The following is a 72,089-nucleotide window of genomic DNA, read 5'->3' as shown; positions in this document are numbered from 1 at the left end:
CAATGGGGACGGATCCGTTTGAAGATGCCACAATGTGGCTCAATCTTCAAGCGGATCCGTCCCCCATTGACTTTACATTGAAAGTCTGGACGGATCCGTACTAGGCTATTTTCACACTTAGCTGTTCTATGCTAAAAATAATGCAGACGGATCCGTTCTGAACGGAGCCTCCGTCTGCATTATTATGAGCGGATCCGTTCAGAACGGATCCGCCCGAACGCTAGTGTGAAAGTAGCTTTATTGAATAACTCAGTAGCTGTAATGAATTTTTTTACTACATGCAATCACAAAAGTATTCAGATCCAGGTTTAAAAACTGTAGAATATTTTTCATGGGACAACTCCTTTAAGTCTAGGTCACCATGATTTTTTTTTAGATTGATGGGATCACAGGGGCCAGAGCCCAACAAATTTCATACTTATGACATTGGTAGGAAATTATTATTTGTGCATTTTGACAATATTACTTTGCCACTTTATGACAAAATGATTTATCTGCATAACAGTAGACCATGAATCAGCTACACTGCATACACTCTGTAATGATCAACAGTGAGAGATAGTGATATGGTTTTTATACAAGAAGTAAATAATTAATGAGTCAATACTCACATTTTGCAATAAGCTTGTTGTGTTTTTTATTTTAAAAAAATTCGTATACAATGCATTCACAGTATTTGTTTTCCAAGCATACTGAAAAAAATCAGCACTTGGTGCCAATTAGAGATCAGCGAATTGATTCTACACAAAGCAAATTAGCTATGAATGTCCCAAAAATTTTGGTTTCTAGCCAATCCCGATTTTCGGGGTTTCGGCCCACCTGAATCGCTCAAAAAGGCGTCTGTCATTTTACATATGTGAATACAGAGGAGATTTGCAGCAAGCCCAGGAGGATGGGAGTGGTAGTGGAACAAGTGCGGCCACCCTCCATTCCCAGCTTTGGGACTACCAGATGGAGCAGAGTCAGAACTCCTATGGAAGTGAATGAGCTGTGCGCTCTCCATTTACTTCTATAGGAGTTTGGCTAGTATCAGAACTCTCTTAAAAGTGAAGGGAGAGCACACCACACATGCGTTTTTAGGGGTCCCATTCTAGAGATAGGAATGGGTCCTAGAGGTGGGACCCACACATCTAACATTGGTGGTATATACTAGCAATATGCCTGAGATGATATAACCTGTGAGGTGAGTACTGTTGCCTAACTGAAAGCAGGAGATGATAGAGGGAGAGAAGCCGAGCTCTGTGATTTATAGGTTTAAATGATTTTGTGCAGGATTTCTGAGTAAAAAGCAGGGTGGTTTAACCCCTGAATACGAGCAGTATATAATGTGACGGAAATATGAATCCAGCCAGCAAAGGAGACAATATGGACAATCACAATAAATTGGTTCTTTTTCGTTTCTTTTCCACTCCATTTTTGGAGCAGATCACCAAGTGCCTTGGATTCACTTTCTCTACATGATAAATGCCATTTGCTGAAGTGAGACAACCCCTTTAAGTATGCAGAACCAGTCCCTGATAACAAAGGTCCTTCCTGTCTGGAAGCCTCTAATACGTTCCTTTGGGCAGCTAAAGCGGAAGAGGAAACTATGATCTTTTGGTCTGGAAGAGCGTTATCAAGAGTGCAGTGGCTTTGTCATCTATCTCCTTCAGGACCTTTGGCAGAAGAAAAAAAGCATACTGTATGTAGTGTTTTTGTCCAGTGCTTTGGGATAAATCTGCAAATAACTATCACCATCTCTATGTGAGCTGAAAGAAGACAATGATTCAGGGACGATGCACCTTTGTGCCAAGTTTCCCTGTTGAATAAGATTGTGTGAATTTTTGCAACTTTTCAAAAAGTTGCAAATGATAAATCTGGCTTAAATCAGTTGGACTTGCTAACCATGCCACCTTTTCCACCCATGGTAATGATCATAGGGAAGACCCTCCTGGGGATTATAATCATAGTAGTCCACTACATTGCATGTAGTAAGGGGTGGTCATTTGCAAGCTATGGTGACAATGGCCACTGCCATATTTTGGAAGGTAGTGCAGTTGTATAGAGATAGTTCACCTGTCTGTAAAGGAGGGTTCTAAAGTAACACAGAAAATGCAGAAATAAAAAGTGACCGTTCTAAGTACTAGGCTGTAGAGTAGAGATGTTCTGCTTCTAGATTTGAATAAGGCTACTTTCACACTTGCGGCAGTGTGATCCGGCGGGCAGTTCCGTCGTCGGAACTGGCCGCTGGATCCGCCGCTGACTGAAAGCATTTGTGAGACGGATCCGGATGCGGATCAGTCTCACAAATGCATTGCAAGGACGGATCCGTCTCTCCGCTTGTCATGCGGACCGACGGATCCGTCTTATACATTTTTGCCGATCTGCGCATGCCGGAACGACGGATCCGGCATTCTGAATGCCGGATCCGGCACTAATAAATTCCTATGGGAAAAAATGCCGGATCCGGCGTTCAGGCATGTCTTCAGTTTTTTTCGCCGGAGAGAAAACCGTAGCATGCTGCGGTTTTCTCTTTTGCCTGATCAGTCAAAACGACTGAACTGAAGACATCCTGATGCAAACTGAACGGATTACTCTCCATTCAGAATGCATGGGGATAAAACTCATCAGTTCTTTTCCGTTATAGAGCCCCTGTGACGGAACTCTATGCCGGAAAAGAAAAACGCAAGTGTGAAAGTATCCTAAGATGGTACCAATTTTTAAACAAAACTTTGCCCCTAGATTTATTTTCTAAAGAAAAGCATTTATCCAGTCCGTTTGCAAAAGGAACCCCATCTTCTCCATAAATAGATGAAGGGTTGGGACATCTTAGTTCAACCAGGTCTGTAGGATGGTCTTGTGGGCAGTAGCAGAAATACTAAAGAGGAGTTCTTTTTATATTGGGGAAAAAGGGAGTCTGTCAGATAACTGTCCAAAAATAACTTATTGCGCTGTCTACATGTTGAGTGGAGTGTTTGTGTGCGCGCGCTGGTGAAAATGAATCTTATTCCACACCTGAAATTCGTACATTTTACTTGTGAAAATTCCTTAAAAGGGGAAATATGGCCTCTACACATTACTTTCAGAAGCATCTACCAATAGGACATTGCCCAAAAAAACAACATTGAGAATCATAGCAAAAGTGCGCTCTGGGTCACAAAAACCTGCTTTCGCAATCCCAAACTGTTTTCGAAGAACCAAGTATAGAGCAGATATTTGCTTGTAGGGTTTCATTAATGTGACTGGTCTATAAAAATAATTGTCATCCCAGTCCTAGCCCCTCATGAAGCACAGCACTCTCACAACATAACTTTTAGCTTGCAAGTCCCATCCACTTTTCAAACTTTTTTGTGTGCAAATAGGCCAAAGAAGTTGCAAAACCATAATTCTGAAGTATGGGGCTTGATAAATTTTCACCATTACATTTGAAGGTCCCCTTCTGACAGAAGATTCCACAGTGCACTGGGAAGTGAAAGAACACAGACTATTCTAATACACTATCCACAGTGATAGGCAAACTGCGGCTCTCCAGCTGTTGCAAAACTACAACTCCTACCATCCCCTGCTGTAGGCAGTCTTTGCATGCTGGGAGTTGTAGTTCTGCAAGAGCTGGAGAGCCACAGTTTGCCCATCACTGCGAACCAGACAATCTGGCTTATACTTTTTGGGAGGGATGTAGATTCAAAGACAACTTTTCCAGTACATTTTTGGTATCACGTATTTTTGCATGTTGTATAGAGGGAGTTTCACATTTCTTTGAAAGTCTTTTTTCTAAGCTCCATCCTTCACCTAAAGGCCCCATTCACACATCCGCACTTCCGTTCCCGAAATATAATAGAACATGTCCTATTCTTGTCCACAATTGCGGACAAGAATAAGCATATTTTATTAGTGCCGGCGATGTGCGGTCCGCAAAATGTCGGAACGCACATTGCCGTGTCCGTGCTTTGCGGATCCGCTAAACACGTTACGGACGTGTAAATAGAGCCAAAAGAGTGATACATTCAGCATAAGAATCCCAAAACTAGGCTAATGTGTTGAGAAGGGGTAAAGTATTGCCCCACAACATGAGCTAACCCATAGTCAAGAACGTACTCACCAACAGCAGGAATGCCAGCCAGGGAGTAAGTTACTCTAAAAATTGAGATTCTAGGGGAGCCCTAGAATCACTGTAGGATTGTACACTGGCTGCTGAATCGGTGTCTGAACAGTGGGTAAAAGTTCATGGTTGCACAAAATGCCAGGTGTTATACTTGAACTTGGAAAGTGGATAGGCATCTGCTAATCAGATCCCACCTTTTGTGCAGGTTGTCCTGCTGGGATGGACCAGAAGACCAGCCCTTGTAGACCACACCACCCAAGCATCAGGAAACAAATGCAGAAGCTGGGAAGTGTGTCCTTGAAGTCCTCTGCTTGATTAGTAGTTACTGATTTGCAATAACTGACACCCATTAAAGTTTCTTTTTACAATTCTGGACAAACCTGTATACTCTAAAATAAATATGTAGCCAAATTAAAGATACAACGTAATCTTTATTTTCTATACAAACATCTTTACACTATCTACACAAGAAAATATAGATTTTGTTTCATACCAGAACTGAATTAAAATGACAAATGCGAACTATACAGAAAAAGTTGATGGACAGATGAGGCCCTATTACATAAGGTAAAACTAATGAAAAAGAACAGAATGTAATTCCACATTAGGGCTGTATGAAGTTACTACGTCTTTTTGGTGACGTTTAAGAAAATTGCCCCTGAATCAAATAAAATCTTCCAGGCAACCCTAAAAGCAGGTAAACATTATTTCCATCACCAAATTTCAGTCAATCCAAGTACCTATAGCATAGGGAAGGAGGATAAAGATGGAGAGTCCTCTTTTTCCATGTGTTTTTCATGCTTTCATCTAAGCTCTGTTCACAATGGTGTTTTTAGGTTTTTGTCAGGGTTGAAGAATTTCTGGCTCCATAAACAGTCTGTAGTGCTATTCATTCCATCAAAAATATTGTAAACTCAACAGAAACTTGACAATTTTAGAAGTTAGTGCACCCCACCAACAATCATGGCTGTTATGAACCAAACCCATGACAATAAAGTGAACAGTGCCTTAAAAAAAAATGTACAGTGTTGGGGTATGTAGATAAATTGATGGAACTCTGCAACTGCGCTAAAAGACATTACAGTAGATTTATAATTAACATTGTAGAGAATCTTCTACAAACCAGTTTTTTGATCTGCATTTTACGTCCCTGCAGCAAGATTATAGGCAACTAATTGCTCTGCATATACAGATAAGAGATCCCAAAATGTAAAGCCAGCCACGTTTCAGATGAATATGTGGTTCTCTGAACTGGAGCTAAATGGAATATTGTGTGCCATAAAAAGAGATTTGACCCTAATCAGACCAATGCAGGAAAACTTTTTTAAAGGGTTAATAATCTTTTATATAACCATTTTAATCTATTCTAAAAGCCCTGGAACTAATTTTATTGATTTTTTGGTAGTAAAGACACCCGATGTTCAGGTTGTCTTTAGCGCTTTTGTACACTTGTACCCCACTGACATGTGAGGGTGTATAGTTTCCACAATTCTGCAGGAATAAAGACCTCAGCTAGCTCAGTACTGGCAGGAGCACATATCACTGCTCCAGCCTGTGCCCACTCAGCTCAGCCAAAGCTTGGTATAGCACATCAGTGCATGATGTGTCATGTATGGCGTTTGTCATATTTTACTAGTTAGAGATAAAAATGCTTTGCGTTGACACAATATGACACCCATAACTTAATTTTCTGCCGGAGGGGCTATGCGAGGGCTAATTCCCCCCCCCCCCAGAGTGAGCTATAGTTTTTATTGATACTATTTTAGGGTACATGGGACCTTTGACAATTTTTATTCAACTGTTTGAGGGAAGGCAAGGTGACAAAAAAGAAAAAAAAAAACTCTAGGCATTACGGATTTTTTTTTCTTAATGCATTCACCATGTGGGTTAATTAATTGACTGGGTCATTGCAGATTATATATGTGCAAGAAATGGGAAAAGGATTGTTATATATATTTTTTTATATTTTAAAAGACTTATTGAACTTTTTATTTAGTCCCCTTAGGGTTCTTGAACATGCAATTAACAGATTGCTTTTACTATGCACTGTAATATTCCTATATTTATTCTGATAGGCACGCTAATAATACCCTACCGATTGTGTTCGCAGGGGGCCAATTGGAGGACAGTGAGAGCCAGGTACCTAGGATCACCATACAAAAATCTATATTTTTTTCCTTCTTGTATAGCACCACTTATGCATGAAGAGTAAGGCTACTTTCACACTGGCGTTTTGGCTTTCGGTTTGCGAGATCCGTTCAGGGCTCTCGCAAGCGGTCCAAAACGGATCAGTTTTGCCCTAATGCATTCTGAATGGATAAGGATCCGCTCAGAATGCATCAGTTTGCCTCCGTTCAGTCACCATTCCGCTCTCTGGAGGTGGACACCAAAACGCTGCTTGCCGCGTTTTGGTGTCCGTCTGACGAAACTGACCCAAACGGATCCGTTCTGACACACAATGTAAGTCAATAGGGAAGGATTCGTTTTCTATGACAATAGAAAACAGATCCGTCCTCCATTGACTTTCAATGGTATTCAAGACGGATCCGTCTTGGCTATGTTAAAGATAATACAAACGGATCCATTCTGAACAGATGCAGACGGTTGCATTATCCGCACTAAATGAGAGTGTGTGAAAGTAGCCTGATGCGAGTGAAAAAGAGTGAACCATTTTCACTGGTTTGTAAAATATCTTAAGTTTGTTACCTTGGTGTCACTATTTTAGTTTCAGAACACTACAGCAAGCAGGACAAGTTATATATATATAAAAAAAAAACTAATAAAATGGACAAGGCATAACTAACAATCAACATATGGGATATGCTGCTCACATCCTTAGAAGAGGCTTTAAAGGGGGTTTTCCAGGAGTTAAAGAGAACCTGATACAGAACTGCCTGTGCAAGTGTGTATATAGAGATCTATCAGTCAGGTGGTTGTGCTCGGAGGTGGTTTTAAGTTCAGAAAGAGCAGAATGGTGACAGGTTCTCTTTAACTATTGAAATCTTATCCTCAGGTAAGGTCCCTAGATGTGCTGCCGATAATGAATAGAACTGAATGAGGGAGAAACTAATTGTTCCCTTCACATTCAGTTTGCACTGTTCTGTGTAATCAGGCTGGAGCAAATGAGCACGGATAGATGTGTTAACCATTGGCGCTTGCACTGCCCGTACATCACTCAGTGTAGTATAGCCTTTACTCTGTGCAGTTCATTTACACTATGTTTGTGTAGCCTAATGTGTTAAGCTGTGAAAAGAAACGCAAAATGTTTTATTAGACCAATTAAAATATATCTGTTAACCTGGCCATAGACATGAGGCCACTGATAAGAATCTGATGTCTGTAGTGTTAACAGCAGACAACTAAAATAAGCTGGATCGGTAGATCATCCCAGGTCACTAGGTTCCCATATACATCAGATGGGCGTTTGTCGAGAGCCAATCTTCTCGATGCTCCTATGCACATGTATGCTAAGGTCGGCTGAGCATGCATATGTACTCAATAGGAAGAGGGGAATAAGTCGCTGCCAAACATCTCTGGCGGCAACTCTACCGTGAGAACAAAGCTTCAACATACAAATACAACATGCCCAATCCTTTTCCCCCAACATCTGCCGACAGGGAAGAGTTGAGACATCCCCATAAACATGGTTGGCTGGTCTCCCCAAAATTGACAGGTTCAGCCAACAATCTAATGTGTAGAGGTACCTTAAGAGGGATAGGTTGAGCTTGGTTCAAGTTAGCTACTTATACAGATATTTTATTAGGACACAGCCAATTCTTATCTTTTTTGTTGCATTGTCCTTGGTAAAAAATAAAATGTTCCCTGCAAGGGAGTGGTCTTTCAGAGGCCACTTACACACTGCAATCATGGTGACAATGCTGATCGGCAGACAAAGAATGGTTATCAATTTACTGCCACGGGGAATGCTCCCTTTTAACTGTCAAGTTGCATTCAGCCACCTGTAGTCTCTCCTCCTTCCATATGCCAACTACACCTATCATTTCTACCAAGGAAGTTAAAAGCGGTGTTCCCACCTCGACATTTATGGCATATCCCTAGGATATTTCACACATGTCAAAAAAGGTGTGGGTCCCAGAAGGCCTCTGAAGTGAAGGGAGACTAGCCCACCTACCATTTACTGCAATGGCTCGGCTATTTCCGCAGTCCCATAGCAGTGAATTGAAAGTTGGCTGGTGCTTGCTCTCAATTCATGCTATGGCAATTTCAAAAATATCAGAGCACACAAGTCCCATAGCAGTCAATGCAGAGGACACTATACATGAGCAGTGTGTTCTCCTTCACTTCAGGGGAGCCATTCTGGGAATAGGAGCAGACAGGACCCACATCTGATATTTGTAGCATGGCCAAGCAATATGCCATAAATGTTGAGATGGGACAACACTTTTAAGCATTCAGACCTAGATTTGCACAAGCTTCAGGCGAGCGCAAACACATAATGAAGTCAAGATCATTTGTACAGATTAAACCTGAACCATAATTACCACTTAACATGAAGTAATGATTTATAAAAATACATTTCCTATGGAAATTGTTTTATATACAAAATTTTGTCTACTTTATGTACATAAAATGTGACAGCTAAGGTTAAAACTGATACAGTATCTGTTGTGACCCACCCTATCAGAATATTGAGGTTCCTATATTAGAAGACCGAACATATCCAGAAATATCCTTATTTTCAATAGCTTACATACCTTCATTGGCAAACTGTACAAACTCACTAGCCAAATCTGAGTCTAGCAAAATTGATACACCCATACATCGAGGAAGTTAGCGTCAATATTTATATAAAAAATAAAAAATAAAACACACACACAGGCACTTGCACACATCCAGAAAATTGGTTGTCTCCATGTCACACCTCTAGTTCTCCAACCTCCACGAGCATTTACATACATTAGTGAATAATAGCAGCTCATCATAAACACACCCTTTTATATAAGCTGCCGACTTCAAGGACTGAGAAATGTAACAGGTCCATATTGCAGCTGTAAGAACACTTAACCACTATCTACACTGGCTCGCTGATGTTCTTAGCAGTACTACACAGCCATGTCATCATCATGGATTACGGTATATTTACAGATACTATACAGTAACACTATCCTGGAAATTTACACTTATGTTAAATTAAGGTAATGCAAGACAAGCAAACTTGTTAAAATACTGCAGTTGCATTTTATTCCAGAAGGTTAGAAAAAAAAAAAAAAAAAGATAATCTACAGTGGCTGGGAAGTTAAAGAAGTCACTAATCCTGGGATGTCAAAACTACTCAATGGAAACTAAAAATGCTTCACTATGAAATCTGAGCACTAATTTAAAATCTGTGAGCACAAACCACAGAAAGAGAAGCCCGAATATGCATGATGGAAAATAATGAGGTGGGATCATCTCCTGGTTAACTGACACAATTTTAATAAATAATCTTAAAAATATGTGTTAACTATAGGCATTCTGGGCAGCTTTTAGATGTCAGGGAGCATTTTCAGTCTAAAATGTGCCAAAAATTGTTTAAAAGGGAATCTGTCACCAGGAAAGTCACTGTTGACTCCTTCAGGACAAGGTAAATTTTTGTTCCCCCTGCCCACCCCTCTCTGTTTTTGCAAAAGCCATAACTTTTTTTTTACTTTTCCATTCACATAGCCTTACAAATTTTATTTTATTTTTTTGCAGGACAAGTATTTTTCAATGGTACCATTAAACTCTCCAAATAGTTTTTTTTATTAAAGGGAACCTGTCACCAGGACTTTGTGCATAGAGCTGAGGACATACGTTTCTAGATGGCCGCTAGCACATCCGCAATACCCAGTCCCTATAGCTATGTGTGCTTTTATTGTGTAAAAAAAGCGATTTGATACATATGCAAATTAACCCGAGATGAGTCCTGTAGGTGAGATGAGTCAGGGACAGGACTCATCTCAGGTTAATTTTCATATCTATCAAATCAGTTTTTTTACACAATAAAAGCACACAGAGCTATGGGGACTGGGTATTGTGGATGTGCTAGCGGCGATCTTACAGCCCGTGTCTTCAGCTCTATACACAAAATCCCGGTGACAGGTTACCTTTAACATAAAACGAATACATAAAACAAATTAGTTTTGTTTTAATGTTCTACTACTTAAAATTTTTTTTTTTTATCTACAGAGCTATATGAGGGCTTGTTTGCCAGGGCCACATTCCTGTAGTGTCATCTTGTCTGGTCCAATCAAGAAGGAAAGGGAGGAACAAGGTTGCATAAAGTGGCTTGGGCCTGCTCTCAGTGCACACAACTACTCCTTTGCATGTGGATTAAAGTACAGAAGCTATGGATAGCTAAGTGAAATGTATCATTATCAGCTGAGCTAGGCCTACAAGACAATGTACCCAGGTTTCCCGGCGACAGACTCCCTTTTAGGGCTCATGTCCACGAGCATAAGCTCTCAGTGCCTGTGCTGCAGTCCGCAATGCATGGGTACGACCGTGGGGCAGCCGCATGCTGATCATGGACCTATTCACTTGAATGGGGTCCGCGATCCGCATCAGACAGTCCGCACCGCAAAAAAGTAGTGCATGCACTACTTTTTTGCGGAACGGAAGCACAGAACGGACCCCACGGAAGCACTCCCGTAGGGTTCCGTATCTCAGGACCCATTCAAGTGAGCAGGCCGCAATACGGCCACGGCGGGGCAACGATCGTGGGCATGAGCCCTTACACATGTTGGTCTGTTCTTATCTCAACATATTACTACAACAAAATAAAAATAAAATACCTTGCTTTTTTTTGGGTTGAATGGCGTTTTCTTAGTTCACACCCAAAGCTGCAGTCAGAATTCTACTTCCTGTTACCAAAGCCCCTGCTTCGTACAGTATTGGAACAAAGTTTTATGCAAATCGACTTCGGATGTTTCATCCGAAGTAGATTCGCTCATCCCAAGTGATGACCACAGCTCTGGATATAAACGGAAAATAAAAACCAGATACAAAACAAAATACGGTAAAGCATTTGCCTAGTTACTCAATGTAGATTTACACGGTGGAATGCTGTTAGAAGTTGACACCTCATATCGTTTAATAAAAAGGCACAAGACCATGCCAAACACAGGATAAAACTGTAAACAAGTTAAGAGACATGTCCTTCACAAAATGTCTCCAGGAGGTGACTGCTACCTTTCTGGACACATCCAGTACCTCCAGTGTTTGTACAGATGCCTTCTATTGTAAAAGTATAAACCTTCATGCAGAAGATACCATATGTTATCAAATAAAAATGTATGAAGGACCGCCATTATACGCAAGAAAATGAGAAGAGCCCATCTTATCCAGGGGGTTAACATGGTGACACAATGATGCCGAAACATGTGAGCTTTGGAACCATAATCACTAGGCTCATCTGTAGAGCTCTTGAGTATGAATACTTATGAGTATTGCCATGATAAATAAACTTAAATACTTCATGATAATTAAAAGACGACATGCCTTGATCAGTTCAAGTTACTTGAGGATGCGGCCACACGGTCAGGTATCTTAATGCAGTGTGACCGCCACAATCCGGAGTGGATCATAAAAGGAGAGAAAGTATAAAGGACAGATATGACTACTTCTCTTTTTTTTAACCTCTCTCCTGGTTTTGACTTCCAAAACTGCATGAAGAAGCCTGACCACGTGGCCGTACCCCAACACTGGGTTCACACCTGAGCGTTCTGAAAGGAGTGCTCTGTATGCGCGATTGTACGGGCGTTTACAATCGCGCATACAGAGACAAGCAAACGCCCATTGTCGCGCGTTCCCGAAAGTCTATGTACGGGAACGCGCGACAAAACGCCCCAAAGAAGCTCAAGAACTTTTTTGAGCGCAGGGCGTTTTTCAGCGTGTTCAAACGCGCTGTAAAACGCTCAAGTGTGAACCAGGGCCATAGGGAAGCATTGGTTTTCATGTGGAGCGTTTTACAGCGCGTTTGAACGCGCTGTAAAACACTCAGGTGTGAACCCAGTGTAAGTCACATGACTTGATGCCTAATCCTTTGGCCACCTCTATGCTGTCGTCACGGCTGTGTAATGCTTGCCTACAAAACTATATCAAATATCAAAACCATTCCCGTGAAAATATAATTTATCCAAAAGGGGGAATGAAAGAGGGAAAGAATAAACCTCCCCTAGCCCAACAAAACCGTATTTTTGTGCACAGAAAAGTTTTAAAACATTGATAAACTTAAGTATTATATATATATAATATTTATGGATATAAAATTTAAAAAATGCCCTTCTCTGTTAAATCTATTCAGTAGAGGGAAACAAAGCTGAAGGCAGATATTAAATATAGCACAAAAATATTGTTCCAAGGTAATTTAACCCCTTATCGTGCTGTTGGGAAAGCTTGACCTTTTCCCACGCAGCATACACTCGGGGGGAGCAATTACTTGCAGACAAGGGAGTGTCAAAATTTTGCAGCATGTAGATAGATCGGTCTCTTAATTCCAGAGTCACTGAACGGAGGACATAAAATTCCTTTCCATCCTGTTTGCAAGTCCAGAACAAAACATCCCTTCATCTCAACTGCATTGTGCATTTTCTTGCAGTTGTAGACTCTCCAAAGTTTTGGATGAAGAGAAAAATCCTCTACAGCAAGTGCTGGGTCTGTCCGTTATACACTGAAGGACTTTGTCTTCACAAGAGGCTAGCCAGGCTGGTAGTTGGGCCATTCTGAGCCTGAAACTGCACAGGTGGTGACCCGTCTGTCCACTGCAAAAGAAAAAGAAAAACTCAGTTCAAGTCCCTCACACAAAACAAAACCTACTAACAGTCCGGGGCTCATCACAGGCTCCGATAGTAACAGCTCTATAAGGATAAAAATGGCAAAATCAACTTTAAACGGCACTGTACCATTACAACAACTCATTCCTTCTATGGGGCTGCTGGAAATAGCTGAGCTTTCATACTCTCTCTGGAAGTCCCACAGAGCTGAACGAAGATGTCCATCATTCCATTCACATGGAAGAACACAAACGGCTGGACCCGCAGTGGTAATCATACTTACCTGATCCCCGCTGCTGGGCTATGGCTCCATCACTGCCCCACCAGCTCTGCAGGTCCCGGGTCTCCCTGCATCAATATCCAGGTGGACGCAGGGTCACGTGACCATCAATGTAGCCAATGACCGACTGCAACGATAACGTGTCACACATGTGGCACATCACCGGATCACGTGCCGCAAGGGTGCATTGCCACCACTGCGGCTGTGGGGTTGGTGCAAAAGCTCAAATGTGAACACCCCCCTCAGGCTATGGACACCTTTGAATGCTATTTTTTCATTAGTATATTGTTTATTTTGATCTAAAAACATGTATCCAATTGTTCTTTGTTAAAAGTTTTCCACCATTTGTCCTCTGCAGCCTGCATCTTTTCACATGTATTACAGGTTGGTTTCCTCACTCACCGTGAAATCCATCAGAGGACCCATCTGAGCCCTCAGTCACCTTTAGCTCTGCATTTCTGAGAGCTCACAAACGCTCATTTAAAAGACAGTCTGTCACCTCACCCATCCATTCAGTATTAACTGCTGTATTACATGAGTAGCACTGCTGACACGGCATTGATACTTTGTATGTGCATCCTCCCCTGCTCTGCGGTTGTGCAGACTCTGTACTACACTGACAGGACTCGTAAGCCGTGTGCACATATTGGAGAACACCTCCTGGATGCGAGTTCATGTCAATGTATTATAGCGGTGCTTTCCAGTAGCACAGTGATGGACTACACACAAACAAAACACATTTCAAGTAACAATGGAGTCAGTGTCAGCACTACAAAACCAAAAATAAAGCAAGCAATCCTAAATCTTACATTTATGCAGCCCATCATCACAAATGAAAAGCACAAGGATTCATTTTCTTTATACAAGGTTTCACATAATTTGCGCTAACGATAATCAGGTAGTCTTAACTGACTAAGGAAGAGACTACCGGAGTTAACATATCCAGCATAGCTAGATACCACCAGATCCCCATAATGGCATCCGGTGGGTTTCCGTCAGACAAATACCATAGCGGTATTTATCTGTCCAAAAAAAAAACGGAATTTATGCCTGAAAGCCACAAGATCCCATTATAGTCAATGGGGATCCAGTGGTCTCTGGCTAAGCTGGATATCGTAACTTTTGTAGTCTTTCTGTAATGGAACAGACTACCGGATTACTTTTAGTGCATATATGAATGTAGCCTTAGAAAATAGAGAAAATTGTTCTTTCATGTGCTGCTGCAAACTATCAATTCCAAACTGCTGCCGTATACAGCAGAGTTTAAATAGGTGTTGCTCATACTGAGCAACCCCTTATCCTGTCAACGTGTAACCCAGCAATCAGAAGATCACTGGTGAAATTACACACAATATACTAGGCCTTTAAAAATAAAGTTAAAAGAAAACTGCAATTTTGTTCATTTTACCTTGTAGGTCAAAGAAGAAAAAAGAAAAAAAAATGGTGAGACACTAACCGTTGTGAGATTGTGTTCTGGAAGACTGCAGGCTTCTATGTGGTCCTGTAGCAGCTGCTGGGAGAAGTTTTGGTGCATCTGTGCAGCCTCATGAGCATCAATTGTATTTCCACATGCTTTATTCAGGTCTGCATAGCACAAGAAATGGATTTACTATAAAGACACCAAGTCAACTACTCAATGCTGAAATTTCAGCTAACCGTTACTTGGTTTTGATCAACAATTTTTCACTAAAAACAAGCTACATGTATTTTTTTTCTTTATAAAAAATAAATAAAAAAATAAATAAATAAAAATGGGTGGACAGTTTTCCAGATGCACTTTTTAAGTCAATCCATGTATACTACTTTCTGCCCTGGCTCTTTATAAGGATTGTGCAGTGTCAGGATATTGATGTCCTATAATCAGGATAGGTCATTAATAACAGATCACTGAGGGCCCAACACAGGCCGCTGCATCCCCTTCAGTATTTAGCTGCACGCCATCTCCCTTGTAGCGGCGATGTAGTGCAATTACAGCTTCCTCTCTCACGTACTTGAATGAGAGAGGAAGGTGTATTTACACTGCCCTGTTGATACAAGGGAGATGGCGTGCAGATAAACACTAAAGAGAGCACATTGCCATGGTTTTCACCCACTTGTTCCAGAAGTGAATGAGAGAGGAAGCTGTAATTACACTGCACCATCACAGTTAGGGCTCATGCACACGACCGTATGTATTTTGTGGTCCGCAAAAAATACAGATTACATCCGTGTGCATTCCGTATTTTGTGGAACGGAACAGCTGGCCCCTAATAGAACAGTACTATCCTTGTCCGTAATGCAGACAATAGGACAGGTTATATTTTTTTGTTTAACGGAAATACAGACATACTCCGTGTGCATTCTGTTTCCTTAACTTCTGAAAGAAAGTTTGTGTGAATGAGCCCTTAAACAGTATTCTGAATTAGGCCTCATGCATCACTTGAGTGGGTCTGCAATCCGGAGTGTGCTTCTGTGGTGTTTCTGTCTATGCCTCCACACCGCAAAAAAATAAATAGAACGTGTTCTATTTTTTTGCAGTGCGGACTGATCATGGACCTATTGAAGTTGAATGGGTCTCAATCGGTTTTGGCCGCCGTATGGATCAGCCGCACAACGGCCGTGTGCATGAGGCCTTAACAGAAGGCGGCCCCGAATTAAAGAGCATCTGTCAAAACAAGATCAACCCTATTAAAATACGGTTGAGCCTTCACAATAAAACAATACCTTATTTATGCACCTCTGTTGAACCACTCTTGAGAAAAAACTTTTTAGTAATACGTAAATTGGGTCTTTTTATTGTAAACATAAAATTAGTGGGGAAAAAGTGTAAACTAAAGAAAAATGAAGGGTTCCACCTTACCTCTAAGCAGAGCGGATGACCATAGCTGTACAGACATATCTGGAATCTTGCTAGCCAGCTGCATGGCTGGAACAACCATATTGTTGCTCTCCTGAATTTAAAACGTTACAGGTTATAGCACAGAGAAGACTGTGGATGTCTCTAGTGGCATTAAAATCTATGGAAGACAATACAATATTCATGACCAGTAAAAGACAAAATTAAATAGTTCAGTATCTTGAAACAACTGACCTAAGAAAATAATTTACGGGCACCCTAACCATTACTACTTTGTGCACGTCACTTGCCAGTATGGCTAAATTATACAGTGATGCTATTGACCTATATGTCTACCATAAAGCAAAATTATGAGGTCTAGGGGGTTTTATGGTCTTGCTACATAAGGTTCAATGAAATATGTTCCTAAACCTCTAGAGGGAAATTTATCATTCCCCCCACACCGCTTGCCTGCTTAACCCCTTAGGGACGCATGACGTACCAGTACGGCATGTTTCCCGAGTCCTTAAGGACCCATGACGTACCGGTACGTCATGAGTTTAAAATAAGATTGCGGCGCCCCGGGGGTTAATCCGAACGGGATGCCGGCTGAAATCAGTCGCAGGCGGTGCGGCAGGCGGGATCGCCCGCCTCCCCTTGAGTAATCGTTGGCATCTAGTGGGTATACCAGGGTGTCAGCACATTGCTGACACCCTGGTATAAACGGCTGACATCGGTGATGCGATGTCAGCCGTTTAACCCTTTCCATACAGCGGTCCGTAAAGACCGCTGTATGGAAAAGGTTAACAGCTCAGGGAGAACCCTCCCTCTCCCATCAGGGGGCTGCTGTGCCTTTGCAGCCCCCCGATGGGAGAGGGAGAGAGCCCCCAGACAGCCCCCCGCCAGCCCCGTCCTTACCCTTCCCCGTCTGCACAGTTCTGGCTACAACTGGGCAGACGAGGAAGGTTCCCATGTCAACAGGACGCCTTCTCAGGCATCCTGCTGTCCATGGTGCTGAACAGATCTATGCTAAAGGCATAGATCTGTTCAGACAAAGGGTAAGTAAAATACAGTGCAGTACCCTATATAGTGTACTGTACTATACTATACAGACATCAGACCCACTGGATCTTCAAGCAAGTGGGTCTGGGTCAAAAAAAAAAAAATATGTAAAAAAAAAGTTAAGATAAAAAAAAAACTAAAAACTAAATAAATTTATCACTTAATAAAAAAATAAAATAAATACACTACACATTAGGCATCGCCGCGTCTGTAACGACCTGATCTATAAAACGGTCATGTTACTTTCTTTGCACAGTGAACGCCATAAAAATAAAAATTTAAATTTTGCCCACCTTACTTCCCAAAAAAGGTAAAAAGTGATCAAAAAAAGTTGCATGTACGCCAAAATAGTGCCAAACAAACAGTCATCTCATCCCGCAAAAAATGAGACCCTATCCAAGATAATCGCCCAAAAACTGAAAAAACTATGGCTCTTAGACTATGGAAACACTAAAACATGATTTTTTTGGTTTCAAAAATGAAATCCTTGTGTAAAACTTACATAAATAAAAATAAAGTATACATATTAGGTATCGCCGCGTCTGTATCGACCGGCTCTATAAAAATATCACATGACCTAACCCCTCAGGTGACCATCGTAAAAAAATAAAAATAAAAACGGTGTAAAAAAAGCAATTTTTTGTCATCTTACGTTACAAAAAGTGTAATAGTAAGTGATCAAAAAGTCATATGCACCCCAAAAAATAGTGCCAATCAAACAGTCATCTCATCCCGCAAAAAAATGAGACCCTACTTAAGATAATCGCCCAAAAACTGAAAAAACGATGGCTCTTAGACTATGGAGACACAAACATTTTTTGTTTTAAAAATGAAATCCTTGTGTAAAACTTACATAAATAAAAAAAATTGTATACATATTAGGTATCGCCACGTCTGTAACAACCTGCTCTATAAAAATACTACATGATCTAACCTGTCAGATGAATGTTGTAAATAACAAAAAAAAATAAAAAAAATGTGCCAAAAAAGCTATTTCTTGTTACCTCGCCGCACAAAAAGTGTACTATAGAGCAATCAAAAATCATATGTACCCTAAACTAGTACCAAAAAAAATGCCACCCTATCCCGTAGTTACTAAAATGGGGTCACTTTTTTGGAGTTTCTACTCTAAAGGAGCATCAGGGGGGCTTCAAATGGGACATGGTGTCAAAAAACAAACAAAAAAAAACAGTCCAGCAAAATCTGCCTTCCAAAAACCGTATGGCATTCCTTTCCTTCTGCGCCCTGCCGTGTGCCCGTACAGCAGTTTACGACCACATATGGGGTGTTTCTGTAAACTACAGAATCAGGGCCATAAATAATGAGTTTTGTTTGGCTGTTAACCCTTGCTTTGTAACTGAAAAAAAAAAATATTAAAATTGAAAATCTGCCAAAAAAGTGAAATTTTGAAATTGTCTCTCTTTTCCATTAAATCTTGTGCAACACCTAAAGGGTTAACAAAGTTTGTAAAATCAGTTTTGAATACCTTGAGGGGTGTAGTTTCTTAGATGGGGTCACTTTTATGGAGATTCTACTCTAGGGGTGCATCAGGGGGGCTTCAAATGGGACATGGTGTCAAAAAACCAGTCCAGCAAAATCTGGCTTCCAAAAACCATACGGCGCACCTTTCCCTCTACGCCCCGCTGTGTGGCCGTACAGTAGTTTACGGCTACATATGGGGTGTTTCTGTAAATGGCAGAGTCAGGACAATAAAGATACAGTCTTGTTTGGCTGTTAACCCTTGCTTTGTTGATGGGTTAAAATGGAAAATTAGGCAAAAAAATTAAATTCTCAAATTTCATCCCCATTTGCCAATAACTCTTGTGCAACACCTAAAGGGTTAACAAAGTTTGTAAAATCAGTTTTGAATACCTTGAGGGGTGTAGTTTATAGAATGGGGTCATTTTTGGGCGGTTTCTATTATGTAAGCCTCACAAAGTGACTTCAGACCTGTAGGGGACCCTAAAAATTGGGTTTTTGTAAATTTCTGAAAAATTTCAAGATTTGCTTCTAAACTTCTAAGCCTTGTAACATCCCCAAAAAATAAAATATCATTCCCAAAATAATTCAAACATGAAGTAGACATATGGGGAATGTAAAGTCATCGCAATGTTTGGGGGTAGTACTATGTACTACAGAAGTAGAGAAACTGAAACTTTGAAATTTGCTAATTTTTGGTAAATTAGGTATTTTTTATGCAAAAAAATATTTTTTTTACTTCATTTTACCAGTGTCATGAAGTACAATATTGACGAAAAAACAATTCTCATAATGGCCTGGATAAGTCAAAGTGTTTTAAAGTTATCAGCACTTAAAGTGACACTGGTCAGATTTGCAAAAAATGGCCAAGTCCTTAAGGGGTTAAAAAAAAAATTGCAATCCCCGCGTTTTTTTTTTTTTTTAAAGCCACTTGCAACAAACTTTATAGCAAGTGGTGCTTCTACACTGCCCTTGCCACTTGACATTTTTCTGGTGAAAATGAAGGCAGAAATCTATGGCAGCTCTGAGCTGCTGTAGATTTCAGTTTTAGGTGCACGGACTGAAGGAGATGTGCCTAATTTATGATGAGAGCAGCGCAGGGGAGATCATAGACCAGCGTATAAAGTCTGTACAATTCGATCAGACGGGAAAAATCCAGCCTTTGTATCATACCCTGTGATTTCCTAATACGTAGAAGATGTGGCCAAGAAGCACCAAAGAGCACGCAGTTAATCGATTCAGATCCTCAGCATTTGACATCTTTAAAGTCTCTCGCAGAAATCGCCTGTAATGTAGAGAAATATTTCAAATCAACTTCTAGCTAACAACCCACCAAAAGACAGTCAAAGTGTTTAAAGAAGTTCACAACTGAATTCTCAAGTTCCCTTTATCCAGTGGTCTGTTACCCCCATGGTGCAAGCTGACACATTACACACATGACTTTAGCCCCACATACTGAATGACCTGGGAATTTATCAGCAGGCCAGGCCATATAAAAGGGAAGATGATCTCTAGATACCTACTCCTAAAGCAGAGTGCACATGTGTATGTTGAATGGAAAAACATAAGCACATAAATAATGAAGAAATATCAAAAATCGATGAGACTCATATCCACAAGAATTTGTTATGGGAAATTCAGTCATGAGGCTATGGGCAAATATGTGCTAGTCAACCGAGTGTAAAAAATAACCACTTACTTTGCTTCATTATATCTGCCTTGAAAGAAAGAAAAGAGCCCCCGTATATAGAAGGCAGCAGCGCGGAGACAGTGCGAGCTGTAGGAGTGAATAGATAAATATGTTACGGTGGTAAAGGTTAGCAACTAACTTATCAGAATGCCACAGCTAAGGCTATGCTCACATCTTCAGTAACCTGATCCTGCAGGGAACAGCCTGTCAGAGTTCACCAGATTCGCCATTGCCAGATACTGCCATGCACCGCTGAACCCCATAGACTCTAATGGGATCTGGAATGAGTGCTGGGTGTTGGCTGAATAAAATGCTTTGCATGGAAAGCAGACGGTTCCTATTAGAGTTTATGGGCTTTGGTGGTAAATGCCAACATGACAATGCCGGATTCGGTGAGGTCCAGCAGGCTTTTCTCTGCCAGTACAGCCTGCCGGATCCGGTTACTGGAGATGTAAACGTAGCCTAAATTATTCTATAATAAAAAATAAAAATATAGTAGACCAAAGAGGAAAAAAACTAAAACATCACTTAATAAATCTAAAAATGAAAAATAGACAATACTATATAAAATATCGCCATAATTTATCAGAATTAACCTTGCAGGATGTACTTATAGGGGTCATACAAGGATAGGATGCAAACAAACGTATTTTGTTTCTGTGTCTGTTCCGTTCTTTTGTGGATAGGATGTGTACCCATTCATTTCTATGGGTCCGCAAAAAATGTCCCCATCCGTATGTCCGTTCAGTAGCCCCGCAAAAAATATAGAGCATGTCTTATTCTTGTCCGTTTTGCGGACAAGCATAGGCATTGTTACAATGGATCCGCAAAAAAACAACAAAAAAAATAAATAAAAAAAATATGCAACACAGACCACAAAATACATACGGTCGTGTACATGTAGCCTTAGGCCGAACTTCAGTGGTTCCTATTCAGCTCAAATGCACAAGTCTTCTTGCACTGGCTCTACCAGATGCGATAAAGCAGGGCAACAATCCTGAAAATGACAACCCCCAATACTTCAGGAACCTTTCGCTACTATGCACACACAGTATAAAAGCAGGGGTCAACAAAATACTCCCACCGGCCCATGATGAGTCTTGCATTCACTGGAATAGGGGGAGTGTCCAGTTAGCCATCGAGAGAACCTATTCAGCATCTCTATTGGCTTCCTTCCCCAACCAGGGTTTAATGAGCCAGTGACAGCTGGATCTGATCACCAAAGCAAGTGTGATATACTGAGGCAAATGGGTCAAATGATATGGGTATACTGATAAATGCACAGTAATACAGGCAATGCAAAAAGCCCCTTTCCCCCGATTTTATAATAAAAAATAGAAAAAAAACACAAACAAAAACACACACATTAGTTATTACCGCGTCCGTAAGGGTACTTTCACACTTGGGTTTTTCTTTTCCGGCATAGAGTTCCGTCACTGGGGCTCTATACCGGAAAAGAACTGATCAGTTTTATCCCCATGCATTCTGAATGGAGAGTAATCCGTTCAGTTTGCATCAGGATGTCTTCAGTCGTTTTGACTGATCAGGCAAAATGAGAAAAACACAGCATGCTACGGTTTTCTCTCCGGCAAAAAAAAATGAAGACTTGCCTGAACGCCGGATCTGGCATTTTTTCCCATACGACTGTATTAGCGCTGGATCCGGCATTCAGAATACCAGAATGTCGGATCCGTCGTTCCAGCATGCGCAGATCGGTAAAAATGTGAAAAAATTTACAAGACGGATAAGTCAGCCCGCATGACAAGCAGAGAGACTGATCTGTCCTTGCAATGCATTTGTGAGACGGATCTGTCTCACAAATGCTTTCGGTCAGCGGCAGATTGGCGGGCAGTTCCAACGACGGAACTGCCCGCCGGATCACACTGCCGCAAGTGTGAAAGTAGCCTAACAACTGGCTCCATAAATATATCACATGATCCACCCCATCTAATAAACACCATAAAAATATAATAAAAACTGTGTCAAAAGAAGCAGTTTTTGTCACTTTACATCACAAAAATTGCAACTCTAAGCGATCAAAAAGGCATATGCCCTTCAAAATAGTACCAAACCGTCACCTTATCCAAAAAAAAATTTGACCCTAAGACAATCGGTCAAAAAGTAAAAAAGCTATAGCTCTTAGACTATGGAGACAAACTTTTTTGGGTTTCAAAAATGCTATTGTGTAAAACTTAAATAAGAAAACAAATACATATTAGGTATTGTCACGTCCGTAACGACCTGCTCTATAAAAATTTCACATGACCTAACCCTGCAGTTGAACGCTGTAAAAATAAATAAAATCTGTGCCAAAACAACCAATTTTTTGGTAAATAAAAAAAATTTGAAGAAAAATAAAGTGTAATAATGAATGATCAAAAAAATTATATGTACCAAAAAATGGTACCAATAAAAATGTCAACTCTTCGTGCAAAATACAAGCCCCTGCACAGGACGATCAGCAGAAAAAATAAATAAAAATATGGATTTTAGAAAATGGAGACAAACAATTAAAAAAAAATGCTTCATTATGCAAAACCGAAACAAAGAAAGCAGACATATTTGATATCATTGCGTCCGTAACAACCTGCTCTATAAAAATAGCACATGATCTACCCTGGCATATGAAGGTTGTAAAAAATAAAAAAACTGTCCCAAAACAGCCATTTTTAGTTACCTTGCCACACAAAAAACATAATATAGAGCAATTAAAAAAATCATATGTACCCCAAAATAGTAGCAATAAAACTGGCATCTTATCCCCTAGTTTCTAAAATGGGGGTAACTTTTTGAGAGTTTCTACTGTAAGGGTGCATCAGGGGGGCTTCAAAAGGGGACATGGCATCTAAAAACGAGGCCAGCAAAATCTACCTTCCAAAAACCATACGGCGCTCCTTTTCTTGTGCGCCCTTACATCAGTTTACGGCCACATATGGGGCGTTTCTGTAAACCGCAGAATCAGGGTAATAAATATTAAGTTTTGTTTGACTGTTAACCTTCGATGTGTTAAAGAAAAAAAATTGATTAAAATGGAAAGTCTGCCAAAAAAGTGAAATTTAGAAAGGTCATCTCCAATTTCCTTCAATTCTTGTGGGACACCTAAATGGTTAACATAGTTTGTAAAATCAGTTTTGAGTAACTTGAGGGGTGTAGTTTCTATAACGGGGGAATTTATGGGGGGTTTCCACTATGTAAGTCCCACAGAGTGACTTCAGACCTGAACTGGTCCTTAAAAAGTGGATTTTGGATATTTTCTTCAAAATGTTATGAATTGCTTCAAAAATTCTAAGCTTTCTAACGTCCCCAAAAAATAAAATGACATTTACAAAGTGATGCCAACATAAAGTAAACATAGGGAATGTTAAGTAATAAATATTTTTATGAGGTATCACTGTTTAAAAAGCAGAGAAATTTAAATTTTGAAAGTTGCGAATTTTTCAATTTCTTTTATAAATTTGGGATTTTCTCATAAATAAAAGGTGAAATATATTGACTCAAATTTATGATGAAATCCATCATGAAGTACAATGCGTCACGAGAAAATCTCTGAATGGCTTGGATAAATAAAAGTGTTCCAAAGTTATTACCACATAAAGTGACATGTCAGATTTGCAAAAAAATGGCCTGGGCAGGAGGGCGAAAACTGGTAGAAGGGGTTTAACCCTCTAGATGCAGTGTTCAATAGCAACAACAACATCTGAGCAGTTAAAGCAGAAGTGAGCAGATTGATATATACACTGTAGTTTTGTATAAAAAAAAGGTCCCAAAAAATATATATAAATTAATTTATACATTTAGGGGGTATTCCAGTTGTTAAAAACTGGATTTTTGTACTCACCGTAAAATCCTTTTCTTGTAGGATGCATGGGGAGGGGGGGCAGCACCATGGGTATACCACTACCACTAGGAGGTAACACTAGATAACAGAAAAAGTTGGCTCCGCTCAGGTGGGCTGTACCCTCTCCACAGCAACTAGGCTATTCAGTTTATACCAAAAGCAGTAGGAGAGAGAAACAAAAGGCGAAGAACCAACATGTCCTAGACAGGGGAATGAAACGAGAACAGCAACCCGGTGACAGGAAGAGACCAGAAAAAGGGTGGGATCTGTGTCCCCCAATGCATCCTACGAGAAAAGGATTTTACGGTGAGTACAAAAATCCAGTTTTCTCGTGAATGGCATTGGGGACACAGACCATGGGACGTCCAAAAGCAGTCCATGTGGTGAAAAAAAAAAAAAAAAAAAAAACACGACACCACCAGGAGAAGACACGTCCAACAGTCAAACAGGAACCACAGCCTGCAATACCCTGAGCCCAAGGACAGCATGAGCAGAGGCCAGCGAGTGCAACTGATAGAACTTCGTGAAGGAATGTAAGGACGACCAAGTGGCCGCCTTACACAATTGGGACGTGGAGGCGCGATTGCGTCTAGCCCAGGAAGCTCCCACCGCCCTTGTGGAGTGAGCGGTAATCAGAGACGGGGGAACCTGGCCACAAGCGCGATAGGCCGCAGCGATAGCGGAGCGGATCCACCACAACACAGTGACTTTGGAAGCCGCCAGATCCTTACGAGGCCCCTCGGGAATCACAAAGAGGGAGTCCGAACGGCGGAAGGAGGCGGTAGCCCCCAGATACACCTTCAGGGCCCCGACGACGTCCAGGGAGTGGAGAGCGCATTCCTTGAGGTTTGCCGGAGAAGGACAAAAAGAGGGTAGGACAAGATCCTCGTTAAGGTGGAAGGGAGAAACCACCTTGAGCAAAAAGGAAGGAACCGGCCGGAGCACCACTTTATCCTGGTGAAAAAACAGAAAAGGCTCCTGGCAGGAAAGTGCAGCTAGCTCCAAAACCTGCCTGATGGAGGTTATGGCCACCAGAAAACCTACCTTCCAGGTGAGTAAGGTCAGCGAAACCTCCCTCAGAGGCTCAAAGGGGGCCGCCTGAAGGGCGCGCAGGACCAAGTTGAGATCCCAGGGGTACAAGGGAGGAACATACGGAGGAACCAAATGCACCACCCCCTGCAGGAAGGTTCTCACAGGACCCAAGAAAGCAATGGACCTTTGAAAAAAAGACCGAAACTTGACCCTTCAGAGAACTCAGCGACAGCCCCATCTCGAGGCCAGACTGGAGAAAAGACAGCACCACTGGGACAGAAACGAAGGGGCAGAAAACCAGAGTTCTCACAAAAGGTCAGATAGGCCCTCCAGGTGCGATAATAGATCCGTGAAGAAGCCGGTTTTCGAGCCCTGATTTCACTGATTCTCACTACCGCATCAGAGAACCCCCTCTTCCTCAGGATGGAGGATTCAATAGCCACGCCGTTAAACGCAGCGGCCGTGAATTCTGGTGGAAGAGCGGTCCCTGAGACAGGAGATCCTCTCTGTCGGGAAGAGGCCATGGAACGTCCGCCAGCATTCGAGCGACGTTGGAGAACCAGGCACGGCGAGGCCAATCCGGGGCGATGAGAATGGTCTGTATCCCCTCCGCCTCGATCTTGCGCAGCACCTTCGGCAGCAGAGGAAGTGGAGGGAAGACATAGAGGAGGCCCGAGCAGGTTCAGAGCGCGGGCCAGGAACAACGGCACCTTGTTGTTGAGCCGGGACGCTATCAAGTCCACATCCAGACGGCCCCATAGGTGGCAGATGTCTTTGAAAACCTCCGGATGTAGAGACCACTCGCCTGGATCCACTTTGGTGCGACTCAGAAAATCCGCCGTCCAGTTGTCAAATCCTGGAATGTACACCGCCGACAACACTGGAACATGAGACTCCGCCCATAGAAGGATCCTCTCCACCTCCCGCATCACCGTCCTGATGATCGATGTAAGCCACAGTCGTGGCATTGTCCGACTGAACACGCACCGGACGAGTTGCAAGGAGAGGAGTCCAGTGGGAGAGGGAGTGGAAAAATCGCCCTCAGTTCTAAAATGTTTATCGGGAGACGGGATTCCTCCGCCGACCAGACCCCCTGAACTGTGAGGTTCCGCAGAACGCCGCCCCTGCTGAAGAGGCTGGCATCGGTGGTGACTATCGTCCAGGAGAATGGAAGGAAGGACCTTCCAGATGACAGGTTCAGGGGGGACTACCACCAAGGGAGAGACGCCCGAACTTGCCGGGACAGGCGGACGGGAGCGTCCAGACCCCGAGAGGTCTTGTCCCAGAGGGCAAGGATCACCTGTTGCAGTGGTCGAGTGTGGAACTGGGCATACGGTATGGCCTCGAAGGAGGCGACCATAAGGCCCAGAACCCGCATGCACTCCCGAATGGTGGAACGCAGGGATCGCAGAAGGAGCAACACTGCCAGCTGAATCTGGGAGGACTTGGAATACAGAAGAAACACCCGAGAAACCGAAGTGTCCAAGACCATACCCTGGAAGGAGAGTCTCTGGGAGGGCCGGAGAGAGGACTTGGGGAGGTTGATCAGCCAACCGAACCGCTCCAGAGATTGAACAGCGATTCGGACGCTGTCCTCGGCCTGTGGAAGTGACAGGGCCTTTATCAAAATGTCGTCCAGGTAGGGCAACAAAGAGATGCCCATGGTGCGAAGAAGCAAAATGAGAGGTGCTAGGACTTTGGTAAAAACTCGAGGGGCGGTCGCCAACCCGAAAAGGAAGGGTGACGAACTGGTAATGACTACCCCTGGCGGCAAAACGCAGAAAACGATGAGACTCTGCAATAGGGACATGCAAGTAGGTAGAGGTAGAGGGGATGCAGGCAATACTTATCTGCTCCTGCAGTCTCCTCCCTCGATGTCAGGACCAGCAGGGATGCACCTCTTCAGACTTCCGACTCCATTCTAGGAGAACAGTGTTCTGGTGGAGGGTGGCAGCAGGTGTCCCAGCAGCTGGTGGGATGCCAGAGCTGACAGGTCGAGCCCGGATCCACTTTTCTTCTGTAGGGGGAATGGGAGGTAGCCTGGGAACGTCAGAAGACGGTGGCAGACACTCCACGGGGGCCAGGAAAGCGAAATGCTGACCTGCATCCCCATCTGGAAAAAATAACAAACAGGAGAAGAGTAAGCGTCAACCCCCTTTACCGGACACTAAGCAAAGACTGAAGTCCTCCTGGTGGAGCCTGGGGGCATAGCCCGAGGAGGAGGAGCTTCTTTTTTTGCATAGTGTCCCTCCTAGTAATACCTCTAAGCTATACCCATGGTCTGTGTCCCCCAATGGAATGTACGAGAAAAGATGGCCCCCGTCTACAATCGATATCAGAAAGAACAGATATCAAATCTTTTCCCATAGAAGTAAATATCAATCTGCTCAGCTCCTCCTGCTCTAATATACTGCCTGCAGATTACATTGCATATCATGGTGATGTTCTTTTTAAATGAGTGTGCTCCTTCAATTACCCTCTCCCCCAGATGTGAAATTGCAGCGTGCAGAAGGGTTGTCATGGCAGACTGGGACCTTCTGAAGACTCCCAGGCCTTCAACTGTTATCTTTATATTAAGCCCCGCCACTAGCAGGGCTTAGCAAGAAGGTCACAAGCATAACAGACTAATACTATAGTATCATAGTTTATGACAAGCAATGGCACAGTCGAATACCAATTTATGCTGATAATAAACAGTGTAAAGTAATTAACACAGAAGAGGACAGTATACTGCTAATTATGGATCTGGATAATTTGGAGGCTTGGGCAGAGAACTGGCAGATGAGGTTTAAAGGGGTTATCCAACCCCTATAATTCCCTCTAAAACGCCCAGGCACTTCATACAGGTTATACTTACTCCACTCCTCCGCCTAGCAGTGTCAATGGAAAGGGATATCTCACTTCAGCAAATAGCATTTATTAAGTAGAGAAAGTTAATACAAGGCACTTACTAATATATTGTTATTATCTATATTGTTTCCTTTGCTGGTTGGATTCATTTTTTTATCACATTATACACTGCTAGTTTCCATGGTTACAACCAACCTGCAATGCAGGAGCAGTGGTCGTGCTTGCACAATAAAGGCATAAGAGCTGGCCTCTCTGGTGGCCGGGACCATGCGCATAGGCTAGTGCCACCGCTGCTAGATTGCAGGACGGCCGTAACCATGGAAACGGGCAGTGTATAATGTGATGGCAAAATTAATCCAGCCAAAGGAGGCAATATGGACAATCACAATACATTAGTAAGTACCTTGTATTAACTTTCTCTACATGATAAATACTGTTTGCTAAAGTGAGAAAACCCTTTAAAAACATGCGATCAAAAAGTGTTCTTTACTCCAAAATGATACTAATGAAAACTACACGTCGTGCTACAAAAATCAAGCCCTCAAACAAGTCCATAGAAAGAAAAAGAAAAAAAGCTATGGGTCTCGGGATACAGCAATGCAAAAAGATTTTTTTTTTTTTTACAAAAAAGAAAGTTTTATTGCACAAAAATAGTAAAACGTTAAAAAAAAAAACCACACACTATATGGTATTGCTGTAATTGTACTGATCCAAAGAATAAAGATATTGTTATGCATGCGGAAAAATGAACGCCACAAAGTTTATAACTAGGGATGAGCTAATCGACTTAATACACATAACTTAGTAAATACCTTTTATTAACTCTTTCTGGGAGAGAGAGATGGAAAAAAACTGCTAAATGAGTGAATCTACTTCAGATGAAACATCCGAAGTCGATTTGCATAAAACTTTGTTCCAATACTGTACGGAGCAATATTGTACCGTGGAACCAAACAAGAGTTTGGAAAATTTATTTATTTTTATTTTTTAAACAGTAGAAATTAATTTATGCGCATTCTTGTGAGACTTCGTGAAGTAATAACTTCGGCTCATCGGAGCCAATACATCTAATACTCCGTACAGTATTGGAACAAAGTTTTATGCGAATCGACTTCGGATGTTTCATCCGAAGTAGATTCACTCATTTTGCAGTTTTTTTCCCATCTCTCTCTCCCAGAAAGAGTTAATAAAAAGGTAATCACTAAGTTATGTGTACACAAAATGTCACCATTAAAAACTACAACTTGCCCCACAAAAAACAAGCCCTAATACAGCTACATAGACAAAATAATAAAAAATTGTTACAGCTTTTGGAAGGCAACGATAAAAAAAAAAAAAAAAAAAAAAAAAAAAAAACGCTTGGTCAGTAAGGCCCAAAACAGGCTGCTCACTAAGGGGTCAAGTCTTCTAGTACAGAAATCAGACAAGTAGATTTGGAAAAAGTCTTACCTCACAGGGAAATTATGATCTGGGTTAATTCTTTCCAGTAAACTATAAAGCTGAACAACAAAACAAATACAAAATTAGACATACAATGAGTGATACTTCACTGATATATGGAATGCAGGACATATTGGCATCATCTGCCATTCCTATTTTGGAACATGTCTTTGGATTAGGATGTTGCAGGTCTCAAAAGGTCTGCTGGTATCAGAGCCTAGAGCAAGGCACTGGAGACCTGGGCGACCAAGGCAGCTGTGTATCATACATACTTCATAGCTTATGCATGCAAGGGCCTCTGAAAAAGAACAGTATAAAGGCCCCATGCTCTTCAGTAGCTCATCATAGAGCACCTCCCATAAATCCACAAGCCATTGGCTTAGTCCCAAAAATCCAAACTAATAGCAGGAATCAGCTTTTAATGTCACAATCTTCCATCGCATTATACACTGCTCATTTCCAATGGTTATGACCACCTCTGCAGAGCAGACACGAGGAGGCTGAGACAGGAGCTGCTGCGAATGCGTGCTACCACAGTCCAGGCCACCTGAGAGGTCAGCGCTTTTTCCTATTGTGCGCAAGCACGTCCACCACTGCTTGACTGGAACGGTGGACATAACCCCTGGATACAAGCAATGTATAATGTGATGGATTTTTTATTTTTATTTTTATTAAGCCAGAGAAGGAGGTAATATGGACAAATCACAATACATTAGTAAATGCCTTGCATTAACTTTCTCTACATCAGGGATGCCCAACCTGTGGCCCTCCAGCTGTTGTAAAACTACAACTCCCACTACGCCCTGCTGTATGCTGTCAGGGCATGCTGGGAATTGTTGTTTTGCAACAGCTGGAGGGCCGCAGGTTGGGCATCTCTGCTATACATGATAAATGCCATTTGTTGAAGTGAAAAATATATATTTTTTTACACACACGTATAATATATACATACACAAACCACCATGAGAAAAACAAAGTACACTCTCTTTGAATTCTATCAGGACATAAAAACAGAAAACCCCGGTCTTCAAATTAGATAAGTACAACCTCAAAAGAACAGAATCCACCATGTTATTAATCAACAAAAACTAGGCCATATAGCAGAAGCTGAGTGAAAAATTAGCTGAACACTGCTCCTCTGAACTCGCAGCATCAAAAGAATTTATGAAGCCGCAAATTACTTCTTACCGCAGGTCTACTGAATTGTAGTCAGTATAGTTCAGTAGATCCTCTCTGAGGCAGGTATTCAAAGCATCATAAATTGGGGCGTTTCCTGGACTGAATACGCTTGTGTGGAACTGGCATTAGGGTGCTGGCACATGTCGCAACTGTGCTGCATTTTTCGTGAGGCATAATCGCAGCACAGCTTTAATGTGTTCCAGCACCCTTACTGCTTCCATAGGAATTAAAGGGGTTGTCCAGCCATTAATATTGAAGACATATCAACAGGATAAGTCATCAATATCAGATCGGTGGGGTTGCCAGGTGACGGACCAGCTGTGAGATGAGAAGGTGGCACGCTCCATGCCTCATCTCCTGTGGAGCAGTGTACTTGTATTACACTGCACTTCCTAGACGAAACGCAGCGTAATGAAGAGTGTGGAGCGCCGCCTACTCTACAAACAGCTGATCAGCAGGGGTGCCAGGTGTCGGACACCCACCGATCAGATATTGATGACCTATCCTACCAAAAGGTCATCAATATTAACAGCTGGACAACCCCTTTAAGAGATCAAGTAGCAGATAGGTGTTGCTAATCAACAGACCTTGATTAACTGATCATCAGCAAATGTGACCACCTTCATAAAAGCAGAAGTTTCGGCAGTTTGCTGGTCTGGAGCATTCAGGCATGTGTTAAAAAGAAAAACGAGATTTTTGTAAAACTTACCTGTAAAATCTCTTTCTCGCTCTTCATTGGGGGACACAGAGACCTTGGGTATAGCTATGTCCTCTAGGAGGCGTTGACACTAGTAAAAGCTGTTAGCTCCTCCCCTGGCAGCTATACCCCCTCCAGCCTGTAGAGAGCGCTTCAGTTTGTGAGAAGCAGTAGGAGAAGCAAGTAAACCAACGAAAAAACGTGGAACAGCAACACTGCCAAGAACCGAATCCGGTTCTAACTAGCAACAGTCACAACTGTGGATGACCAACAATACTGGGTGGGTGCTGTGTCCCCCAATGAAGAGCGAGAAAGAGATTTTACAGGTAAGTTTTACAAAAATCTCGTTTTCTCGCCCATATTCATTGGGGGACACAGAGACCTTGGGACGTCCTAGAGCAGTCCACAGGGAGGGAAAACCAGACCAATGAAGCAAGCGCCCCCGCGGGTAACCAAGAACTGCCGCCTGCAAGACCAAGTGGCCCAAAGGCGGCGCCCGCCAAAGCATAAGCGTGCATCCGGCAAACGTCTGTGAATGTGCGCAAGGAGGACAGAAGCGCCCTGCACAACTGCGCGGCCAAATTCTGAATCCTCCGAGCCCAAGAGCGGCATCGATCTGGTGGAGTGAGCCGTGACACCGAAGGGCGGGACCCTGCCCCGTATGCAGTACTCATAAGCAAATGTAGATAAGCAATTGCCCCCTGGAGGCCGCCAATGCCTTGCAAGGATCCACCGAGATGACAAACAAAAAAAGTCTGTACACCGGAAGGAACTGGAGGCTGGCATAAATCGCCAGAGCCCTGACACTGCCAATGATCTAACTCCCGTTCCCTAGGGGGTGAAGGGGAGGGACACAGGGATGGGAGGACAGTTTCGCCATGGAAATGGAACTCAGAGACCACAGTCGGAGAAAGAAATGAACGGGCCGGGGAACCGCTTATCCCTGTTAGAACTAGGGGGTTCTTTGCAAGAGAGCGCCCCAACCTGGACACCCATCTGATGGATGTGATAGCCGCAAGAAAAAAACACCTGCCATGACCGGAGACGGAGAGACAGTTCTCGCAAGGGTTCAAGGGGAGAAGTCCGGAGCGTTGAAAGGACTAAGGTCAGATCCCAAGGCGGTAAAAGAGGATGGTATGGAGGAACCACATGTGCCAAGGAAACAACACATTGGCTAGGTAAAAGCAGAGACGACATGAGAAACACAGACGTCGGCGTTCCGCCAACGACCGTGTATTGATGGAGTCGCAAAACTGCTTGACAGAAAATTTCGAACAGACCAAGACGAGAGAAAAAACTCCTGCCTTGAAAAGGAAGAACAGAAGGGATGTTCCGTTCCACAAACGAAACTCATCAACAGTCTTGACAGCACCCCTGCTTAGCCTGGCGTGGTGAGACTCGTATTCCAGCCACGGAACGTGCAGTGAAAAGGCATGACTACATCGGACTGACATGGCAGTCACTAGTCGAGGAGTCTTGAGAGGTAGTTGTAGATACGGGTAGTACACCCAGGACCAACAGGTAGGAGTTGGGGGGGGGGGGGGGGGGAAACACTCCATAGCCCAACAGTAGGTCTGGAACAGGACTTGGAAGAAAAAAACCACAGAACCAATCCCTGCATCCACATAGATGAGGGGAAGTAGTCACGTAGGAGCTACCAAGGTTTGCAGAATAGCTGTGAACCTGAGCCAGAAAAGGAAAAGAAAAACGGAAGAACAAATGGCAAAGCGAAGCCCATTCCCCATCCGAGACTGGCACTACACCGAAGTAGCCACCAGATGATAGTGGCGGTGCCATACTCCGCCTAAGGAGGAGGTCCTGCAGCGTACGCCACCGAATCTAGTGTTAGAAGAATTCTTCACCTGACGAAGGAGCCGCGTAGGAGGAGCCAGAGTATGCAATGGCTACTCCAGGACCCCCGTACTGTAGTAGCCACAATGCGCCCGCCAGCACAAGCTGAGGGGCAGACTAGAGGGATCCGGTAGAGGCCATGGTACCACACTGCCTCAGGAAGGAGAGCCAAACTTAAATACATCACCAGGGAAAGGCGTCAGACAGGAACAACCGCCAAGCCAGCGTCAGGGCAGAACCCCCTACCTGAGGGAATACCCCACTGCAGCGACTGAACGCTAGTACCAGCGTAAAAAATCTGCATCCGCGTAGGAGAACACACTGCAATGCTAAACCAGAGTGCCAGCACAACCACTTCCTATCAGAAATGGTGGATAGGGAATATAGAGTCAGTGTAACACTCGACTTGCTGGAACGTAATCACAATATTACGTGCCATGGTGTACGCACTACATATTGTTGAAGACCCATATTGGGACAGAGGAGGGCCATGGATATAGGGGACGCTAGGACACATGAGTGACGCTGGGCAACCCCCTGAGGAGAGAGGTTGTCATACCCATCCCCTAAAACGGCACCAAGGACAAAGAAACAACGTGGAAACAGCCACAGTATCCCTGGCGGCACCGAAATACCATGAGAAGAAGAGTACAGGGCACCAGCGTGTATCGATACCCGCTACGCACCACTTGTAAAAGAAGCTAAGACAACTATAACCATGGCGTAGTCGAAGTGCAACATCCAAGATGTGTACTCATTCCCCACGGTAGTGGATCAGTCGTGGAAAGGGCAATGTTGCAATTATCCCACTATTTAAAGGGGGTAATGCTTACGGCAAGCACTACACTAGTGGTAGTGCAATAGCCACCAGGGGGTAGTAATGCATCCAGCAGGAACTGAATCCAAGTAGAGAGAGTACGCCTCTTACGGAAAGGGTAAGGCATAAGGAGAGTCCCGTATCCATACCCCCCTACGTAAGGGGGTAAGACATGCAGTAAACACTGAACCAGGGACAATGCCATAGCGCCACCTATGCAAGAGGCTGACGCCTACCATAAGTACTGTCCCCAGAGGGAAAACAGTTCCCACACCTAATAAAAGGGGGAACGCCTACTGCCGGCACCGAAACAGTGCTAGTGCGGTTAGACCCCAATAGAGGGAGGTAATAACCAAGGGAGTACTGCATCCAGTAGAAGTGCAAATACTCCGCCTGAGGAAGGGGGCAATGCATACGACAAGTACTGCTGTCTACCACGGACGCCATCTTGGAAGAACGTACCGGAATCACGGCAGAGATTGAACCACTGATCCCCCCTTTAGACCGAACCTCTCCAGGGAGGGAGGGAGCGTCTGAGCGTGACCCTAGGGAGAAGGGTGGGGGTGAGGAAGTGACCGAGGAGGAATATCCTGCTCTGGCCCACTATGTGCAATCCCGCCTCACAAGAACACGCCCATGGCAGCTAAGACTGCGCCAGTGGAATCTATCGCCCCAAATACTTGGGGTGGAATGGCATTGTCTAGAGGTTCACTCAACGGATTGCGCAGGTGGAGGTACATCGACCAAAAGACCCAGAGGGTGAATTGGGATTTCAGAGGTCCACCATTGGGTTGCACAGGCAGTTCTTTGTAAACCAAACAACCTCGGAGGGTGGATTGAGAAAGTCCTGAGATCCACCATTGGATTGTGCCGGCGGTGCATATCCCAACAAACGATCCGGGTGATTGGAAAGATCCGGAGAGCCACCATCGGATTGCGCAGGCAGCGCTTTCTCAACCAAACCGACCCCGGAGGTTGATTGTGAAGGTCCGGATGTACACAATTGCATTGCGCAGGTAGCGCTTTATTAACCCAACGACCCCTGAGGGTGATTGGGAAGTCCTGATGTATACAATTGGATTCGCGCAGGTAGCGTTTTAACAACCAAACGACCCCGGGGGGCAATTGGGAAGGTCCGGATGTATACCGTTGGATTGCGCAGGTAGCAATCCATTAACTAAACGACCCATGAGGGTGATTAGGAAGTCCGGATGTACACAATTGGATTTTGCGCAGGCAGCGTATATCAACCAAATGACCCCGGAGGGTGATTGGGAAGGTCCGGATGTACCCAGCCGGATTGCGCAGGTGGTGTCTATCAACCAAACGACCCCGGAGGGTGAGTGGGAAGGTACATATGTACACCGTTGGATTGCGCAGGTGGCGCCTATCAACCATACGACCCCGGAGGGTGAGTGGGAAGGTACGCATGTACACCGTTGGATTGCGCAGGTGGTGCCTATCAACCAAACGACTCCGGAGGGTGAGTGGGAAGGTTTGTATGTACACCATTGGATTGCGCAGGCAGCGCATGGCAACCACACTACCCCAGAGGGTGAATGGAAAACTCCTCTTTTTACCGTGATAGGACACAGGCCCAGTGTGACACAGACTGAGGGGTGGGACCCGAACGGACTTATACGTGTTCATTTACTACTATTTTATTTACTTATTATTTTTTATTTTTATATATATAAAAAACTGGGATGCTCACCTCAATTGGGCCAGAGGCAGAGGAGATAAATCCCTCAACAGGAAAACCCCTCCCCAGAACCCCATATAACCCAGTGTCAGCTTCAAGGGAAGGCTGACCAGGAAGGGTTAACTGCCTGAGGACCGGGGGCGGGGCAAGGCAAGGCGGGAGGAATTTGCGCCAGACCGCCCCCCTCCTCGGGAAGAATTGTGGGCTAGTAGGCCGCAAGCTGGGGCCTAAAGTAATGGGACCCGGCCGACTGTACCGCCGGAGCACCGAGGCTGTCGGAATGCGCAGGTGAAAAGGTCCGCCGCGTACCACACACCAGCGATCGCTGCAAGCGCAGGTAGCGCTTATTAATGGCGCCAGAACTGTAGAGAAATGCGCCCGCATGTGGGAACACGGGCCGGAGTGAAGGCGGGGCCAGATTATGGAGTCCGGACCCAAGCTGGCATTAGCTTCCTGGAGCGGTGCGCACTTAGGCGCTCGCTTCCAGGGATGAATATCACAGGGGAGCAGAAGTTATCAACCAAACGACCAGGCACTCTGACCAAAGCGGTGCGCACGGAGCCCGCTGCATAATATAATAGCGCTTGCGGGGACCTGGCTTTTAACCCCTTTACGTGCCCGAATATCAACGGCACAGAGGGGGAGAAGAAGGAAGACTGTTGGAAGCTGGGCTAGTGATAAAGGAAGCCAGTGTCTGGCCAAAGAGGGAGACTTTTCCGCAGAACCCTTTAATAGGAAGGGGAGGGAGGGGTTAACATACTCACCCAGTTTCGTACTCACCTATCTTCCTCCTCTTCTCTTCACCCTCCCTAAGTGGGCCCGTAAGGTACCTTTTTCCAGCAGGGTCACCTCCTCAGCAGCTGGCACCGGAGTGGCAGGAGTCTGGTATGGCGGGAGGGTCTTCTCTTTGGCGGACCTAGGTGACCCCTTAGCTGGCGGGACGCAGGGGAGCGAGTCTGCCCTGGTCCACCTTGACTTCTGTAGGGGGGGCAGCAGTGCGGACGACCGGCACTGGCGCAACTTGACCCCGGGAGAACAGGGAGGCGAGGCGACCACTGTTGTCCCATCTAAAAAGGAATGAAGAAAATAAAAAATCTTCAGGAGATCCCTGCAGAGCAGGGAGGTCTTGCCTCCTATTGACACTAGAAAAAACTGAAGCTCTCTCTCCAGGCTGGAGGGGGTATAGCTGCCAGGGGAGGAGCTAACAGCTTTTACTAGTGTCAACGCCTCCTAGAGGACATAGCTATACCCAAGGTCTCTGTGTCCCCCAATGAATATGGGCGAGAAAGAAAGTGCTACAATGGCCCAGTCAAAGTCCAGACCTCAACCCAATTGAAATGCTGTGCCAGGATATAAAGAGTTGTGCATAAACGAATGCCCACACACCTCAATGAACTGAAGCAACATTGTAAAGAGTGGTTCCACAAACTATTGATTCCTGGGGTGTACAACTTTTTTTTTTTTTTAACATGGCCTTTTCCTTTTGGGTTTCATTTTTGTAGAATGAATAATGAAACAGTGGAATGTGTTGTTCATATGAGGTTGTAGTTATCCAGAACGAGATGTGTGGTGATATATATTATATGTACACTTCAGTTGTCCTGGAGGTATTGCAAATGTATCATTTGCCTCGCTGGACAAACTCAGTTTTAACTTTTATTTATATAAAAAAAAAAAAAAAAAAACTCTGGCATTTTGATGGTGGGATGGAAGTGTAATTTCTTCTTTCAAAAGGCAACTCACCTCTTGTTGTCTGTTTCCTTCCCGAATATAAACACTTGCCAAGTTTGTCACTATAAACGTCCATAACTCTTGGTGTGTGGTGAGCTGTAACGAGAGGTCAAGTATGTAAACAGCCCACAGGTGAAAGCTACCATATTATATATACTTATCAACAGTGTTCCTTGCGCTGGTGCGCAGCAATTATGGTGTCCCCGCTCACAAGTTTTCAATGTCCGCTCCTAGAGGATGTTCTGTGTGCTGCTCAGCGGGGCGCCGCCTACCCCATACTGCCACGCTGCTGCTGCCGCCTCCTCCTTTTTCCAACCAGAAGAGGAGGACTGAGCAGAGCACACAGCAGCAGTGCTAGGTAACATGGAAGAGGCGGCGCCGCCATCTTAGAGGTTAGAGTGAGTCTCTAATGACTTTGTTATTTTTCTTCTCCCTTCAGGTCAGGGTAAATGTATGAAAGTGTCAGCTAGGCTGTGAGCTCAGCTTCAGCAATAAGAGTTAATGCACTCAGCAGCACTACACCGGTTGCATTGTTACTCCCTGCTAGCACTAGGATGATGACCCCTCATTGTATATAGTGATATGGGCTATGATGGTATAACCAGGGCATCTCCTGTACATAATTATACATCTTGTAGTTATATGGACCATGCTGGTATCGCCTGTATTATACAGGAGATGCCCACTTGCCCAGGTTATACCAACATGGTCCATATCACTATGTACAAGAAGATGTATAACTTATACCGGCTGTACATACATAAATATATATAAGAGATACCTAGTACGCTAGATTCGATGTTTGGCCAATGTGTCGACGATTATCTTGTTTGATTTTTCTGTCGCCGACCTTTGACTAAGCATTGCCCATCTCTAACCCGACCCCGCTCAGCAGCTGCCAAGGCTTAGAGGGAACACTGCTTATGAAATATAATTACATAACAGAAAAAGGAAGCACATCCTGCCCATTATTCTGGTATACACTCTCCAAACTCATGCACAAGGCAATGTTGTGTTCACAGACTGCTTTACAGATCTATAGTGGAGACCAACAGGCACTTTGGGGGAGATTTATCAAACTGGTGTACAGTAGAACTGGCTTAGTTGCCCATAACAACCAATCAGATTCCACCATCAGTGAGGAAAGAAAAACTGTCTTTGGGTAAAACCAGAGGTACAATATGGGTCCACAGAATCATGATATTGATCAAATGTAGAAAGTTTAAACTCACCCTCAGCGCCGTTGTAAACTGTGCTTCTGCGTTATCCATACAGTTCACAGAGATGCAGTATAAACCCTGAGTAAAACAAAAAGTGGTGAAGCCATCAGAAATACGGATAACTAGTCATAAAAGGAAACGTGATGCAAAAGAGTAGTACTCTATTAAAAACAAAAATTTATAAAAATGTATGATAGGTGTATCTCTTAAATAATTATGCTGGCAGATGGCTGTTGTGTAGGCACATCTCCAAAATGGTAGTACTTCTACTATCAAGCCAACCAAATGACTGATGTGTGGTCAGCACTTACCAGCAGCGTGTGAAGTTGGGCCGCATGATTAGAAAAAAGTCGGGGTGACTGCTGACATAACTGGCAGACTTGAGAGATCTAAGAGGGAAAACGTAAAGCAACTGATAAATGCGCCAGTCCTTACAAATATGATCATAAGCACCTTCATTCTATCTTTACCTCATGTAAGGCGGTGGCTTTGTGGCCTGTCACCAGACGGCACATTATTATGTGCTCCAGCAGAATTACTTGGAAGGAGGACAAGATTGGGCTGCTATCCAACACTGCAATGGGAAAAATGAGAAAGGCACATGACAGCGGTAGTCTGTGGTGCTGTATGATTTGGTAACAGCTAGATGTACAAAAGGCAGTGGCACTGAGCTTAGATATCTACTGCCATATTTAGCAGTTTGATAACATTTCTGCCTAAGGGTATATGAGAAATATAAGCACAAGATAGTATTGATCCATAAAGGAAAAAGACAAAAAGTCCTGTCCCACAGTATGAATGGAGCAGCATCACACTCCATTCAAAGTCCTAAATCCTGCAGTTTTCGCGCTAGCCACTAAGCCTAATACGTCGAGACTTCCTGTTGTGTATAGACCAATTTTCAACACTCATCTCATTATTACAATAAAATCTCTATAAAGATAACCCAGGATCCACCATTCACAATACGTCATTGGTAGTCTATCTACTCCCTCCCTGTAGAGTGACCTCTTACAGGGCACAGAGGATGCCTCGAATATTTCCCCTAGAAGACAATGCGCCTGCTTCAGTTTACTGTGTTTATGGCCCAGGTGGCTGTAGTAATGCATATTTCTAAATGCTGCGAGTAGCAGCTCAGGGAAGATGGTTGCTCACATTATCACGTTCATAAATTAAATAATGTGTCAATATCTGGATTTAACGCAACAAATTCCCTTTAAACACAATATAACAGCTATTTCAAGAGGCAATTAAACCTACTTTTGAGCTTTTCCAACTGCATTAGGGCCTTATCTGTGTATTTCTGAGCCTTCTCAAGATATCCTGCCTGCATGGAGTGCATGACTGTCACCTGTTGTATACAAAAGAATAAAAAGAACACATGAAAATGTAAAGAGCATACCCAAGAGGCTGCAAATACATATCTAATATATAAAGCTGAGTGTATGTGTACAATCACCAAATTTGACACAGATACATCAGGTGTCCGGGAAGGTTTTAGACTGGTCTCCGCTCTCTAGCACGTACCATTCCTGACATATTCCCCAAAAATAGAAGCTGCTGGTCTTTCTCTTCATATCCCAACTGCCATATGTCCCTCATCAGCCAATAGAAGCTCGCAAGCCCTTAGTCTCCACATACACACAGTTTTACGCCAGGTTTCCATAACAACCCAGCCATTTTTTCTTCAGTGCTGCAGGTTAGCTTTAAAAAGGGGCAGGGAGCTGTGGATGACACTGTTAAGGGAGTGGAGTGCTGTGGAGGTCACAGTTCAGGGGGCAGGTAGGGTGGCCATCCAGGCCACCCTCAAAAGACAGACTTAAAAAATCTGCCTTCAAGTCCCACTATGCCACGCCCCTAACAAGTTAGGCAACGCCCCTCCCACTCCGCAGCCGACGGGGGATTGAAAAATTGAAGGTAAAAATCAACTTCTGCCAGCTGCAGGGGTGGGAGGGAGGGTGACTTTCTCCCTGCAGCTCATGCTCACACAGCACAGTGCTGCTGTCTGAGAGAGAGCTGTTCAAAAGAACATCCTTGTGTCTGTCCAGGCCCTGTGCGGGCAGAGGAGAGGGAGTCCGAAAGCCGGACTGTCCGGCCCCCCTAGGGGCAGGTCACAGTTAAGGAGACGGTCCGCTATGGAGGTCATTATTAACGGGCAGATTGCTGTAGAGGCCACTGTTAAGCCTCATGCACACGACAGTTGTTTTTTGCGTCCGCCCCAAAAAACAGATGCGGCATCCGTTTTATTTGGAGGATCCGTTTTTTTCCAAAGATCCCTTGTAATAAATGCCTATCCTTGTCCGCAAATGAAAAAAGTAAGACATTCACAATTTTTTTTTGCTGAAGGAAAACACGGACAACGTGTTGCACCTGAAGGGGTTAATTGTGCGTATCATAGCCCCCTGTAAGAAATCCGGGGCTGCCAGGCAGACCCCCCCCCCCTCCCCAGTTTAAATTTCATTGGTGGCCAGTGCGGCCCCCCCTCCCTCCCTCTATTGTATTAATAACATTGGTGGCACAGTGTGCGGCCTCCCCCGGCCCCCCCTCCCTCCCTCTATTGTATTAATAACATTGGTGGCCAGTGTGCGGCCTATCCCCCCCCCCCCTCTATTGCATTAATAACATTGGCCAGTGTGCAGCCTCCCCCCCGATCATTGGTGGCAGCAGAGTCCCAGCTTAATCGCTGGGGCTCTGATCGGTAACCATGACGCTACTGCAGTCCTGGTTGCCATGGTTACTTAGCAATAGTAGAAGCATCATACTTACCTGCTGGCTGCTGCGATGTCTGTGTCCGGCCGGGAGCTCCTCCTACTGGTAAGTGACAGTTCATTGTCACAGACATCGCAGCAGCCAGCAGGTAAGTATGATGCGCCTACTATTGCCATGGTTACCGATTGGAGCCCCAGCGATTAAACTGGGACTCCGATCGTAACTCCACTGCCAATGATCGGGGGGGGGGGTGCAGCACCTGAGGGGTTAATGGTGCTGATCACGGCCCCCTGTAAGAGATCAGGGGCTGCCAGGCAGCAGGGGACAGTCATGGACTGTACACAGTTTGTAGTATATTCTAACTAGAAGCGTCCCCATCACCATGGGAACGCCTCTGTGTTAGAATATACTGTCGGATATGAGTTTTCACGATGTAACTCAAATCCGATGGTATATTCTAACAGAGGCGTTCCCATGGTGATGGGGACGCTTCAAGTTAAAATATACCATCGGATTGGAGAAAACTCCGATCCGATGGTATAAAAGGGACTCCTGACTTTACATTGAAAGTCAATGGGGACGGATCCGTTTGCAATTGCACCATATTGTGTCAACGTCAAACGGATCCATCCCCATTGTAATTCAGGACGGATCCGTTTGGCTCCGCACGGCCAGGCGGACACCAAAACTACTTTTTTTTCATGTCTGTGGATCCTCCGAAAATCAAGGAAGACCCACTGACGAAAAAACGGTCACGGATCAACGGAACCCCGTTTTGCGGACAGTGAAAAAATACTGTCGTGTGCATGAGGCCTATCTCTGGCATCTGTCATGTGCTCAGTGTTTGCAGCGCTTAGAGACAACCGGACACCATCACACTGTAAGGGGCACACACCCACATGCATCCATAAACATACCGGACACAGTTACACTGTAAAAAAAAAAAAATTATATATATATATATATATATATATATATATATATATATATATATATATATATATATATATATATATATATATATATATATATTTATTTCAAGGTAAACCTTATATACTGACCAGTTGAAACCGATGTATAACCACAGGAAAGGGAAATGCACACACCAACTCCAAAAGGAGAATGTGCAAAAAAAGATTCATTCCAAAACAAGTACGGGGCTAAAAAAAAATATTTTAAAACGGCTTCTGTCACCCCACTAAACCTTTTTTTTTTTTGTTTACTTACAATCCCTACACTGCGATTTATGCCTACATAATCTAATCATTTTGGTCCAGTAAATTTTGTTTAAAACGTGCTTTTAAAATATGCAAATTACCTTGCTACCAGCAAGTAGGGCGGCTACTTGCTGGTAGCAGCCGCATCCTCCTATCCTAAAGACACCCCCTTAACATGTTGATTGACAAGGCCAGGGAACGGAATCGTTCTCTGCTGGCCCTGCCTGTTTGCATTCAAAATCTGGTGCCTGCGCCGCGGCCGTACCTGTCTTCAGTCGGCGCAGGCGCACTGAGAGGCAGCCGCTCCATCCTCAATGCGCCTGCGCCAGGTGTAGATGTGACGTCATCGGCGCATTGAGGATGGAGCGAGCGGCCGCCTCTTAGTGCGTAGGCGCCAGATTTTGAATGCAAACAGGCAGGGCCAGCAGAGAACTATTCCGTTCCCTGGCCCTGTCAATCAACATGCGGAGGGGGCGTCTTTAGGATCGGAGGATGCGGCTGCTACCAGCAAGTAGCCACCCTACTTGCTGGTAGCAAGGTAATTTGCATATTTTAAAAGCACGTTTTAAACAAAATCTACAGGACCAAAATGATTAATTAGATTATGTAGGCATAAATCGCAGTGTAGGGATTATAAGTAAACAAAAAACAAAACAAAAAAAAAAAAAAAAGTTTAGTGGGGTGACAGAAGCCCTAGACAAAAGCAGCCTCATTACATAAATAGGATTATCAGTTTATGTCAAAACAAAAAAAAAAAAAAAGCTGACTGATTACACTAATATTACCTTTTCTTTCAACTGAGCCATTGTTTTATTATCTTTTTTTTTTTTTTTTTACGCAATCAACATGCCATTGTCTAAATGCAATATATGCAATTAGCATGGCCATGTCATCCTGTGGTGAAAGGAATTCCTCCTTTCTAAAGCCTTCTGCCCCATTAGCTAGTAATTCTGATGGGAGGAGTTTTCTATGCTAACAAGCATAGTAATCCTCCTCCCTTCATTGTAATGCTGAAGGCCCGGTGACGTCGCCGACTGGGGGGCGGGGCTTAGCGCAATGGCGGCCGGACAAGTAACCGCCCCTCCAACCTCTCTGCATTATCAGCTAGACTGCCAGTGACGTCACCGGGCTCCGTGAGCAGAGGAAGAGGAAGCTTTGCTCGCCTGCCAGGGACCCGGTACGTCACTGAAGATAAGAAAATACTCACTTCCGGCCATGAATTGAAAGCAGGAAAACAGGGCTTCAGCAATATCCTCTAAAGGTACCACATGCATGTTTGTAATGTTTATGTTATTAGATTACTAATAGACAAATGTCCCCAATCCCAGACAACCCCTTTAAGGGAGCGCGGTGTTGTGAAGGTCACTGTTAACGAGACGGGGTACTGTGGAGGTCACTAATAAAGGGGAGTGCGCTGTGGATGTTACTGTTAAGGGGGCGGGGTACTGTAGATGTCACTGTTATAGTGGATACCGTCGCCATCACACAAACAATAAATGAAATAGATGAAATATACGCACACACATGTAACTTTTATGGCACATCAATTTCATATGACACAAATGTCAGTTTTTTTGGGGCCATGGCATTTATTTATTTTTTTTATTGCAAAACCGCCAAACCAGATTTGTGTGATAGAGACCTTGCACAGCAAGCAGTATTTGTGAATTGTAAGTTAAAATTCTCCAATTTAAAAAAATAATACAAAATAAAAATATTTGCACCTCTTTTATACACTACTAGAAAATGAAAAAAATAAAAACCTGGTAACGTAGGGGATCATTTACCAACAAACATTCACCTGTATTTGGTGGCTGGCGTAGATTTAGATCAGCGGTGGATGCGCCGAAGTTATGTAGCAGCACCTCTTTATAACTTCGGCAGACCCACTGCCAGCGGAGGGGTTATTAAAAATGACCTTTCATCAGAATTAAACTTCTAAAGTAACTATACAGTCCCTGTACTTACAACAGTAACTACAGGGACCCCCGCCCCCCCCCCTGTACTTACTGTTATACCTGGGCGCCGCTCCGTTCTCCCGTAATTGCCTCCGGTATTTTTACAGTTAGGCTCCACCCAGGAGAACCTGCCGGCACCTCCTTCTCCCATGCTGCAGCGCTGGCCAATCACAGCGCTCAGCTCTCTCTCAGGCTATGAGCTGAGCGCTGTGATTGGCCAGCGCTGCAGCATGGGAGAAGGAGGTGCCGGCAGGTTCTCCTGGGTGGAGCCTAACTGTAAAAATACCGGAGGCAATTACGGGAGAACGGAGCGGCGCCCAGGTATAACAGTAAGTGCAGGGGGGTCCCTGGGCGCCGCTCTACATGCCTGTATAGTTACTTTAGAAGTTTAATTCTGGTGCAAGGTCCTCTAAGACCGGCGTCTGAAACCGTTTGCAGGAAGGCTGAAGAGCACCTACTCCCATCACGCATAGTGTTCAAACACACAGGACCATGGCTTTTTCTGTCTGGTATTCGTAGGAGGAACACTGATCAGCCTTCAGTATGTCTAGGTCCGGACATCATGAGATCAGTCCTACTGCCTTTTTGACTCAGAAGACGTGGTGTTCCAACAAGGTAAAGCTGTTCCACACAATGTGCTCTTCAAGGTATCCAGCAGCTCCCCTCTCCAGTTTAATCGGCAAATCTCTACCCCACCCAGAATTTCTGAGACTGGGTGAGAGAACAGATCTCCCATATACAACAGCCAACAACTTTGGCTGAACTATAGATTCTGACATACCACAAGGGCACCCAGCATCTGTATAACTTGTCAAGCCAGAGTGGCAGCCTGCATAAGGGCAAAGGGAGATGCCATCTGGTATTAATGTGACCATGCCGCTGAGCCCAAAATAAAAGGGTGCACCACCTTGGTTGTGTGATCATTGACTAAGCACCACTAGCAGTTTACAGTTTGTCAATCTTAAATCAATTGTGGAAATTTTTATTTATTTTTTTAACTGCTGATTTCGGCTTGATGCAAACTATTGCCCAGAATTCTGCTGTGTGAATAAGGCCTTAGCATTGATTTAAACAAGTAACGGTACATTTTAGTTGATGCATGCGCAGCATGGATGTCAAAGAGTAAAGACACCTACAAATAAAAGCTATGGTAATGGAAATAGTGCGTAAGCATTTTTCATTTCACACTTACCAGGTAAACCAGGACACACATGTGCTCTTTAGGCAGCCAGTGGAAGAGATCAGCTGGATTGCTAGGTAAAATTTCGTCATCGTGAAGCGTTGAAATGGTTTGAATGCATTGTTGTAGTTGTTTGAGACATGGCTTCACACTTTTCACCTACAATAGAGCAATTTATTATAAAATTGAGTGTACAGAAGACTGACAGCAATCAGTGTGTGTGGCAGGATCCAGAATGCCATTGGACGGTGAATCCTACTTAGCAACATCTGAGGCATTCCTTTTCATCAGAGTTTTCAGATATTCCCTCATACATTCTTACACGTGTATTTAGGGCCTATTCTCTGGATGTACTACTCCATGTGTCACGGCTAGTCGTAAGTGATTGGGCAAAGTCAGGTTTGGTACCCTCCTGGTACCAAACCAGACTTCGTATTCCTAATTTTAAATGTTTTTAAAGATGCAGAAATAAATACAGAATTAATTCACCGATGTCTCACGTGACTTCGGGTAAAACGACATTAACCTCCATGGAGCAAATACATTTTAATGCTGTACAGAGACAGAATTAAAATCAAAGTGTTTGACTAAATCTGCTTAAGATCGATGATCCGAAGCTTGATTCGATCAACACTAGTCACGGCCCATCCACAAATTTAAATGAAAACTCACAGCATCATAGGGATCTAGGACGCTGGGAGTTCAGGCAAGATAAATCCATGGTTGGGCCATAGAATATGTCAAATTTGCTCATATGAATAGACTTGAAGGATACAGCTTTGTAAAGTTTCTCAATTGATTTATAAACTACACAACAAAAAAAGAAAAAAAAAAGAAAAAATACAAAAACGTTAAAATGGACGCATTAATATTTTTCTTTTTAAAGAGTTTAATTGGTTTTTCCATCGAGCGAATAACAGACAAAAACAACAAAAACCTAATGATCCAGAAAAATGATAAATTAGATGATAAAAGTACATAAGCTAAGGCTGTATGGTCACAAAGGGAAAAGTTAATATTTTTTTTAAAGGGGTTGTCCGTGATAAAATTTTTTTTTTTTTTTAATCGTTCACTCACTATTAATAGAGTCAAGGATCCCCCCAATGTTTTTTTAGGTATTTTTTTCCACTTCTGCATGGCTCCGATGGTCCCCACTGATTGTTGACATCAATGTTTATGTGTGTGATAACTGCCTGCCGCACTGCGGGTCCCAGCGCAGAATCTCCTGGTTTCAGCTGTCTTATCAACTCCTCCCTGCATCTGCCCCCCTCATTCATATTCTGCCTTCTGCCGCACATCGTCCACTCCTCCGTGCATCCGCCCCCCGATTCATATCCCGCCTCCAGCCACACATAGTCCACTCCTCCGTGCATCAGCCCCCGATTCATACCCCGCCTCCAGCTGCAAATCGTCCACTCCTCCATGCATCCGCTCCAGATTCATATCCCGCCTCTAGCTGCAAATCGTCCACTCCTCCGTGCATCCGCTCCCGATTCATATCCCGCCTCAAGCCGCACATTCCTCAGCCATAGTTACGCCCCTAAACTACTCCTAGCCCCACTAGCCTCTATTTTACATGGGAGGAGATTTCTATGCTAAGTAGCATAGTGCTCTGCCTCCTTCATTCATTAGAAAGCGCTATGCCCGGTGACGCCAACGGACCGGAGGAGCGTGGCTTAGCACAATGTCTTCCAGCCTAGTTAGCGCCCCTCTGTGCGCTCTGCAAAATTACTGAGGCCGACGGTGACATCACCAGGTTCCCTGCAAAGCGGAAGAAGAGGCTTCGCTCTCCAGCAAGGGACCCGGTACGTCACTGACCATAAGAAAATAGGCACTTCCGGCTAAGAATATGCAATATGAAAACCATCAGAAATGTGTGGCAAAGGTAGGACAGGCATGTGTGTAATATTTATGTCACTGTTGTACACTTACACCAATGTCCCCAATCCCGGACAACCCCTTTAACCACTTCAACCCCGCTAGCTAAAACCCCCTTAATGACCAGGCCACTTTTTACACTTCTGCACTACACTCCTTTCACCGTTTATCGCTCGGTCATGCAACTTACCACCCAAATGAATTTTACCTCCTTTCCTTCTCGCTAATAGAGCTTTCATTTGGTGGTATTTCATTGCTGCTGACATTTTTCCTTTTTTTGTTATTAATCAAAATGTAACAATTTTTTTGCAAAAAAAAAATGACATTTTTCACTTTCAGCTGTAAAATTTTGCAAAAAAAACCCGACATCCATATATAAATTTTTCGCCAAATTTATTGTTCTACATGTCTTTGATAAAAAAAAAAAAAAAAAAAAAAAAAAAAAAAAAAATGGTTTGGGTAAAAGTTATAGCGTTTACACACTATGGTACAAAAATTTGAATTCCCGCTTTTTGAAGCAGCTCTGACTTTCTGAGCACCTGTCATGTTTCCTGAGGTTCTACAATGCCCAAACAGTAGAAAAACCCCACAAATGACCCCATTTCGGAAAGTAGACACCCTAAGGTATTCGCTGATGGGCATAGTGAGTTCCTAGAATTTTTTATTTTTTGTCACAAGTTAGCGGAAAATGATGATTTTTTTTTTCTTTTTTTTTTCCTTACAAAGTCTCATATTCCACTAACTTGCGACAAAAAATAAAAAATTCTAGGAACTCGCCATGCCCCTCACGGAATACCTTGGGGTGTCTTCTTTCCAAAATGGGGTCACTTGTGGCGTAGTTATACTGCCCTGGCAATTTAGGGGCCCATGTGTGAGAAGTAGTTTGCAATCGAAATCTGTAAAAAAATGACCAGTGAAATCCGAAAGGTGCACTTTGGAATGTGGGCCCCTTTGCCCACCTAGGCTGCAAAAAAGTGTCACATCTGGTATCGCCGTACTCGGTACGGCGATACCAGATGTGTGACACTTTTTTGCAGCCTAGATGCGCAAAGCAGCCCAAATTCCTTTTAGGAGGGCATTTTTAGACATTTGGATCCCAGACTTCTCACGCTTTAGGGCCCCTAAAAAGCCAGGGCAGTATAAATACCCCACATCTGACCCCACTTTGGATAGAAGACACCCCAAGGTATTCAATGAGGGGCATGGCGAGTTCATAGAATTTTTTTTTTTGCTGCATAAGTTAGCGGAAATTGATTTTTCTTTTGTTTTTTCTCACAAAGTCTCACTTTCCGCTAACTTGGGACAAAAATGTAAATCTTTCATGGACTCAATATGCCCCTCACGGAATACCTTGGGGTGTCTTCTTTCCGAAATGGGGTCACATGTGGGGTATTTATACTGCCCTGGCTTTTTAGGGGCCCGAAAGCGCGAGAAGAAGTCTGGAATATAAATGTCTAAAAAATTTTACGCATTTGGATTCCGTGAGGGGTATGGTGAGTTCATGTGAGATTTTATTTTTTGGACACAAGTTAGTGGAATATGAGACTTTGTTTTTTCTTACAAACAAAAAAAAATATTTCCGCTAACTTGGGCCAAAAAAATGTCTGAATGGAGCCTTACAGGGGGTGATCAATGACAGGGGGGTGATCAGGGAGTGTATATGGGGTGATCACCCCCTTGGCATTGATCACCCCCCTGTAAGGCTCCATTCAGACGTCCGTGTGTGTTTTGCGGATCCGATCCATGTATCCGTGGATCCGTAAAAATCATACGGACGTCTGAATGGAGCCTTACAGGGGGGTGATCAGGGAGTCTGTATGGGGTGATCAGTGGTTCATAAAGGGTTAATAAGTGATGGGGTGGGGTGGGGGTGTAGTGTAGTGTTTTGTGTTACTTTACTGAGCTACCTGTGTCCTCTGGTGGTCGATCCAAACAAAAGGGACCACCAGAGGACCAGGTAGCAGGTATATTAGGGGGGGTTAAAAAAAACACATCTCCAGCCTGCCAGCGAACAACCGCCGCTGGCAGGCTGGAGATCCACTCTCTTACCTTCCGTTCCTGTGAGCGCGCGCGCCTGCGTGCGTTCACAGGAAATCTCGGCTCTCGCGGGAGGACGAGTATATGCGTCCACCCAGAAGAGCAGGGCCGCCGGCAGGACGCAATCCTGCGTACGGCGGTCCGGAGCAGGTTAAAGGGAATGCATCTTTTTTTTCTACTATGTGAAACATTAGTGAAATAGTTTTTACACCTGTTTTTATTTTGGGTTTGTAGATTTTCCATACATTATTATGAGGGCAGTAGGGCTGCAACGATTAATCGATGTAATCGATTATATTCGATAACTGGATTCGTTGTCGACGAATCCAGTTATCGAATAATCGCCGATTTGTTGCTATGCGGGCGGGCGGGCGGGCGGTCGCTGCATCTTTATTTTACCTTTTTACAATGACGCTCCTGTAACAGCCAGGCAGAGCGGACGGCGGCGTAACGTCACTCACTCACGTGACACGCCTGCTCCACCTCCTTCATTCATGAGGTGGGCGGAGCAGGTGCGTCACGTGAGTGAGTGACGTTGCGCCGCCGTCCGCTCTGCCTGTTACAGGAGCGTCATTGTAAAAAGGTAAAATAAAGATGCAGTGATTAGTCCGACTTATAAGCATCGGGGCCGGGGCTGCTATGGGGGGGGGGGGGGGGGGGGGGGGTCTGTGTATGGCACTGCTATGGGGAGGAGGGGGGGATCTGTGTATGGCACTGCTATGGGGAGGAGGGGGGGATCTGTGCATGGCACTGCTATGGGAAGGGGGAGATCTGTGCATGGCACTGCTATGGGAAGGGGGATCTGTGCATGGCACTGCTATGGGAAGGGGGATCTGTGCATGGCACTGCTATGGGAAGGGGGATCTGTGCATGGCACTGCTATGGGAAGGGGGATCTGTGCATGGCACTGCTATGGGAAGGGGGATCTGTGCATGGCACTGCTATGGGAAGGGGGATCTGTGCATGGCACTGCTATGGGAAGGGGGATCTGTGCATGGCACTGCTATGGGAAGGGGGATCTGTGCATGGCACTGCTATGGGAAGGGGGATCTGTGCATGGCACTGCTATGGGAAGGGGGATCTGTGCATGGCACTGCTATGGGAAGGGGGATCTGTGCATGGCACTGCTATGGGAAGGGGGATCTGTGCATGGCACTGCTATGGGAAGGGGGATCTGTGCATGGCACTGCTATGGGAAGGGGGATCTGTGCATGGCACTGCTATGGGAAGGGGGATCTGTGCACTGTTATGAGGAAAGGGATCTGTGCACTGTTATGAGGAAAGGGATCTGTGCACTGTTATGAGGAAAGGGATCTGTGCACTGTTATGAGGAAAGGGATCTGTGCACTGTTATGAGGAAAGGGATCTGTGCACTGTTATGCCCATAACAGTGCACATATCCCCCTCCCCATAACTGCGCCGTCCACAGATCCCCCATAATAGTGTCGTCCACAGATCCCCCATAATAGTGTCGTCCACAGATCCCCCATAATAGTGTCGTCCACAGATCCCCCATAATAGTGTCGTCCACAGATCCCCCATAATAGTGTCGTCCACAGATCCCCCATAATAGTGTCGTCCACAGATCCCCCATAATAGTGTCGTCCACAGATCCCCCATAATAGTGTCGTCCACAGATCCCCCATAATAGTGTCGTCCACAGATCCCCCATAATAGTGTCGTCCACAGATCCCCCATAATAGTGTCGTCCACAGATCCCCCATAATAGTGTCGTCCACAGATCCCCCATAATAGTGTCGTCCACAGATCCCCCATAATAGTGTCGTCCACAATTTGTTTTAATATGGCCTTTGAACATAATTTTTTAAGTAAGATCATATAAACCTCTGTTTTGTAATTGTCGTTTTTCCCGATTAATCGTAGAAATTAATCGGCAACTAATCGATTATTCAAATAATCGTTAGTTGCAGCCCTAGAGGGCAGCCACTCCGCCTGAGCTGTTAACAGCATTCAAACACATGCTTTACCACAGCCATGTGGAACAGTAGATTTAAGATGTTCATCGATTTCAATTGAAAGTGAATGCTTTCTAGACATGCTCTGTGACCTTCGCAGAGACCACTGTGCACGGAGGGGGACGAGGTATGTGACTATCATCTATAATGAAGGGTATGATCTTGTGTTTTATCTTTCATTGTAATTCTGCTTGTGATGACAATTTGATGACTGCTGAAAATTGATCTGTACACAGCAGAAAGTGCCATCTTATCAGGCTTAGTGGCGGCTAGAATGAAAACTGCAAGACTTCTGGTTTATATAGATAACGACATGGATAAAAAAATTATATATTATATCTTAAATTTAAACAGTAGATCATTTTCTAATAACACATCTTCTTAAAAGTATTATTATTCTTGGATCATGCTTTTTAAGTATCTGGTTCCCTGGATTTCAGTGATCATAGAAATGCATAAAGAGGCTGATACTTTTAATCATACCTGTCCTGCATCCAAATAGTGTGTCACTTGAAGAACCAGGAAGAAAACCCGTAAAGACTCTTTCTGAATGGGATTGCCCTGCCAATTCTCCACAATCTGTCCACACAAAGTGAGCAGGGGGTGTACTTCTTGTAGCTTTCGTTCCATCAGCAAAAGCTAAAGTAGAAATTAAAGATTCAATTATGTCATTAGACAGGTGCAGATTAATTGTCGTGCTCCATCATGTACATTATCTATGGCTAGTGACAACTAAAAGGATTGGCAAGTTTAAAAGTTGTATTCCCATCTCTGACATTTGGGGCAGATCGCTAGCATAGGACCCCAATGTCTGATAGGTGTGGGTCCAACACCTATTCTTAGAACGGAGCCCACAAAGTGCCAGGGGGCGGACTGAGCTCTCATAGGAGCACTGAAAAAAGAAGAACGGCACACCTGTCTATTTTCCAAAGTCCCACTGAAATTATTGGGAAGCGCAAAGCGAAAGCACAGCCACCGCTATATTCACTTCTATAAGGGTGATGGGAATAGCTAAGCCGACGCTCATATATTTTCATAGCTAGCATAGAAAAGAACCAGCCGTGCATGAGCAATGCACCCTCTTTGCGGGCTCTGTACTAAGTATTGCAAAAATAAATAAATAAATAAAATAAAAATCACTGGAAAACCCCTTTAAAAGGATCACCAGTTTAACCCAACTAAATACTATAATAATTTACAATATCGTGGGTTGGGATTCAGCTCCAGCTAGGATCTTATGACTACGAAATGTATACTTACCATTCCTTTGCTCAGCAAGAACAATGCTCTGTGAAAAAAACAAAATATAAAATGATCATCAGTTTTAGGGTATGGTCAAACTGAACTGCTGCCCACTTGCAGCCAAACCACGCCAACCAGTGGCATCCGACGGTTGCACGATTTTTCTGAAAAACTGTGTGCTTATGTGGGCTGCCACAGGAGGATGTGTCTTGGAAATATGCGGCCAGCCGTGTCCTCTGGTCACTGTTAGTCGTAAATTTACACAGCAGATATCAATAGATTATATTTACTGGTGTTAAAGGGGTTCTCCGAGAATGATTTAAAATGGCTGCCAACTACCTCTCCTAGAATGCGAGCAGGACTGGTTGCCTCCACTTTCAGAGCTGCCTAGAGAGGGTGAGGTGGCGGGGCCTCACTACACTGCTCTACAGTAGATGGTAATGATGTGCTCCTTCCTATATGTCATCATGGCTGAGCAGGCCGACAGGAACCATCACTAATATGTAGTACATGCAAATGCCAGAGTAGTGAAGCACCACCCCCTCGCCTCCCAGGCAGCTGTGTAACATTCTAGGACAGGTTGCTGACTGCGATTTTAAATTATTCCTGGAGATCCCCTTTAAGAATGGATTGCTAATTGGTTATTAACATCTGGAGCAGTTTATAAATATAGTAATACTATACATACTTTATATATTGGAGCAAAGAGAATTTCATAGATTTTCAGCAGTGCACCTGCTGCCTGTAGAATCACATACGCCGTTTTTGACGCAGCCTTTTGAGCCAAAGTCAGAAGTAGATCCACTTTTGGCTTTGTTTCAAAAACTGCACGTACGATTCCAGCCTACAGAGAAGTTGACAGAGTCATAGCCACTGAAAGGTCCCCCCAACTGGACCCTGGTTCAAAAGGAGTCTTGGAGAACGTACGGTTACTACTTTCAGACAACCAATAGAGAGGGTCTCTCCATTTTAGATAGAGAGCACAGTATTTCAGTTACTGGACTCAATAAAACACATTAACAGTCTCCACATAGCTAGCGCTATCTATCTATCTATCTATCTATCTATATACATACACACACACATATACACATACACACACACACACACACACACACACACAACAGTACAATTCAATGAATTCAACTTTTGTTCGGCTATAGAATTCCTTCAGAAATAAGTCCACCTTTTTAGGGTCCATTCTCACATACAGATGGACGGGTTAGCATCCGTTCTTCAATTTTGCAGAACGGGTACAGACCCATTCATTTCATAGTTACATTCCGCAGCCCCCCGCAAAAAAGATAGAGCATGACAAGAATAGGCATAGTGCAGGCCATGTGCGGCCCCTAAAATGCGGACACATGGCCGGTGTCCATGTCCTACGGATCCACAGTTTGCGGACCATAAAACACCTGCTGATGTGTGTGAATGGATGTTTAATAATAAGTTTAGCCTCAGTACAACTGAGGCTACAAGATGTCCATGTACAACACTGATGAACTAGAACTGGTACATTTAGGCCAATAAACAGTGAAATAAGCAGTCATGCAAGACATCATTTCTCATGCCTGCACAGTGACCACCCCAATCTATTGTCTCACAGACAATCTGGACATGACTTGAGTGATAAATGACCACATGACCTAGTCACCAATACCTTCTCCCTAGACCTTATACCTGGTGGTGGTTAAAAAGAATCACTTTATGGGGTCCAGCTGCCTACAGAAGCAACATTCAGTATGATCAGGCAATTATGGTGTTAACAGACATCAGGCATGGTAAATGCTTTCTCAAAGAGACCAATAAATTGGTCACCAGGGACCATCTGATGCAACATGGGTGGCTGCCCCGCCTTTCCCATGCTGCTACCCTTTTCCTGGTCACTTCTGGTCCCCACCAGACAGGCTTTATCTCGTGATTGCTGAGGCCAATCACTGCCTTTGCGGCCACTTGTAGTTAAATGGCATGTTAATTCTAGAGTCGTGTCCTTCCAGCACACATGACTGCTGAGGTCAGTGACTAAGGCCTCATGCACACGACCGTTGTGTGCATCCGTGGCCGTTGTGCCGTTTTCCGTTTTTTTTCACGGACCCATTGACTTTCAATGGGTCCGTGGAAAAATCGGAAAATGCACCGTTTGGCAGCCGCATCCGTGAGCCGTGTTTCCTGGCCGTGAAAAAAATATGACCTGTCCTATTTTTTTCACGGCCAACGGTTCACGGACCCATTCAAGTCAATGGGTCCGTGAAAGAACACGGATGCACACAAGATTGGCATCCGTGTCCGTGATCCGTGGCCGTAGGTTAGTTTCATACAGACGGATCCGAAGATCCGTCTGCATAAAAGCTTTTTCAGAGCTGAGTTTTCACTTCGTGAAAACTCAGATCCGACAGTATATTCTAACACAGAGGCGTTCCCATGGTGATGGGACGCTTCTAGTTAGAATACACTACAAACTGTGTACAAGACTGCCCCCTGCTGCCTGGCAGCACCCGATCTCTTACAGGGGGATATGATAGTACAATTAACCCCATCATATCCCCCTGTAAGAGATCAGGGCTGCCAGGCAGCAGGGGGCAGACCCCCCCCCTCCCCAGTTTGAATATCATTGTGCGGCCCCCCCCCTCCCCTGTTGTTAACTGTTGGTGGCACAGTGTGCGCACCCCCCTCCCTCCCTCCCTCTATTGTTTTAATACATTGGGGCCAGTGTGCGCGCGCCCCCCAACCCCCCCTCCCTCCCTCTATTGTTTTAATACATTGGGGCCAGTGTGCGCGTGCCCCCCCAACCCCCCCTCCCTCCCTCTATTGTTTTAATACATTGGGGCCAGTGTGCGCACCCCCCCCAACCCCCCCCCCCTCCCTCCCTCTATTGTAATCATCATCGGTGGCAGCGGAGTAGAAGATTTTCATACTTACCTGGCTGCTGGCTGCTGCGATGTCTGCGTCCGGCCGGGAGCTCCTCCTACTGGTAAGTGACAGGTCTGTGCGGCGCATTGCTGTCACTTACCAGTAGGAGGAGCTCCCGGCCGGACGCAGACATCGCAGCAGCCAGCAGCCAGGTAAGTATGAAAATCTTCTACTCCGCTGCCACCGATGATGATTACAATGGGGGGAGGGAGGGGGGTGGGGGGGTGCGCACACTGGCCCCAATGTATTAAAACAATAGAGGGAGGGAGGGGGGGGCGCGCGCACACTGGCCCCAATGTATTAAAACAAGAGAGGGAGGGAGGGGGGGTTGGGGGGCGCGCGCACACTGGCCCCAATGTATTAAAACAATAGAGGGAGGGAGGGAGGGGGGTGCGCACACTGGCCACCAACGAGTTAACAACAGGGGAGGGGGGGCCCACTGGCCACCAATGAGTTAAAAACAGGGGGGGGGGGTCTGCCCCCTGCTGCCTGGCAGCACCTGCCAGGCAGCAGGGGGCAGTCATGTACACAGTTTTTTTGTATATTCTAACCTGAAGCGTCTCCATCACCATGGGAACGCCTCTGTGTTAGAATATACTGTCGGAAATGAGTTTCACGATGTAGCTCATATCCGACAGTATATTCTAACATAGAGGCGTTCCCATGGTGATGGGGACGCTACAAGTTAAAATATACCATCGGATTGGAGAAAACTCCAATCCGATGGTATAACAGAACTCCAGACTTTACATTGAAAGTCAATAGGGACGGATCCGTTTGAAATGGCACCATATTGTGTCAACATCAAACGGATCCGTCCCCATTGACTTGCATTGTAATTCAGGACGGATCCGTTTGGCTCCGCACGGCCAGGCGGACACCAAAATGACTTTTTTCATGTCCGTGGATCCTCCAAAAATCAAGGAAGACCCACGGACGGAAAAACGGTCACGGATCACGGACCAACGGAACCCCGTTTTGCGGACCGTGAAAAAAAACGTCCGTGTGCATGAGGCCTAAGGCTACTTTCACATCTGCGTTTTTAATTCAAGTTTTGAGATTCGTCAGAGGAACTCAAACCCTGAATTAAAAGGATCTCTGCCCACAGTATGCCATTATACACTGCTTACATAGTACTGTAGCATCTGGCAGGGTTCAGCAAAAATGCTTCCGTTACTGATAATACAACCGTGTCCATCCGTTAACATACCCAAGAAGAATCCGCCATAAACTCGATTGAGAGTCAATGGTGGACAGATCTGTTTTCTATTGTGTCAGAGAATACGGATCCATTCCCATTGACTTGCATTGTGGGTCATTACGGATCCGTCTTGCTCCACATCCCAGGACGTAAAGCAAACTGCTGTTTGCTCTCCGGTATGAGAACGGAACAGAGTGCATTTTGGAGCATTCTGTTTTGTTCAGTTACGTTTTGTCCCCATTGACAAAGAATAGGGACAAAACAGAAGTGTTTTTTTCTCCAGTATTGAGACCCTATGACGGATCTCAATACCGGATAATATTAACACTAGTGTGAAAGTAGCCAAAGTCACGTTACAGAAAAAAACTGATGACAGACTATTGACTTTCAATGGACACAAAAACACAACTAAGGGTACTTTCACACTTGCGGCAGAGGGGTCCAGCAGGCAGTTCCGTTGCCGGAATTTGGGGGACGCAAACTGATGCATTTGTGAGGCGGATCAGTCTCACAAACGCATTTCAATACCGGATCAGTCTTTCCGGTTGTCATCTGGAAAAACGGATCCGGTATTTATTTTTTTCTAATTTTTAAACCAGATCCGTTTTGCCGGAACACTTGGGCATTAATACATTTCAATGGAAATTAAGGCTGGATCCGACATTCCGCCAAGTGATCAGTATTTTTGGCCAGAGAGAACACTGCAGCATGCTGCGGTATTTTCTCCAGCCAAAAAACATAACAGAGACTGAACTGATGCATCCTGAATGGAATGCTCTCCATTAAGAATGCATTAGGACAAAACCTGATCAACTATGGAGCTGCAGACAGGTCAGCTTTTTTTTTTTTTTTTTTTTTTTTTTTTAATGGAGCACCTGTTCCAAGCACTGGAGTTGTCGGGTTGAACCCCAAACAACCCCTTTAAATGCATAATCATGTACATCATTATACTTCGGGTCCATTCACACTACCATGTGTGTTTTGCGGATCCACAAAACACGGACAGCAGCAATGTAAGTTCCGCAAAATACGGAACGCACATTGCCGGCACTAAGAGAATATGCCTATTCTTGTCTGCTATTGCGGACAAGAATAGGACATGTTCTATTTTTTTTCAGGATCGGAATTGCGGATCCGGATGTGCAGGTCCGCAAATCCGGATCAGGGCCGCACGTCGTGCGGCCCCATAGAAATGTATGGGTCCGCAATTTCGTTCCGCAAAATGCGGAATAAAATTGCGGATGTATGAATGGAGCCTTAAGGGAATGACTCAGAACCCGTTCATTTAACCCCCCTCACATTCCGCAGTTAATAGCGATTGCGCCATCTGTGGGGTCAGGTAGAAGGGGGTGGGGTGGCTCCCTCTGCCTTCTGATGGGTGCCCCACTGTTAAATGAGGGGGGCACCAATTGACTACCATGACAACCTGGGGCATTCTGAAGGTTTCCAGACTTGAGCATGGCTTTACAGGCAGTTAACCACGAGGAGGCACCGCTCAAGCAGGCAATGTCTCGAAATACCATAGACTGAAATACTATTCTATTGTGGTCTATGGGACAAGCGATCAGAAGAACAAATGTTCCAAGTCCCCCTACCAGGACTAAAAGGTGTAAAAAATTAATAAAATCCCCCACATTTGCCAACTTTTAAGAAAAACAAAAAAAATGACATTGGTACCACTGTGTCCCAATAATAAACTATTAAAATATAAAAAATAAAAATTCACAATTTTTTGGCCTCTTTGTTCCCCAAAAATATTGCATAAAAACAGAGCAAAAAGTCATACGTACCCCGAACTACTACCAATAAAAAACAGTTTGGCTGTCAGAAAATTGCGATGCAAATAAATTCTTACTTTCACAAAGGTTTTAATTATTAAAAGTTTCTTTTTTTTTTTAAGTAGTAAAAAAATAAAACCCACATATGGTATCTGCGTAATTGTAATGACTCACAGAATAAGTACATCATGTCATTTTTTGCAGCCACTGAACGGCATAATATCAAAACCCTAAAAACCTTAGTGGAACTGTTTTTTTCCAGTTCCAACCCACAAAATAATTTTTCTCTAGTTTTCCAATACAAGAGGTAGTAAATGAAACGTTGCTACTAAAAAATACTTGCCCCCCAAAAAATAAGCTATCATATGGCCCTTGTAATGTGGGGGGAGGATTAAAATGGGCATTGTCCAAAGACATAGTAGAATAGTCACCAGATGTTTGTACTTCAACTGAGCAGGTGCAAAAAAGAAGATAAATCAGCATTTCTCATCCCAACAACCCAACAGAATTCAGCAAACACACAGAACAATTACCACCCCTCCCACACCCTTCTAATTCTAAAGTGCTAGTTAAGAACTACACACAAGAATTTAAAGGGAATCTATCAGCAGAAGGTAGGGCTGGGGGGAGCAGTACAAATATACCTTGTTGAGCTTTTGTCAGCAGGAGTTGAGAGAATAAATTTTACTCTAAGGGTCCATTCACACGTAGTATTTCAGTCTATGGTATTTCGAGACATTGCCTGCTTGAGCGGTGCCTCGTCATGGTTAACTGCCTGTAAAGCCATGCACAAGTCTGGAAACCTTCAGAATGCCCCAGGTTGTCATGGTAGCCAATTGGTGCCCCCCTCATTTAACTGTGGGGCACCCATCAGAAGCAGAGGGAGCCCCCCCACCCCCTTCTACCTGACCCCACAGATGCTGCAATCGCTATTAACTGCGGAATGTGAGGGGGGTTAAATGAACGAGTTCTGAGTCATTCCCTTAAGGCCCCATGCACACATCCACAATTCTATTCCGCATTTTGTGGAACAGAATTGTAGACCCATTCATTTCTATGAATGCGGACCTGCACTTCAGGGTCCGCAATTCAGATTCTGAAAAAAAAAAAAGAACATGTCCGCAATTGTGGACAAGATTAGGCATTTTCTATTAAGAGCTGGCGATGTGCAGTCTGCAAAATGCAGAATGCACAATACCGATGTCAGCGTTTTGTGGATCCGGAAAACACACACGGACGTGTGAATGGACCCTTAGACTACTAACTCAAGGGCCTGGACTCCACTAGGTGGCACTCTCTGCACTGAGCCGCTTCACAGACCCTCCCATCTGCTCAGTGTAACAGCTGGACTATTCTCCTGTTGGATGTTACAGCTCTGAAACCAATCAATGCTGAGAGCACCAAACAGAGAAAGCCCAACCTGGGCACTTGACAGTACAGACTTAAGCCTCATTCACACAGTCAGTGTTTGGTCAGTGATTATAAGCCAATGCCAGGTGCGGCTCTAAACACAGAACAGGTGCAGATCCTTCCCTTTTGCCTGTGTATGGTCCAATCCTGGTTTTGGCTCACAATCACTGATGGAAATCACTGACCAAAACACTGACTGAACTCTCTCTTTTACACCTAGAACTGTAGAAGTGATTATCTCTACTCTCACTCAGAGTATAAAAATGTTATCACGGTAATAGGAAAACACAAAAAAACCTCTGATAAAACATAACCTGGCCCGTGTGATCAACAATGGGGGGGGGGGCCTCACTTCTTGGTGGCTAAACTCTTATCACAATCCTAAAATGACCCTGAAATGTACGGGCGTTCTTACATCAACTGGGTATCTATCCTTTCTATGGTCCCCTGAAGATGCAGCTAATTGTTGGGGGAACGCGTCAGGCCATCCAGAAATATGGCCTTTATTGCTGAGTCACTTAAGAATTGTGAAAGGGTTTAGAGTAGACTTTAGACACTGAAGAACTGGATTAATGTCTGGTACCAGAGATTTAGCATTTTTTTTTATATACACTTTTTTTATACTTAGTTTTACAGTGAATTTAATGGATCTTTCTGCTCATTATACAACTATTGCAGCTATTCGTATCGAAAGCAAATGCTGTATACATTCATGAAGTCTGCATATTTTATTAGCCAAACTAGAGTAGTCCTATAATCAGTCCAGGGGGAAGGAGACGCCAAATAAGAAACCCGCCCGTCTCATTATATTAACATATCAGGGGCCAAAATCAGCTGGGAACAGTGCCGTAACTGAGGGGTATTTTAGAAAAAAAAGGTGCTAGCCTCTGTAAGGGCCGCCCTATCTGGTAAGCATACCAGTTTCTAACACATAATCCCATGAAAGGTCCTCTTTAAAGATGAAGAAACGTTACCTTGTATTAGCGATTACCATAGAGCCATTGGCCTGTCGTTAGCCAGGGAATGGTGGAATATAGAGTGTGACAAAGCCTGGCATCAAATAGAATCCCACTCGATTAAAGGGGGTTCCTTGAAAGACTGGTTGATTAGCATATTATGGAGTAGGAAGGTCCCTGATGTCTCCCTACAAACCGTGAGTCATGTGGGGAGAATTTGGTTGCACTTTCATAGTTCCTATGCAGATTCTAGGGACACCCTGTTCTCCCACGTTGACATCTGCTCCTTGGAGTGGACATTGAGAGATATAAGTCTTCAGAAGTGGCGGACACAGGGAATTGAGAAGGTCTCCCAAATTATTAGCTCTGCAGGGGTCACCCCATTTGCTACGGTCCAACAGACGTTTCAGCTTCCATCAGGCGAAATATTTAATTATCTCAGGGTTAAACATCTCTTGTCATCAATCGTTGCTAAACCCCCTTCTACGCACAAAGGGATAATTCAACTCTACTGCTTCCAAAACTTGCTGAAAAAAGGGGCGACAGGGCGCATATATGACTGCATGGGGGATAAGTCTGAATTTGTCAAATCTAAATCATTCCAGAGATGGGAGAGTGTGTTGGGCAGCTCATATTCTACGGCTGAATGGTCTTCTGCTATAGGCTTTCTGACCTCTAACTTCAAGTGTGTCACGCATTATGAAGCTGGGGTAAAAACGCTTCTAAATTGGTATTATACGCCTGAGAGATTGCATGTTATTTACCCTACATCTTCCCCTATGTGCTGGAGGGGGTGTGGAAATGTAGGTTCCCTACTCCACGTCCTGTGGACATGCCCAGTTATCACTGATTATTGGAAACAGGTATTTATGTTGCTAGGTGAAGTATCTGGCCAGCGCAGCCCTCCATCTCCGGGAATTGCTCTTCTGTTCTTGGGCATCCAGCAAATTTGCCCTTCATATAGACCAGTGGTGGGGCACATCTTGCTTAGCGCCAAATTGGTTATCACCCGTCATTGGAAGGAGATGAACCCCCCAGTTGTTGCGGAGGTGATTACTGAACTGAATAATACATGCAGGTATGAGAGGTTGCTCCCTCCTTCTGTGATTTCTCCTATGAAGTATAAAAACACCTGGGATCCATGGATGGTTCACCCGAAGTTTGCCAGGTAAACAGGCACTAATGCCACAACACTGTAAGGGGGATAGTCGCTTGTGTCCTCCTTGAACGTGCTTTTTAGAGGTCCCTCCTGTAACCTTATCTTACGTGCAGATAGATTTGTGTTTGGCATTTGCTATTCACTGTTATAGTGTTTGCTGTACATTCTACAGTTTGTATTTTGACAGTACAATTGGCCTGATCTTCTGGCTAGATGTAATGATTTGTATCTTAGGTGGCTGTGTCCACTTCATCATATCTATGTACTGTACCCATGCAATGCTTTGTTTCCTTATATTTGAAAAAATAAGAAAATTTCAATAAAAAATGTTGAACTCTAAAAAAAAAAAAAAAAGATGAAGAAACGTTTATTAACACAGCAAACCCCTGGCAAATCTGATGCAAAAAGATTTGGGGACTTCATGGTATTATGCAATTGTGCATCCCAAAAGCCTTACTTATACATAGTTTGCTAGACAAGGGTATGTTTACAAGACTGTATTGTCACGTGGAATGTGCACCAGAAAAGTCAAATTTCTTCTGTGGATTTGGCAGTTTGAAATGTCGTGGGTCAGCATGTGGATTAGCCCTATTCAATGGGCTAAACTGCTGTGGTTTCCACTAAAAAACATGACATGTCACTTCTAGACTCCGATTTCAAATCTGTGTGGCAACAATACGTGGCCAATGGCAACGTGGAATCACATTGAAAACTATTTTATTTGTATTTCACCAGGGAATATGTGCAGAAATTTATGGGAAAAAAGATTCATGCCCTAAAATTTCAGGCCTGGAGTACACTTTGGAAGAGTTTTTCTAATGAGGTGTCACATGCTGGTGTTGTAGGGCTATGTTCCCACAGCTGATTTTGCCTGTGCAAAATCCACTACATACTTCAAGGCAGAAACCCCTATGGTTTCTGGATGCTCACAGTTTAAACCACAAATGTACACCCGCTTCAGCTTCCAGTGGTATCTGTCCGGACACAGTGCCAAGGGCAGCAATGTCTCCCACAGAAAACAATGGGAGAGGGAGACCACATGGCTGCTGCCAGAAACATGTGAATGGGCCCCAAGCTGCAATATTTCCTTTTACAATATTTTAATTATTCTGCACTAAATAAGTACCATAGTATTCTGACTATAAGACGCACCCACAATTAGAAGCACAAAATTAGAAAATAAAATTACTGTATATACAGTTGATACAGTACATAGTGTAAAAGCCATAGGGCCGCTGCATATGGACGCGGACACATTCATTTGAATGGGGTCTGCGATCCACATCAGACGGTCCGCAAAGCAAAAAAGTAGTGCGGAGGCACGTCAAGAAAGAAACCCCACAGAAGCACTCCATAGGTAGGGTTGTAACACTACCCAAATTTTGATTTGATTTAGATACCATAAAAAGGTATTGCAATACTCTATACCACGCAAAAAAAAAAAAAATACCATGATCAAACAGTCTAAAAAAAAATGGAGAATCGCACAGTTTTTATTTAATTTTTTTTCCCTTATGGCGTTCACCGCATAGGTTTATATATTTTATCAGTTTGGACTTTTCAGACATGATGCTATGTAATATGTTCATTTATTGTTAATATATTTTATATGTAAAATTTACACTTTTTTTAATACTTTTTATTTAATAACTATTTCCCGCATTAGGGGCTAGAACCTAGGATCTTAATGCCTTGTCCAATTCACCCTGTGCTTTGCGCACACGGCAGCAGGGAGCTTACCATGGCAGCCAGGGCTTCAGTAGCATCCTGGGGGGGGGGGGGGGGAGGAATGACTAATACTGGGGTGGGAGGGGAAGGGCGCACTGCACCAGCAATGCTTTTAATATTGGGGGGGAAGAGCACTGCACCACCAATGAAGATAATTAATGTTTAATACAGATACAGGAGGCGGATTCAAGCAGCAGAATCACATAGCCAGCACCCAGACTCTATAACGGGGAGCTGCGTTAACCCCTCAGGTGCAGCAGGACAGGGGGAGGGAGAGAGTGACTCCTTCTCCCATGTGCTGCTGAGGGAACAGGGCGCGCCAGTATCAGTAAAAGGCCAATACAAAAGTATCAATAATTTGATACCCAGTGCAACCCTACGCCATAGTGCTTACAAAGGGTTCTGTGCCTCCGTTCCGCACCGACCTTCCGAATTGCAGACTCATTTAAGTGAATGGGTCCACATCCATGATGCAGGGTGCACACGGCTGAACAAAGGCTGTGTGCATGAGCCCTTATTGGAATGACCTGTCCTGTGCACAGCATGGACAGGTTGGCATAACTACAAAGGTCCGGGCACGACAGACAGCACACATTTATCCTGTATGCATAATACACACATTGATGCACAAAGCAGTCACATTTTACAGAATCACGTTTTTGTCATACGTACACAAAAATAACATATACGTTAATGGATCCATCACCATGGAGTTCCATTGTAAAATTGTATGTGCCCTCACATCTGCATTGCCAGGAGCCGTCACTTAGTAAAGAACTCAGTCTCCAGCTTCGGCATTTGCACTATTAGATGCACAAGAAGATAGCAGCACAAGATTAAGGAAAAGTGTCTAATAGTCCCCAAAAAAAAAATAATACAGTAATCTAGGAGCATTTTACTAAACAAGTGCACAATATCCTTAACTACAACGACTGATTTTTTTGGGAGTATATTATATATTGTACACCCTTTCCCCATTCTCAATAAAACTGCAAATGTACAATAAAAACTGTGCCATTTTTACTACAGGAAACAGAAAAACAAATTACTTCATACACTCCAATGCCACAGCAGACTGAGCATGTTCAGTTCTACATTGGATTAAAGGGCATCTGTCAGCAGAGCCAATAGGTGCATTGCCATTAGTCATAGAGGCTCAGCCCTCTCTCTAAGGCCTCTTTCACACGAGCGTGACGGATTAGGTCCGGATGCGTTCAGTGAAACTCGCACCATTTTGCAAGCAAGTTCAGTCAGTTTTGTCTGCGATTGCGTTCAGTTTCTTCCGTGCGGGTGCAATGCGTTTTGATGCGTTTTTCACACGCTTGATAAAAAACTGAAGGTTTACAAACATCATCTCTTATCAACCATCAGTGACAAACACATTGCAGCTCCGCACTTGCTTCCAGATGCAATGCGTTTTTGACTGAAGCCCCATTCACTTCTATGGGGCCAGGGCTGCGTGAATAACAGAATATAGAACATGCTGAGTTTTTCACGAAACACAGAACTGATGTGTGAAGAAGAAGAAGAAGAAGAAGAAGAAGAAAAAAAGAAAAAAAAAAAAAAAAAAAAAGGTACACAGACCAATTGAAATGAATGGGTCAGGATTCACTGCAGGTGCGATGTGTTCACGTCACGCATCGCAAACGCATGGAAAACTCGCTTGTGTAAAAGGGGGCTAACTGCTGTGCCCTCTCCACTTTTATGGACAGGGCATGGTGTAATGAGAATCACACTGTGGGGGCCTGTCAAAATGCAAAAAGTGTGGCAGTTGCAGAGAGCTGAGCCTCTAGGTGTAACAGCAACGCCCCCGTTGCTCCTATAAGCTAATTTGCATATATCAAAACATAATTTTTCTAAGCATTGCAGGCACATAGGAACATGGGACCAACACAGATGTCTTCAGCTGCCAAGCGCACATGTAACAGGTCAGCGAGTGTCATAGGTACAAATCTGCTGACAGATGCCCTTTAACAAGTACCATGTGAATGCATAGCATCTCAGTAATACAATGAAAACAACCTATAAAATAATACCGAATAATACAGACATTTTACCTGGTATACTCAGAGCCCACCACACGTGCGTACTCTGCGCCAACTCCAAGAAGATCGCATGCTGACACCAAATCTTTTTCAAGTGTGTGAAGTTGCTGAAAATGGTAATAACAAGCTTTAACTGTGGACGACTTTTCCGAACATGACTGAGTTTATTTTAACTATAAATCACTCACTGCGAGCTGGAAGAGAAGCCTGCAATGCCAGTATGGCGTCTGTTGAGAGATCTGGATTGCCTTACGTAGAAGAGGCTTGGCGGCATCCACGGAATTCTGCGTCAGAATATGTGTAGTCAGAATATTACATTGATACCGCTATACACTTTCAGAAAAGCTGCGCACATTACAGAAACAATTGAATTAGCCATGAAATATTATGTATGAGAGAATAACTGCCCTGCTACCATATAAGAGTATATTGTGTTTAGGCTCAAAACCTATAGTAAACCAAAGCACAAAGGCAGTAAAATGGCCATAAGGCCTTAGGCTAGGTCTACACGACGAGAATTTTTATAATAATAGTCTATGGCAGGGATGGCCAACCTGCAGCTCTCCAGCTGTTGCAAAACTACAACTCCCAGCATGCCCAGTCTGCCTACAGCAATCAGCCTACTGCAGGGCATGGTGGGAGTTGTATTGTAGTTTTACAACAGCCGGAGAGCCGCAGGTTGGCCAGCCCTGGTCTATGGTGTCGCACTGCAACATGACAGTTGCAAAACAATCAAAATGTATTTTTCTGCGACTGTCGCGTCGCAGTCGCATCGCGACACCATAGACTACCATTATAAAAATTGTTGCGCAACACATGTCGTCGTGTAGACCTAGCCTTATGCACATGGCCGTATCTGCTTGGCAGTCCGCAAATTGCAGATCCACAAAACACGCATACTAGCCATGTGCGTCCTGCATCTTTCCATTCTGCACACCCCATCATTCGTACGAAATGTCGCAAAACGGACAAGAATAGGACATTTTCTACCTCTTATGGGGCAGCGGAAAGCAAACATGGACACCACAATGTGCAGTCCGCAAAACAGAACAAAACCGGCAAAGCTGGCCATAGACAACACAATTTATCACAGATCCACCGAGACCCTGGCTGACAACTATGGGAATCATTTTCACATACGAAACATGAACTCCTACTGTACAGTTTTATCAGTAACAAATGAGAACTTAGAAAAAGCATCAAGTCTTTTTCAACCAGAGGAACCCATTTTCTTCAATAAGAGAGAATTTGTCTCGTCCCGTAAACATGAGAGTGGATCAGTAACTTATTGAAAGTCTGCCACGGACACAATTTCAACCGATGATCAGGTGAAACAATGACCACTTCTGGGCAGAAGGTTAGCTGGAGTAACCTAAAAACGTTCTGGCCTTTTCCTGAGGAGCTGCGCTCACTTTTCTCTACGTCTCGCTCCCTTGTCGAACATGTCAGAGAAAAAAAGTGCAGAAACACTAGATGCACTGAATTGTGCTTCTTTTTACATAGATTTTCTATGCAGATGCATGATTACATTTGGGCTATAGTGTTTCCCCCGTTGATTTTTGTCCCAATATTCCCCAGTAATTTTGCAGAAGCAGCAGCAGCACCACCACCACGTATTAGGACACCCTGCTGTTAGGAGAAAATAGCATGCCTGCATTTCTATGGGGAGGCCACTTTCCACGTGATCTCCATTTGACCACAGTCAATGACAACAGCTTAAAATGTGTTTCCCTAAAAGGTATTAATCGCCAAAAATATATATTTTTTTTTTATAAAACTTGCCTCTCCCTTGCCCTGTTTGCACAATGAGGCGACAGATTGGCTGCAGCGGTCACATGCTGAGCCTTGTGAATAAAGACGCGGAGAACGGTTACAGTGCCAGCACCAGAAAAAGGAGTCTTGTGTTTTGTTTTTTCCTCTTTTGGTTTTCTAACATTTGTGACTGTATAAGTCGAGTAACCCCTTTATCGACCAGTTGACCCTGAGCCAGGGAAAGGTCTCACTGACATCTAAGATCACACAATACATACATAATCATTTCATCTGCTGCACAGGAGATGACTGTCACTATCATTCTGGTAAGGATACATGAGACGTCTCCCATCGCGTAGCACAATGCTTGGAACTCACCTCCTGGCAATACAGCTCAGACAGTAGGCTTGCAGCTTCAAACTTAACATCTTCAAACTGAGGAATCTGAGGGCAGCAAGTTAAGCTAGAAAACATAAGAGAACATGCCCTGCTTTCTCAAAAGTGAGAAGGAATCAGTGTTTTGGACGCTCAGGAGTAATGTGTGACCTGGCCATATTCATTATTGTATTGTGGTTTGCATTTGTCTAAAAAAAAAAAAAAAAAGCCCATACACCTAGAGGAACATAGATGTTTCCCCACAGCCATCTCATGTATGGGGCAGTTTACCCACCGGGGCCTGCTGTAGCCCAACCAGGGAAACGGTAGTTTGGAGTTCGCCTGTTGCCTCGACTGTGCGGAAACTGAACACATGAACACCTGATCATTCATGGGTTCATTCACATGTACAATGCCACCATCAACGGAGTTTCTCAAAAAACACCTTACTCTCCGATCACAATGGTAAACAAATGGCCGATCACACCATCACCATGCCGTTTCGTGCAAAAATTTCAAAAGTAGCGGACCACAAAATAGGGCTGTGATGGCTAACCACTGGCACTCCAGCTCTGGTAAAACTACAACTCCCAAGATGTACACTTGCTCAGCTGTTCTCAGAACGCCCTAGAAACAAATTGAGCATGCTGGGAGTTGTAGTTTCACCACAGCTTAGCCATCACTGGGATAGGGGATAACTATTAGATCTGTGGGGTCCTACTGCTCGGACCAGCACCAATCACAAGAACAGGGGATTAGTACACCACCCCAAATGAATGGAGTGGCCAGTCAGGCATGTGCGTGGCGGCTCCATTCGTTTTTTATGGGAGTTCTGGAGATAGCTGAGCACTGTACTCTGTAAGATCCCGCGGATAGGGGACCACTTTATATAATTGTAATACCCCTTTAATCTCACTTATATTCTGGAGATCAGATTACATTTGAATATGGAAGGGGCAAGCACACACAAAAATAAATGAGCCCCATATCTGCACTGGGAACCTGATCATCTGACACGGAAAAAGGATACTTGCTGAGAAATTAACCACTGAAAAACAAAAGCAGGAAAACTTGTATTAGTAACCGTCCATAAATATCATCCAACATCACCTTATTACAAAGGCAAGTAACTTAGGCTACTTTCACACTAGCGTTATTCTTTTTCGGTATTGAGTTTCGTCCTAGGGGCTCAATAGCGGAAAAGAACTGATCAGTTTCATCTAATGCATTCTGAATAGAGAGCAATCAGTTCAGTATGCATCAGAATGTCTTCAGTTCAGCCACTGTACGGTTTTAGGGCGGAGAAAATACTGGTATTTTCTCCGTCCAAAATTCCGGAACACTTGCATTATTTTACATTGAAATGCATTAATACCGGATCCGGCCCCAAGTGTTCCGGAAAAACAGATCCGGTTTTGCGGTCTGTGCATGCGCAGACCTTTAAAAATGCAAAAAAGATAAATACCGGATTTGGTTTTCCGGATGACACCGGAGAGATGGATCCAGTATTGCAATACATTTGTGAGACGGGTCCGCATCCGGATCTGTCTACAAATGCCACCCGTTTGCATACAGATTGCCGGATCCGGTGACGATAGTGTGAAAGTACCCTTACAAATGAAGACCACCTAGCTGTCAGCTCATTCTGTGGTCGCAGCACACATCTGGACTCCATGAGGAGCATATGCAAAGACTTCCAGACATGACATGTGCCAGAGCATCCATACAGTCAGAAGGTTTTAGCAACTCACAAAAGGTGTATTCTGGCCTTCAAGATGTATGGAATACCCACAGGTAGTGTTATACATCTCTGAGAAATGCAGGTCCCACCCTACCAGAACTGGAGAACGTTGCGGCTCGCCTTGTCACTGATAGCTATTTGCCAATCCTCGTTGGCTGCGGTCCTGACAGGTCACTGTTCTTCTGACGAAAGAGTTCCAGGCATGAGACCCACAGGTATGAAGAGTTTATGGTCTACCCCGTGAATAGGCTATAATTGCTAAATACTCCTATGATGGAGTGAAAGCATAAGGGAGCATTCACACCCTGCATTCAAACCATAAAGTGGGAACACACCCTTGTAGCTGACCGTTTCCCAGGAGTAAAATAGCATAGCAACAGAATGAAGGTGAACAGAAGCCAACTGGCTCTGAGAAAGGCTCTAAAGGTGGCCAAGGATGCTGGATGACCGCCTGTCTGGTGAACGGACGTTTCACAGACACGGCCATACACATTTTAGTCCACATTCGTCATTACGGTAGGTCACACTGGTCATACGCGTTCAATGACACCAAATGAAGGATGAGGAGGACATTTCTCCACAGAAAGATCAGATGACCATTGAAGAGTTTTTCAAGACTTTCCAGCTGATGACCTATCCTCAGGATAGGTCATCAGTGTCCGACTGGTGGGAGTCCAACACACGGTACCCCCACCTATTAGTTGTTTGAGATGGCAGCGGCGCTCCTGGTGGCGCCTTCTCGCAGCTCACCAAGCACAGCTCTGTACATGGCGGCGGTGCTTGGTATCCTGCTCAGCCCCATTCACTTCTATAGGGCTGAGCCTAGACCACGTGACCGATGAACGTGTCATCACTGACCTAGGAAAAGCTGACAGAAGGCCGTGGCACTCACAGGAGCGCCGCTGCCTTCTCACACAGCTGATCGGCAGGGTCTCGGACCCCACCGATCAGATACTGAGGGTAGGTTATCAGTTATAGTGCCTCAGAAACCTTCTTTAAACATAACCAATGCAGCCAATGGGGCGTCACTTCACCAGACCAATGATCATTTGGGTTGAAACTGTCCTTTTTCGCTAAACTGTAGACTAAAGTGAATGGGTAGTGTGGCCCCTAATATTCACAGTTATGGATCTATAGAATAGGTAATGAGGAAGTGCCACCCTGCTTCCCAGGTGACTTCTTGCCACCCAGGGTGTGGAATGTCACAATGAAGACCTGCCATTCTCAGGTGACTGCATTGCACTCCATCAATGCTCTGTAATGGGGAGATGAATGGACCAGAGAGTGGCAGGAGTCAGCAGAGATGGCCACCCACGTCCCCTGCAGCTCCCTCTACCTCCCGGAGGGTGCTAATGAGAGCCGCTCCCCTTCCCCCGCTCACCGCTTTCTCCAGGTGCTGACGGGCCAGCTCGCTGTTCTTCGTGTGGTGATACAGGACGGAGCCGAGCTGCAGGTGAGTCCGGGCCTCGATGCGCTGCGGCGGCTTGAACTGGAAGACGGCCTGCAGGCAGTGCACACACAGACGGATTTTCGGGGGACTAGAAGTTCGAAAGTGCTCTGCGAAACCCAGCAACGCCAAGTACCAGGACTCCGAGGCCTCAGCCTGCGGAGCTACTACCGCCGCAGCCGCCATCACTGACACCAACAACAAGGCCCTGGCCACGCCTCCGGCTGAAGACTCGCGAGAGTGCGGTGCATTCTGGGAGCTGTGGTCCCGGTCACCGGCATTGTCTTTAGCGCTCTCCTAGCAGAGAACCACGTCCGTTTTCTATCACCTTTCTGCTTTATGGGGCTAAACTTCTCCTCAGGAGGCTGCCTTGGTCCAGAAGAACTGGCCCTCTTTTCTCTTGTCGTCTTACTATGGCCAGGGTTGTCAACCTAATTATTATTATTTTTTGGGGGGGGCAAATCATCCAAAAATTACAGACAGACGACATATTTTACGGACAAATTGGAAAACTATAATGAACTATAAAGATTATAAGTAATACATGTCTATAGGCCAGATACTGAACGTTACCAGTAGTGTTGAGCGAACTAATGTTTTCAAGTTTGGCGTACAAGCTTCGGGTTATCTAGGAATTCCTTCAGAATAGAAGTATATGGCCAGCATAGACTTGTATTAGACAAGTTGGAACCGAACCCGAGTTCGGGAAAAGGTTTTTAACAGTAGAAATTAATTTTGGAAGTTATTACCTGAAGTCTCGCAAGACTTTCCGAAGTAATAACTTTGGCTCATCAGAGCCAATACATTCTAATACTGTACGGAGCGCTCACTCTTCACAGTATTCAAAGTTTTATGCAAATCGACTTCAGATGT

The 72,089-nt window shown here is 44.2% G+C and overlaps 1 protein-coding gene across 1 annotated transcript; it reads right to left on the bottom strand.

Moving 5' to 3' along the window:
* Positions 1-11,960: 11,960 nt before the first annotated feature.
* On the bottom strand, positions 11,961-71,428 carry MAU2 (MAU2 sister chromatid cohesion factor). The gene is made up of 19 exons (XM_044285553.1): positions 71,151-71,428; positions 69,059-69,076; positions 68,032-68,097; positions 66,090-66,185; positions 65,914-66,008; positions 52,733-52,760; positions 51,956-52,111; positions 45,594-45,740; positions 39,778-39,868; positions 38,988-39,091; positions 38,829-38,906; positions 38,530-38,595; positions 37,310-37,393; positions 29,330-29,379; positions 20,170-20,247; positions 19,644-19,755; positions 15,954-16,044; positions 14,571-14,698; positions 11,961-12,822 (listed from the first exon to the last, which is right to left on the bottom strand). The coding sequence occupies exons 1-19, from the start codon at positions 71,400-71,402 to the stop codon at positions 12,748-12,750; spliced, it is 1,815 nt and encodes a 604-aa protein (XP_044141488.1). The 5' UTR covers positions 71,403-71,428; the 3' UTR covers positions 11,961-12,747.
* Positions 71,429-72,089: the final 661 nt, after the last annotated feature.

This window comes from Bufo gargarizans, chromosome 1 (assembly GCF_014858855.1).
Source record: "Bufo gargarizans isolate SCDJY-AF-19 chromosome 1, ASM1485885v1, whole genome shotgun sequence".
Classification (NCBI taxonomy): domain Eukaryota; kingdom Metazoa; phylum Chordata; class Amphibia; order Anura; family Bufonidae; genus Bufo; species Bufo gargarizans.
The sequence above is the reverse complement of the archived record's forward strand: the minus strand, read 5'-3'. Positions and strand labels throughout refer to the sequence as shown.

What these genes read in the sequence shown, in the direction of transcription:
- MAU2 (XM_044285553.1), bottom strand. Translation starts at nt 71,402, where the DNA reads ATGGCGGCTGCGGCGGTAGTAGCTCCGCAGGCTGAGGCCTCGGAGTCC. An exon ending in GATCATAATTTCCCTGTGAG is followed by an intron (nt 20,248 to 29,329) that starts GTAAGACTTTTT and finishes TCACTCCTACAG; the next exon opens with CTCGCACTGTCTCCGCGCTG. An exon ending in GGCAGATATAATGAAGCAAA is followed by an intron (nt 19,756 to 20,169) that starts GTAAGTGGTTAT and finishes TCTACATTACAG; the next exon opens with GCGATTTCTGCGAGAGACTT.